Source organism: Leucoraja erinacea, chromosome 12 (assembly GCF_028641065.1).
Source record: "Leucoraja erinacea ecotype New England chromosome 12, Leri_hhj_1, whole genome shotgun sequence".
In the NCBI taxonomy this organism is placed as follows: domain Eukaryota; kingdom Metazoa; phylum Chordata; class Chondrichthyes; order Rajiformes; family Rajidae; genus Leucoraja; species Leucoraja erinaceus.
In genome coordinates this window covers 52,951,087-53,023,175 of record NC_073388.1, presented here as the reverse complement: position 1 = coordinate 53,023,175, position 72,089 = coordinate 52,951,087, and the positions used below count along the sequence as shown (strand labels likewise).

The following is a 72,089-nucleotide window of genomic DNA, read 5'->3' as shown; positions in this document are numbered from 1 at the left end:
TCCCCCCCCCCCCCCATGTCAGAGTCAAAGTCAAAGCCCCCGGCTGGCGATGGCGATTGTCCCGCGGCCATTAAAGCCACGCCGGGTGATGCAAGGTCGCACACCGGGTTCTTGATGTTAGAGCCCCGGGCATGCGCTCGCAGAGTCCCGCGGCCATTCCAAGCCGCGCGGGGCGGTGCTGTGAGGCCCCGCTCCAGGAGCTCTTCGACCCCGCAACTCGGGCGGGAGAAGTCGCCGTTGCGGGAGCCCTGAAAAGCGGTTTCCCTCCATTGACCCGCGGGCTCCCGGTGCCGCCGTCCACCAGGCCCGCAGTTGCAGCCTCCGAATCTCCGGAGGTCGGGCCGCAGCAGTGCTCCACCACCGCTCCACCCGCTCTGGACTCGGCCAGCTCCGCGACGGTGAGGTGAGTTGTCGGCACCAGAGCCCCCGGTCTTCCTGTTGGAGGCTGCTCCTCGTTGCAACCCCAACGACAACGGAGACCCGACAAAGAAAAGGTCGGGTCTCCCGTGCAGGGAGAGATTTAAAAGTTACCCCCTCCCTCCCACACACACACACACACCAACAAAAAAATTTAAAAAACTACATAAAAAACATAGACAAAAAATAATAAAAAACGCAGATGGGCTGCAGAGGCCGCTGCTGACGAGAGTCGCGCCGCCTACCACCTTATTTAGGAGAAGGAGAAAAGCTACAGTCAGGCAGCAATATGATATTGCTAGTTAATAATGAAGACACTACAGATGATAGAAATCTGAAACAAAAAAGGCTGGAATTATTCAGCTGCTCAGGCAGCACATGTGGAAAGAGAGACACAGTTAATGTTTTAGGCTGAAGACCTTCATCAGATGTTGTTTTGTTGCAGAGTATTTGTTTGAGGAAGATATTAGTGGCTGGTTAGTTTAGTTTCAAGATACTGTGTGGAAACAGGCCCTTCAGCCCACCAAGCCACGGCAACCGATAATCACGAGTACATTAGATCTATCCTACACACTAGGGACAATTTACAGAACCCAATTAACCTACAAGCCTGCAGGCCTTTGGAATGTGAGAGGAAACCCAGAGAAAACCCATGTGGTCACAGGAAGAAGGTACAAACCAAAGATTATAGAGGACTGTGTCCAGGCAGCAATCGTAGTCAGGATCAAACCCAGGTGTAAGGCAGCAACTCTACCACTGTGTTACAAAGGTAGCTACAATCTTGGCAAATGGTATTTGATCTGAAGAACTGTGAGGTAATGCAGTTGTGATAGGGGGTACACAATAAATGGAAAACATTGAGCTGCGTAGAAGAGTTGTAAGAGAGCATCTCAATAACTCAATCAAGGCAGCAGTCGTGTTGTTAAAGGGGTTAAGAGCAGACAAGGGAAACTTTCCTTCGTTAACTAAGAAGCTGAACATAAGAAAAAGGAGATCCTGCTGGAACTATACACTGTAATACACGATTTAAGCCATATCTAGTTCAATATACAAAATTTCAACAAACCACGCAATAGATGTGATAGCAGTTGAGAGGGCATAAGATTCAAATTCAAGTTTATTGTCATGTGTCCCTGATAGGACAATGAAATTCTTGCTTTGCTTCAGCACAACAGAACATAATAGGCATTGACTACAAAACACATGAATAAATAAACTGATAAAGTGCAAAATAACAGATAATGGGTTATTAATGTTCAGAGTTTTGGCCGAGCCAGGTTTAACAGCCTGATGGCTGTGGGGAAGTAGTTATTCCTGAACCTGGTCGTTGCAGTCTTCAGGCTCCTGTACCTTCTACCTGAAGGTAGCAGGGAAATGAGTGTATGGCCAGGATGGTGTGGGTCTTTGATGATACTGCCAGTCTTTTTGAGGCAGCGACTTCGATAAATCCCCTTGATGGAAGGAAGGTCATAGCCGATGATGGACTGGGCAGTGTTTACTACTTTTTGTAGTCTCTTCCTCTCCAGGGCGCTCAAGTTGCCGAACCAAGCCATGATGCAACCGGTCAGCATGCTCTCTACTGTGCACCTGTAGAAGTTAGAGAGAGTCCTCTTAGACAAACCGACTCTCCGTAATCTTCTCAGGAAGTAGAGGCGCTGGTGTGCTTTCTTGATAATTGTATCAGTGTTCTCGAACCAGGAAAGATCTTCAGAGATGTGCACTGCCAGGAATTTGAAGCTCTTGTCCCGTGTCGTCAGCAAACTTGATGATGGAGTTCGCACTATGACCGGCTACGCAGTCAGGAGTATAGAGATGATATTAAGAATTAAGAGGATATTACTTGATATTACAGGCTTAGCTATCGGGAATTAAAAGCTGAACGGCCTCTTTTCAACTGGGCTGGTTGAGATGAGATTTAATTGTTTTGTGTAAATTATATAAAATTTGCATAGGTGGAAGAATAAAAGAAGATATAGACATGAGGAACTGCACACACTGGTTTACAATAAAAAGACACAAAGTGCTGGAGAGCTGGCAGCATCGATGGAGGATCTGAAAAGGTGATGTTTTGGATCAGGACCCTTCTTGAGACTGAATGTAGTGGGGGAAGAAACCTGGAAGAGAGCTGGAGGCAAGTGATAGGTAGACAGCCGAGGGGCAAATGGTTGGGCAAAGACCAGATGAAAAGATAAAAGATAAGGAGGTAAGTTTAAAAGAGGAGTGAAATGTGAAGACACTAGGAAGTGAAGAAGCTGTTTTTCAAAAACAAACAAAACAAGTCTGAAGAAGAGTCCCAATTCAAAATGTCACCTATCCATGTTCTCCAGAGATGCTGTCTGACCCACTGAGTTACACCAGCACTTTGCGTGGAATGTGAAGCCAGAGGAAGGATACAGATGGAAGGGGGTGAGGAAGGGGTAAGGAGACAGGATTGTGAGATAAATGGGGCCATATATATATATATTGTTACTTACTTACCTAAAATTGGTGAATCTAATGTTCACGCAATTGGGTTGTAAGCTGAATGTGAGGTGGTGTTCCTACAGTTTCTGTGTGACCTCATGCTGGCAATGAAGAAGGCCCAAGATAGAAAGGTCAGCATGGGAATGGGATGTGGAGTTAAAATGGTTAGCAACAGGCTGATCCAGCAGACCAAGTGCAAGTGTTCGGCGAAAGGGAAGTCACACCAGGAACACAGAATGCAGTAGATGTGGTGGAGGTGCATGCGGACCTTTCTCTCACCTGGAAGGGTTGCTGGGTCCTTGGATAGATGTGGGGGAGTTAAAGGGACAGGTGTTGCATTTCCTGCGGTTGCAGAGGAAAGTACCTGGAGATAGGGTGGTTTGAGTTGGAAGGAATAAGGGACTCTTCCCTCAGCAGAGGTCAGTAACATGTAGCATTTAAATTAATGGATACGAGGAGAATTGAAAAAAAAAAATCACCTGATAAGTGGTGGTAGTCTGGAACCATGCCTGCATTAGGAGCAGAACGCTTAATTGAATTTAATAAATACCTGCTAAGCATTTGATGAGCTGTACCTAATCCATTGATAAAGATTTGGGAAGTGGGACAAGTCTCAAAAGTTATTTTGCTGTTAGCGTGAAAACAATTTACTAAGTAGCCTCATGTTTTGCTTTAAGTTCTATCATTAATTGTTCAGTGGCTAACAATGTTTAATTTGACGTATTATTTTTTATTATAAAATGATTTACCACCCGCATCTGAATTTTGCTGTGTTTAACTGGTTGTTGCTGAAGACGGACATGCAACTGAAAATCTAGGATTGAAGTAATTGGACTGAATTTCAGAGGCTGAGAACGGCATGCTAAGATTTACCACAACTGACCAGGAATGAATTTCACAGCAACAACTTTTAACATGAAGCTGGAACATTTCCACATATCACAGCACCCTCATCTGGCCAACAGCTGGATTTACCTATTCATTTTTTCCAATGAGCACCAGATGAAGAAGCAGGAGGATTACTGAGCTGACACAGGTGCACATGGTTTGACTTCCATGGCTTTATTGACAATTACTATTAATGACAAATATGCTGTCAATGCAACTCTGTTTTTGGTTAACCTTATGTTCGTTGTTTGGCAGAACATGCTTACATTTTTCTATGCTTAGTGAGAGAATGCTGGATAGTTACTCCACTGGGTTGATGTAGATTAAAGCTCCTTCAGTTCTAACTCAACAATGTGTATTAATCCCTAGTTCTGAAAAGCTCCACTGGTGCACTTGCATGGCATTTCCATTTCACACAGCAGCTGTCCTGTTGCCTCTTTCAGTGATGCCCTGTTTATAGCAACAAATGTGAGTTAAATTTACCAAAAATTCATCCGCTGTTTGCTGCTATAAATGACCTGAATTATCACCTTCCGAATTGTATTTGGATCAATGAAAGCCGCTGGAAAAATGGCTTCAGTCCAGGGATGTGAGAGAGATCAGACCAGTATAAACAGACAGGTGGACTTTGTTCCTGAATTCTTGGCCCTTCAACAACATGGCCATTGCTAACCCTACTGCCACCACGATCCAACTACAAGGTTGCTTTCCCATTTTGTTGTTTTTCCCTCCTACTAAATTTAAAAGAGAACTTAAAAATAAAACTGTCTACAAAATTCTATTGAGCATGACAACATTTATGTGTGCTAAGCAATGAAATTTTGTTCAATATTTCTAGTTCTAGCCATGTAGTAGGTATCACTCACACTAACCTGTTGCAGTCCCTTGCACAGTGCTACTCGAAAGCACCCGAATTTCTAACAATGGTATACCTGGATACTTCACTTTCACTTCATTTTCAATACCAATGTCAATTCAGTGGGAATATTCATATTTTATAACAAACCTAAGCACAAACTTAAACATGTAGTCAAGGCAGAACCGGGAGGGTCTTACCTTCTGCGCCCTCAAGGTTGGCTGCAGGAGCTCCCCCCCCCAGGGAACAAGGGCTGAAGAGGGCCCGTCGTAGAAAGATACATTGGTTCGACCAGATGGAGGCCAGCTGCAGTTGGAACTGTAAAATGGCGGCAAAATGACACCTCTTGCATATGGACTCGGTGGTCTGTTCTGTATGTTCTGTACTAACAGGGTGGTTGTGCTTATGCACTGGGATAGTCTTGCAAAAGAATGGATTTCACTGTAGTTTGTACACGTGACAGTAAAGAAACCATTGAACCAGATGTTCGTGTGTGCTGAAGTGAGAAAGTGCAACACTGATGGAAGTTCCATCTTTCAAGCAAGACTTTAGACTAAGGCCATGGCTGCCCAAAGTGGGTGTGAAGGATCCCAACGCATGATCGAAAGAATTAGCCAGACCTTCTATTCTTCATGGTCCAGTGGTTTAACATCTTCATTTATATTCAGCAACTATTCTTAACCTCACAATTTAAACCTCACTCTTACATTGAATCAGCTAGCATAAATTCTAGCAAGCACAGTGGCCTGTTTCCTTTATCATTGTTATTTTTTGGCATATCTTTCATTCATGTGTTCTATATCTCTCTATAGCATCATCTAAATCTCTCAGTTCCATTTCCCCTGATTCTCAGTCTGAAGAAGGGTCTCTTCCTGAAACGTCACCTATTCCTTTTCTTCAGAGATGCTGTTTAACCTGCTGAGTTACTCCGGCTTTTTGTGTCTCTCTTAAGGGCCTGTCCCCCTTTCACGACTTAATTATTTCATCCTGGCCATTTTGTTACTCGTGGACATTTTTTATCAGGCTGGGACTTACCTGCCACGAGTCCCTACAGCTGACATAACGAGCCACTACGATATATCTACAAACTCCTACGGACCCTTTATGAACATTCTGCGAGTTTGAATCAAGGGAAAACTCGGGAGAATTTGTGAATTACCTCGTGAAAGTGGGACAGGCCCTTCAGATTCACAGAAGTAAAGTCAAGGTGATTGTCATACTCACAGGTTCGCGAGGTACAGATAGACTTGAACACCGATATTCTGGCAACTGATGATCCGCCCATCCTTATAATCCGGACAAAATTACAAGAGCTCAGTTGAAATTCCCTGAGCAGCCACATGTGGCATTGCGAGTGGCGACCGCTCTTTCCGGTCGAGTCCCTCCATCGTGAATGAATCAACTATGTTTAGTTTAGTTTAGTTTAGAGATACAGCATGGAAACAGGCCCTTCGGCCCACCGTGTTCGCACCAACCAGCGATCCCCACACATCAACACTGTCCTACAAACACTAGGGACAATTTACACATACACCAAGCCAATTAACCTACATACCTGTAAGTCTTCGGAGTGTGGGAGGAAACCGAAGATCTCGGAGAAAACCTATGCGGTCACGGGGAGAACGTACAAACTCCGTACAGATAGCACTTGTAGTCGGGGTGGAACCCGGGTCTCTGGTGCTGCGTGCTGTTCGGCAGCAACTCTACCGCTGCACCACGTTTAATAACTACCTTATTAAAGATGTCAGATATAACGGATGGACCTGCCAACCCATCCCCGGCTCACTCCATCTCCTCGGCCGTTTAGAGCCCTGGCTTCCGACCCCACTCCCGATGGTCATTAATTAATTAAAGGTCATTCAAGCTTAACTTGTTTTCCCAATACTGGACTTGTTCCTAATTTTTATTTCAGAATTATTCCAGGTTATTGACATTAAAGACGCAAGACTTGTTTTCTCACACAAAAACTTATTTGACCACATTTTACAAACTGAAGTGAACATTTCAGTCTGAAGAACGGTTTTGGCCCGAAACGTTGCCTATTTCCTTCGCTCCATAGATGCTGCTGCACCTGCTGAGTTTCTCCAGCACTTTTGTCTACATTTCATTCTGAGAGATGTATTTTAAGTGTAACCTTAAGAACATAAATTTTAGGGACAAAGGGGAAAAAAATCAGGTAGTGAATTTTTGATAGATTATCTCCACCCATCTGCCCAATCATCATAATCTTTAATCCAATTGCTTCTTGAATTTACTTATCCCGCCTGATTCAATGGTTTTCCTTTGTAATGCATTCCATAAGGTTATTGTAGTTTAGCTGACATGGTTGTAACCCATCATCTTCTGTTTAATCCTGTTTACTTGATGTCATTCTGTTTCCCCAAGGCAAAATAACTGCATACCAAAATGTTTAAAGAAACAAAGAACATTAAACTTGTTAATTGTCTCTTCTCAATATAATAAAATTAAATCATATACAGATTTCCGTGAATCAATTTATTATGTAAAATAAAACAAATTAATTTAATAATGGCAATTGATCAATATTTTTTTTAAACTGTAGTTAGACTTTCACTAAATGGATAATAATTTTATATATATCCCACTAATAATATAACAACGTGCAAACTTTTATCTAATTAAAGCTGCTTTAATGAGAAACGTCACCTATTTCTTTTCTCCGTAGATGCTGCCTGACCCGCTGAGTTACTCCAGCCTTTTGTGTCTATCTTCTGAAACGGACACCTATCCCAGCTAAATAAAACAGAAAATGTTGGAAACACCAGCAGGTTAGGTATCATCTTTGGTGATAGAAGCAGGTTACCATCATGTAAATTTAAAATCAGACTATCTATCTCCACAAATGCTGTCAGATCCACTCCATTCAGATTTCTAGAAACTGCAGTGTTTTGCATTCACAGTTCAAGCAATTTGGCTGCAATTAATAAATGTCCACCACCTTCTGCCTGTCATCATCACTAGTTCTTGCTCATACAATCTTCAGGTCTCAATCTTATTCCTTTGTTCTCTCCCCCTGACCCCCACATCTGCAATTTAAATGTGTTTCTTTCCATGTTTTTTTCTTAAATATAATAAAAGATAATCAACCTGAAATTTCATGTGCTGCGATGTACAGGCTTTGTCTGCATTTCACATTTAGAGGAGTTTGTGCTACAAAAGTAATATGTGACAGGTCAAATATATCCAGTCTGTCATTATGTTTATGGCTATTCTCCTGTAATGCACTATTTTGCACCCAATCAAATACTGATCAAAGATTGTAGTCGTGGAAAATCATGAAATAATGTAAGAACTTGCGTTACAAATATTTTGTATGAAGATAAAACACATTGCAGTCAGTGATACATTTGCAGTTTTTTTAACGATTTAGTGTTTAACAATATTGCACTAATATTTAAATAGTTCAATTATAAAATGGACCTACAATGTTAACACTGAGCAAAAATATTTCCAGAGGTTGATCCTCAAGGTGAGCTGAATTAGCAGATGACATAGATAGTATGTAAGTACCTGTATTACTAATATACAGGATCATAGAGAATTGAAAGAAAAACCTATTGGACTTAATGACCAAAAGGTTATGAATCTTAATTATGTTTACTAATAACATTACCAGACAATCAGAAGTACCAAGGCTCTGTTATCTCCAAAGAGATAGCAAATAAACCTTCATAGATATTCAGGTAAATTGTGTGACAGAACATAAATAATTTGACCTTTGTTGCTTACACTTAATTAAAACTCTTTGGGGTTTGGCTTTCTATAGACTCACACATACCATCACACTCGGATCAGGCATAGGTTTCTCTTTCAGCAACCTCTTCTTACTCTTGAGGTACTGGAGCTGCTACATCAGAAGGTCCATCTTTCTATTTTATCATTTGATTTCTCCCTAATATTTTTTTCCTAATTTCGCCCAATGCGTTTTTACATTCAGCTTCAACAAAATATATGGAGTCATTCTAAGAAGGGTCTCACCCGAAACGTCTGAAGAAGGGTCTCGACCTGAAATGTCACCCATTCCTTCTCTCCAGAGATGCTGCCTGACCCGCTAAGTTACTCCAGCATTTTGTGCCTACCTTCGATTTAAACCAGCATCTACAGTTCTTTCCTCGACATGGAGTTATTCTACCACTGATTATGACTTGCGGCAGATAAAATATATACTACTGTTACTAGTCCAGGCTACTCAGAGATCGCACCTTCAAACTGTGACCTTATCACCAAAAAAGGTGACAGACATCCAGGAATGCTAGGCTGGTGAACTCTCAAGAAAGCTGATGCTTCATTGACTCAGCAATTCTGGATGAACATGGTTGTGAAAGCTTTATGGGCCCATCCCACTGCATGGACCTAATTTGCGAGGTAGAAGAGTTTAGGGGAGTATGAAAAAGTGTCATGGTCATGTTGTATTGCCAAAGTTGAACATCTCCTTCGACTTTCCTCGACTATGTAAAGAACCTCCTACGAATATGTTGAAGACCTCCTTCAACTATTGAGAAGACCTCCTTCGATCTACTTCGATCTCCTTCGACTATGTTGAAGACTAGCTTTAATTAACTTCGGGAAAATTGGACACCGAATAGTGGAGAGTGAAGACGACCTCCTTCGATCTCCTTTGATCTCCCTTCAACTATGTACGATAACCTTTGATTACCTTTGATTACCTTCGACGACCCTTGATTACCTTCGATTGCCTTCGATTACCTACGAATATCATGCCGACCTACTAAGACCTACTTCGACTAAACCTACGAGTAAAAAAAGTATCGATTTTTTCCATGGCGAACCTTTATATACTCGCAAGGATTTTTCAGCATGTTGAAAAAAACGCCGCGACCTAGTTGAGGCCTCGAGTAGCGGGGACTACTCTCGAGCATGAAGGAGAGTTACAAAGACTTCCGATAGACCTCGTGTCGACCATGCTGTGAATACGAGTCGAGGGCAAACTCTTCTAAACTCGCCAATTAGGTCCCCGCAGTGGGACAGGCCCTCTAAGCCTCAGATGCTGGACCACAGTGGCATTAAGGATGTAGATGTTTTACAAGCCTTTTCTTGCCGTTACGCGTTTCACTGTACATCACTACATAAAATGATATGTGACAAGAGTACAGTGCTTTGATATTATCCATTGGTTTACTGCAAAACTCAGACAGCCCCGACAGTCCAAAGAAGAAGCCTACAGGAGCGGGGATGCAGACCTCTACAGGCAGGCAAAGTACAAGCTGAGAAGAGGAATCCGAGCTGCCAAAGGTACTCCGAGAAGTTGAGGATCAAATTCTCGGCTAGTAACTCTTCTTCAGCTTGGAAGGGCTTGCAAGACATCACCAGCTACAAGAGGAAAGCCTCCCGCTCTTTGGACAATCGGCAGCTGACCAATGACCTGATGAGTTTACTGCAGGTTTGACAAGCAGAAACATAACCCTGATACCCCTCCCCCCACCCCCCCCACCCCCGCACTCCAGCCAACACAGCCAGACCACAGTCTGCAAAGACTGGACCCTTCTACACCCACTTCTACCCAATCACCACTTCATACCTACTCAAAGCAAGCCTCCAGTCTGAAAAGACTGGACCCTTTCTCACGCACCCATCTACAATCACCACTTAACACCCAATTACAGCCTGACTGCAAAGGACTGCGGCCTCGTCCACTACCCACCACCTCCGTGCTGCACTTCTATCCATCTATCCATCTATCTATCCATCTATCTACCCATCCATCCACCTATCCATCTATCCATCCTATTACTAAAACTCTCATCTTGACCACTGCGTTGTTTTTAAAGTTGCGCAAAAATGCTACTGTATATCGCCAGGATTTTTAAGCCACCTTACTCACCATTCTCCTTTGCTCCAAGCCACCAAGTTATGTTCCGATCGGTGAAATATTAATCAATCACCGGCCGTGAGAATAAAGCTGAGGAGCATAGTGATCAGAGGCTATGTTCTGCGAGCGGGGGCTGTGCTCTGCGAGCAGGGGCTGTGCTCTGCGAGCAGGGGCTGTGCTCTGCGAGTGGGGGCCCACACCACCCCCTCCCACATACACACCCTTCCCTACCCCCACAACCCTACACCCCCACACCTGCACCATCTCCCCCCTCCCCCCCCCACACCTCCCCCCCCCCCCCCCTACAACTCCCCCCACACCCCTCTCCCCCTCACCACCACCTGTTGTGTAGACCGGTGCCAGTTGTTCAGCACAGAGCTTGAGAGTAGACTAGACTAGCCGTTGCGTTGGGGGAACAGGTGAGTGGTGGAATATTGCATTGGGAGACCAGGCCTCCCATGTGACTGGGACCCAACGGGTCCCACTTAGTCTAGTCAACATTAAAAATAGTGGAGGTGGAGAGGCTGTTCAGAAAACAGAAAAGCCAAAAATCTCCAGGACCGGACAATGTTTCCCCCTCTACTCTCAAGCTCTGTGCCGAACAACTGGCACCGGTCTACACATACATTTTCAGCCAGTCCATGCAAACCTGTACTGTCCCTGCCTGCTTCAAAGTCTCCACTATTGTCCCTGTACCCAAAAAGGCAAGGATTACTGGTCTTAATGACTACAGGCCTGTCACACTGACCTCTGTAGTCATGAAGACCCTTGAAAGGCTTGTGCTGGCCAAACTGAAAAATATGACAAACCATCTGGACCCTCTGTAGTTTGCCTACCGGGACAATAGATCTGTGGATGATGCAGTCATCCTAGGCCTGCACTTCATCCTCAAGCACCTAGACCGCAAGGGAACCTATGCGAGGATTTTGTTTGTTGATTTTCGCTCTGCATTCAACACCTTTGTGCCAGAGCTACTACATTCAAAACTTTCGAAGCTGACTATGCCTGAACCCCTCTGTCGGTGGATCACCAACTTCTTGACAGACAGGAAGCAGCATGTGAGGCTGGGAAAGCACATCTCGGATCTGCAGACACTCAGCATAGGAGCACCGCAAGGTTGCGTACTCTCCCCTCTTCTTTACTCTCTCTACACCAACGACTGCACCTCCACAGACTCCTCTGTCAAGCTTCTCAAGTTTGCGGATGACACAACCCTGATTGGACTGATCCAGAATGGAGAGGAATCTGCCTACAGACAGGAAGTGACACAGCTGGTGTCCTGGTGCCATCGCAACAACCTGGAGCTCAATACACTTAAGACGGTGGAATTGATTGTAGACTTTAGGAGAGCTCCCCCTCCCCTCACCTCACTCACCATCAACAACACCACAGTCACATCTGTGGAGTCTTTTAAGTTGCTGGGAACCATCATCTCCAATTACCTTAAATGGGGGGCCACCATCAACTCCACAATCAAAAAGGCACAATAGAGGATGTACTTCCTGCGGCAGCTGAGGAAGCACAATCTGCCCCAGGCAATGATGGTCCAATTCTATATGGCCATCGTAGAGTCTGTCTTCACCTTCTCCATCATGGTCTGGTTTGGCTCAGCCACCAAGCACGACACCCAGAGTCTGCATCGAATAGTTCGATCAGCTGAGAAGGTTATTGGCTGCAACCTTCCCCCCATTGACAAACTGTACACTGCAAATGAGGAAATATCTATATTACTAAAACTCTGTTCTTGACCGGTTTTGGCGATCTGTGCTGCGATTTCCGAGAGAACGCCGCCACCTACGGCCGTCATTTTTGGCCACCTCGCTCAGAGCCCCCCTCCGCCGTATGTGTGCCGAGGATTTTTCGGGGTGAGGGGGGGATAGTTAGGGTGTGTGACGCTGCATGTCACCTCCCCCCCCCTCCCCCCCCCACAACCGCACGTTGGGGGAACAGACCCAACGGGTCTGCACTTGGTCTAGTTATATAATAGAATTGCTCAGATAATAACTTTCGTGTGAGGAACTTATGTTATGAAGAAAGTTGCAAGAGAAGGGTTTGGGCTTTTCAGAAATACATGTCCCCACAAAGTAATAAAGTACAAAGAACACACACATGGGAGAACAGATGGCTTATCATAACATGGAAATATTGATCTGAATAGGCATGGCTTTGTTTGCTTTGAAACAGCTATAACGCTGTCAGAAGTTGTATTTGGTTTAGTTTTGAGTATAAGTTGTTAATGGGGTCTCTTCCCAGGACACAGGTACCATTTGTTCTTTCTTTGTGACACATCTTTGAGCTCTGGTGTGTCACAAAGAGGATTTATGGTTGTTTATATTGGGTCTTATACAGCAAGGCTAGATAATAGTCTGTGATTTGGTTTGTGCTGTTTAAATGTATTTATGTTGAGATAAGAGATAGGGCATAGGTGATGGTTGTGTGACCTTTGTATAAGGGTGATTTTTTATGTTTATAGAAAACTGAGAAAGTAACTCTGTTTGATCTAAGCCAAACGACCGGGGTCTGCATATAGTAATCAGATCAGATTCAGATTCAACTTTTATTGTCATTGTGCAGTGTACAATACAGAGACAACGAAATGCAGTTAGCATCTCCCTAGAAGAGCGACATAGAATATGAGCAATAAATAAATCTATTTACGTGCATACAGTCATAGTTTTTTTTTCCTGGTGGGAGGGAGTGTCCGGGGGGGGGGGGGGGGGGGGACCTCCTCCCTATAGGCTGACTCGTCGTTGTTGCTGATGAGGCCAATCACCGTTGTATCATCTGCATACTTGATGATGGTGTTAGTACCATGTACAGGTGTGCAGTCGTAGGTGAAGAGGGAGTAGAGGAGGGGGCTCAGCACACAGCCCTGTGGAACGCCAGTGTTCAGGGTGAGGGTTGAAGAGGTGTGGTTGTCTAACCTAACAGACTGGGGTCTGTTGGTTAGAAAGTCCAGTATCCAGTTGCAGAGGGAGGGGTCGATGCCCAGGTCACCGAGTTTGGTGATCAGTTTTGAGGGTATAATGGTGTTGAATGCTGAGCTGTAATCGATGAACAGCATTCTTACATAAGTGTCTCTGTTGTCGAGGTGGGAGAGGGCGGAGTGAAGTGCCGTTGAGATGGCATCCTCCGTACTCCTGTTCTTGTGGTAGGCAAACTGATAGGGATCCAATGTGGGGGGTAGGCAGCCTTTGAGGTGTGCCAGGACCAGCCTCTCGAAGCACTTGGTGATGATGGGAGTAAGTGCAACTGGGCGGAAGTCGTTGAGGCTTGCCGCTGTGGAGTGTTTTGGCACCGGCACGATGGAGGTGGTTTTAAGGCACGCGGGCACAACTGCTTGGGCAAGTGACAGGTTGAAGATGTCAGTCCAGACGTCTGTCAGCTGCGCAGCACAGGCCCTGAGCACGCGCCCGAGGATGCCGTCAGGGCCAGCAGCCTTACGTGCATTAATCCTACTCAGTGCCACGTACACGTCGTAGGGGTTGAGTGCGAGTGGCTGGTGATCGGCAGGGAGCACCGCCTTGATGGCCATCTCTAGATTGTCCCTGTCAAAGCGGCCATAGAAGTGATTAAGCTCCTCAAGGAAGGAGGGGTCGCTGGATGTGGGGGGTGGTGTTGGTGGGTCTATAGTCCGTGATGGCCTGGATGCCTTGCCACATGCGTCGGGGGTCGGAGTTGTTGTTGAAGTGCTCCTCAATCCTGAGCTTATGGCAGTGCTTGGCCTTCTTGATGCCCCTCTTCAGGTTAGCCCTGGATGAGCTGTAGGCTCGAGCATCGCCTGACCTGAAAGTGGTGTCCCGTGCTTTCAGCAGTAGCATGACCTCGCTGTTCATCCATGGCTTCTGATTCGGGAATATGGTCACCCGTTTGAGGGAGGTGACACTATTGATGGTGCAGTTTATGAAGTCCAGAACAGAGGATGAATAGTAGTCAATGTCCGTGTGGGAGTCAAGGGTGGCCTGGGCTGCTAGCGCCTTCCAGTCAGTGTTTTCAAAACACTGCTGAAGTCTGGAGTCCGCCTCCTCTGACCAGACTTTAACTGTCCTCACAGTCTGATGAGTGGGGAGTACTTTGGGAGCAAGAACAATGAGAGGACCAAGGTGATCAGACTGACCAAAGTTCCTATCCAGTGTCTCGTCTTCTCTAGTGGGGAAGGAGACATGTTGGTGGAATTTGGGGAGTACAGTCTTCAGGTTGGAGTGATTGAAGATACCCGCAACAATGAAGGCTGCCTCGGGGTTGTGAGTCTGTTGTTTGCTAATGGCAGTATGCAGATCTTTCATTGCAAGCTTAGCATTATCATCAGGAGGAATATAGGCTGCAGTCACAACAGTGGAGGTGAACTCTCTGGGCAGATAGAACGGTCTGCATCTAACCAAGAGGAACTCTAGGTTAGCTGAGCAGTGACTCTCGATGATGGTGGAGTTCGTGCACCATGCTTTATTTACATAAATACACAGATCCCCACCTCTGGTCTGTTGTCCTGTCCGTTCGGAGTAAACAACGCCCCGTTAGCTGGATGGCGCTGTCAGGAACATTGGTGTTGAGCCAAGTTTCAGTGAAAATCAGGATGCTGCAGTCTTTGATCCAGTTGTGGGAGGTGATCCTTAGCCGAAGTTCATCCATTTTGTTTGCCAGTGAGCGCACGTTGGCGAGGAAAAGGCTAGGAATCGCTAGCCTGTGTGGGGCTAGCTCTAACCTGGCCTTTAACCCACCTCTGTGTCTCCAGCGGTGCTTTCGTTCACGTCGCCGTCTGTTGGTGCTTCCGGTCGGCCGAGTTGGCTTGGTGCGCATTGGTGTTCTGCCACTCCGCGACTCCGGTGGTGTTCTGCCGCCCACAGCTCCGCTGTCAGTCTGCCACCCCGCGGCTCCGCTGGCGTTCTGCCGCCCAGCGACTCCCCTGGTGGTCTGCCGCCCCGCTGCTCCGCTGCTCTGACTAGCTCAGGAGCAAGACGGAGATCGACCAGAAAGTTGTTGCAGCCACAGGAACCGAAGTCCCGAAGTTCCTGTCGGCTGTACAAAAGGGATGCAAGACTGCTCCGTGTGAGCAGCCTTGGGACAGGTAGGTGGAATTGTCACTATTTCTCAAATTTCTCGAATTCTTGGGAGACACGGGGCGTCGCGATTTGCCTGCCCCATTTTGGATTTCAAGTCTTCCATTTGCTGTGTGGGATGCTATTAGTGAGGGTCGTAAAGAGGCCTTACATTCCTTTCATCCGGAGATAGAAGGGGGAGGTTGTAATTCAGAATGAAACTAGACCCGAGCTTCGTAAGGACAAATTATAATTTATCAAGTGTGAAAGGAATATGGCTTTTGTGTGCTTGGAGTTGGGAATTGTGTGATTAGAAATACTGTAAGTCTTTACCACGTTGTAAGAATGGGGCAAAACTCATATTTTATATCTGTATTCTTTAAGTAACTGTATTTTAACTGGGTAGTTGTAGGGAAATTATTTGTGAAGTGTATTGTGTTTTAATTAGGATTGTAAGTATTAGACTTTGTTTAAATCTGAGGTTTTAGAAATACCTTTCTTTTCCAAAAGTGAAAATATGTTTTGTGTGTATGTATTGTGTGATTGCTGTATGATGTGTATTTTATATTCTGAGAGGTGGTCTCTGAGAATTGATTTTATATTTCTGTGGTTTTACTTCATTGAAATAAAATGATTCTGAGCAAAGAGGGTAAAGAAAACCACAGAGGGAGCAAGGGTTGTAAAGAGGCCAGAAAAGGGAAAATCATGTGACTACAAGTGTTGTCAATCACTGGAAAGGATTTAGTTGATTGGTTAATGCAAATAAGCTAATGTATGGTAAACCATAATGATTGGTTAATAGTTTGTCACACCTTATGTACCATAATTGTCTAATACCTATATAATGTGTTAAGTTTGTACCAAAGTTATTAGCTCTTTGGACCTGCCCCAGAGTCTCCAGCTCTGTTGGAAGGTTTAAAGAATTATCCAGCGCTGTCAGAATAAAGAATCGATTTCAACAGCAACAAGAGTTTGAATCAAGTTTTCTTGAATTGGACTGACAAAAGAACTCAGTTTAACACAAGGGCCAAGAAGCGAGCGGGTAAGATCATCTCTGACCCCTCTCACCCTGGCCACAAACTCTTTGAATCACTTCCCTCTGGAAGGCAACTCCGGACTGTCAAAGCCGCCACAGCCAGACATAAAAACAGCTTTTTTTCACTCCTTTTGCTCTGGTATTTTATGTAATTCACATGATTAATCGATAATGTTTTATTATTAATGTTTTATGTGTCATTCCTAACTGTCACTATATGTCATGTTGTCACTTGCGGGCGGAGCACCAAGACAAATTCCTTGTATGCGAATACATGGCCTAAACTTAATAGTTATCTTATATGCATCGCTGCTTCTATTTTTAACTGTGTCCTTTGTTACAACTTGTAACAGGCCATAATGTTACCAATAACAGTGGTGTAAACAGTGGTGTGCATTGGCATTAAACATTTGCAGCATTTCAAGGATGCCCAGTTTTTAGTGCAAAAGCTTATCCCATTCAGCACAATTGTAGTACCACAAAACACAATGCAGGGTGTCATTGCTGTGAAGACAGCAACGACATAGATCGCTATAAACTGATTGATTCTACCAGAGCTACCTTGGACAAATGATCCGATTCATAAATTTGCAGACGACACCATGGATCATTTGTGGGCAAGATTTCAAACAATGATGAGAGACAAAGGCCTTAGTAGCCTGGTGTCAAGACAACTATCTCTCTCCCATTGTCAGAAGATTAAAGGAGCTGGTCAAGGACTGCAGGAAGCAGGTGCAGTGCACAGCCCAGTTTGCACCAATGGCATGGAAATGGAGATGGTCAAGAACTTCATGTTTCTAGGTGTAAACAATGTTTTTTTGTATACAAAACGGTGGCGGTACACATATTGTTACTTGGTGAATATGGTGGATTTTACCCTATAAGCTGCTTAAGTTGTTTAAGGGTCTAACCATCTAATTTAATTAATGTTTTAATTTTCAACTTTTGTGATCTTTTGTAATAGAAAAAAATTGAAAATCTAGTTTTTAGAGGTAAAAAAAAAAGCCATCTAAAAAAAAAGCCATCTACAAAAAAGCACCGTGGGTGTAAGTTTATTATTATTATCATATGTTCCAAGGTACCAAAAATCTGCAACCATTATCCAATCTTGCACCAAGTGTTGTTCACTCTGCATTCACGTTTAAAGCCTGCACGGACATCTAGACTGCAATGATTTTAAAATTCTCATATTTGTTTTCAGATTCCACCACGACCTCAACATTCCTGATTGTAGAAGCTTTCTTCAGCTTTTGGAAACTTCAACATCTGGTGAATCTCCAATTCCAGCCATTCAAGAGTGTTTTATTGTTATATGTCCCAGGCAGAACGATGACATTTCTCTTTTTCTCACATTTCTGGAGGCACAGACAAAGTGAATTGAAGTTTATTTTTCCATGAATTACTAGAGCGTTGTTACAAAACCTACCATCAGCAGCGCTCCAGATCTGCCACTGCCTGTGCATGCGATTCCGGAGGCTGGGGGGGAGGGGGGGCGGGATTAAAATTCAGGTTTGTATTGGTTATCGGAGAGGTATTTGCTCGGACGTACAAGTTGATAAAGAACATTCGATTTGCGTTCCGTCCCCGTTTTTAAAAAAAGTTGTTGAACAATAGCATCGCTGGATTGAAGTTAAACGCGACTTCTAACGCCTTCAACATCACGGATCAAAATCAACATCAAGGACTTCCACATCAGGACAAAACAAAAGTTATATCATTTATTTAACATCTTAACCTTGCTATTTGGTGTGGTTTCATTTTAATCTGATGATTCAAAATATGTTATTTTTGGCCCCGATATCGGCCGTGTCTTGCAATTTTTTTGCACAATCATGTCATAAGAAAATCTAACATCGATATTTTGTGTTATTGTCTACTTAAAAAAATTGGCTATTTAGATCTAGTAATTGAATTTAGATTAATTTAATTGATTTTTTATGACACTGATGAATATGAATATTTTGTTGGGTATTTACTATTTGTTTTAACGTTACAATAATATTAAAGTTCTGATCTTGAGAATATCACATTTTTGAATTTTCGTCTGGGTGTTTATTACTATTTCCGTTCAATTCCGGTCAATTTTGTAATTATCTACAATTAGGTAACTAACTAATTATATGCTTTAATTTCAGGTCATCCAAGTAAGATGTATCATATTTGTTTCAAAATGCTTCATTCTATAATAACTGAACATTTCAGTTCTCTTATTTTTTTTAAGAAAACTATGGGCTTTTATGTCAATTGACTGTCCTCGATCACAGCTTTTGTGTTAAGTTAATGGAAAAACAATAGGGAACAAGATGCTAATTTCCAAGTAGGAAAATGACCATAACTTTAATACTGAAGATATGAAAGTGAATTAGGTCCCGGCGGCCGCAAGCAGCCACCTGAGCTACTTCCCTCCCCGGCAACAATACGATGTCTCTGTACCTGGCGTGCCGCGGCAGCGGTCAGTGAGTGAGTTGCTGCATGATACCCGACCCCCTCCTTCTCAACGCTCCTGCCCTCCCCGCAACTTTACCCCTGGCAGTCCAGCCAATTTGTGCTGACCCGGGCCAGACTCCTCACACGCTGTGAAAGGAACTCTTTCCCCCCTAAAAAATAGCATCTTCATTGCCGGGAAATACGGTATCTAGTTTGGGGCCTATGACTGTACAATACCTAGGCCTCAGAGAGCATAGAAGGATTCTAATATGGAGACTGGAGGACAGGCAGCATATCTGGAGAGAAGGAATAGGTGATTTTTCGAGTTGAGACCCTTCTTCAGACTGGGGAAAGCGGAACAATAGGTATAGACAGTACCCAGGAGAAATGAATGGGAGTTGTGCGAGAAGCAACAGTAATCAAGGAAATGGGGGACACACAATAGGCCATTGATGGTTGTGATAACGAGTATACACAGAGGAACTCAACCGGACAACAGTAAAATTAGTATGACGACTAGGGTGGGGCGGGATGGAGATGGGATGCACACATTCTCTTTGTTCCCTTTGTTCTCTTAACTCCAATCCTCTCCTCTCTGTAACTTAAAACACACTTGGTTTCCACTTTTCCAATTCCGGTGCAGGGTCGTTGATCTGAAATATTGACATGATGCTGCCCCAGTTACAGTCATAGGGTGATACAATGTGGAAACAGGCCCTTCAGCCCAACTTGCCCACACCGGCCAACATGTCCCTGCTACACTGGTCCCACCTGCCCGAGTTTGGTTCATATCCCTCCAAACCTTTCCTATCTATGTACTTGTCTAACTGTTTCTTAAACGTTGGGATAGTCTCAGCTGCAACTACCTCCTCTGGCAGGTACACAAAATTGCTGGAAAACTCAGCGGGTGCAGCAGCATCTATGGAGCGAAGGAAATAGGCGACGTTTCGGGCCGAAACCCTTCTTCGGTGTCGGAAATGGTCCAGGTGTATTGGAGTGCCGGCTGGAAGTTGGTGGTGAAGTGGATGAAGTCAGTCAGTTGTGTGTAGGCGCAGGAGGTGGCCCCAAAGCAGTCGTCAATGTAACGGAGATAGAGGTCGGGGATGGGGCCCTGGTACGTGTTGAACAAGGATTGTTCAACGTACCCGACAAAGAGGCAGGCGTAGCTGGGGCCCATGCGTGTGCCCATAGCTACGCCTTGTGTTTGAAGGAAATGGGAGGAGTCAAATGTAAAGTTGTTGAGGGTGAGGACCAACTCCGCTAAGCGGAGGAGAGTGTCAGTGGCTGAGTATAGGTTGCTCCTCTGGTCGAGGAAGAACCGGAGGGCTTTGAGGCCATCCTGGTGGGGGATGGAGGTGTATAGTGACTTGACATCCATGGTGAAGATGAGGGGTGAGGGCCTAGAGAGTGGAATGCGTGGATGCAGCGGAGAGTGTCTGAGGTGTCTAGAACATAGGTGGGAAGGGATTTGACCAAGGGGGATAGGATGGAGTCAAGGGCTTGGAAGAAGGGTTTTGGCCCGAAACGTCGCCTATTTCCTTCGCTCCATAGATGCTGCTGCACCCGCTGAGTTTCTCCAGCAATTTTGTGTACCTTCGATCTTCCAGCATCTGCAGTTCCTTCTTGAATACCTCCTCTGGCAGCTTGATCCATACATCCACCATCCTTTGTGTGGAAAAAGTTACTCCTCAAATTCCTATTAAATCTTTTCCTCTTCCCTTTAAACCTGTCCACTGGTCCTCGATTCACCTACTCTGGGCAAGAGACTCTGTGCATCTACCCGATCTATTCCTCTCATTTTATAAACCTCTATAAATCACCCCTCATCTTCCTGCGCTCCTAGAAATAGAGTCCCAGCCTACCTAACCTCTCTCTATAGCTCAGACCCTCAAGTCCTGGCAACATCCTCATAAATCTTCTCTGTACGTTTTCCAGCTTGACAACATTTTTCCTATAAAATGGTGCCCAGAACTGAACACAATACTCTAAATGTGGCCTCACCAATGTCTTATACAACTAAACACGACCTCCTAAATTCTATACTCAATACTCTGACTGATGAAGACCAATGTACCAAAATCCTTTTTAACAACCATATCTACCTGCGAAGGTAGACAAAAATGCTGGAGAAACTCAGCGGGTGAGGTAGCATCTATGGAGCAAAGGAAATGGGCAACATTTTGGGCTGAAACCCTTCTTCAGACTGACGTGAGGGGGATGAAAGGGGAAGAAGAAAGGAAGCGGTGGAACCAGTGGGCTGAGGGAGAGCTGAGAAGGGGAGGGGAAAGTAAGGACTACCTAGAATTAGAGAAGTCAATGTTCATACTGCTGGCTCACCCGCTGAGTTTCTCCAGCATTTTTGTCTACCTTCGATTTTCCAGCATCTGCAGTTCCTTCTTCAACATATCTACCTATGACTCCACCTTCAAAGATCCAAACATTCAGTTGCTGAATGTTTTCAGCACTTTTTGTAATCTGTTTTGGTATAAAATATAATGTTTCAATACAAAAAGTGGGAAGTAACTGTTCACTAGCAACAAGTTCTGCCCACTTCTTGATCTCTCCCAACCTCCAGCATTTCACCTTTGGCATTGGTGTTCTCAGGTTGCAATGATTCTTATCTCTGGAATTTCATTCCAAACTTCTCTGCATCCCCTTTAAAGAGCAGACCTTTTCATAAAAATCGAAATAAACTTTATTCGGAGTAAAAATGATATACCAAACAAGAACTATGCAAAAATTCTTGCAACATTCTCAGAGGCTATACATACATTAATTTGCATCGTATGGTAGTGGTCACAAATAATTTCCCGACAGCCTTGCCATTCATGTTAGAAGTATCTCCACCATACCCTGCCCTCAATGTCCAACAGCGGTAGGACCCTAGACCACGGGCCTCCCTCACAGAGCCTTGGTGTTGGCTGCAGCCTCAGCACATACTCCTTTAATTTGGAATAGGCCAGTGGGCAACATTCCTTGACAGACATCTCCCTCTGCTGGGAGGTCAACAAAGTTCAGGCCAACCAAACATTATCTTTCACAAAGTTGATGACCTTCCAGCAGCACTTGACGTCCGTCTCTGAATGTGTCCCTGGGAACGGTCCGTAATTCAGAGTTCGCTGTTATGAAGTTGTTCAGGTTAAACTGTGACAAGGACCCTTGGAACCTTCTCCGGATTCTCTTTGCAAATCCACACTCTGCGAAGAGGTGGGCAACTGTCTCCCGAGGGCAGCATGCAATGCTGGTAAGATTCCAATGGTGCGGGAAGGATCTGACTGGGAGGGCCCCTCTCACCACCAGCCAGGCCTTGGAATGTATTACCCACCCCTCCAGCCAACTTAAGATAGACACAAAATGGGCAGACAGCATCTCTAGAGAGAAGGAATGGGTGCTTTCGATGGAGCCCCTCCTTCACCTATGTATGAAGTTGTAGGAATAACAAGTTAAACTTCATATGAAGTTCTTTATTAACCACGAGTCAGTCAGAGACTGAGAGAAAGCCTCCACATTCCATCTAAGCCTTATCAGTGTGAGAGCTACTCCTGGATATCACGCATGCGCTAGATAACATTCCACAGAAACAGTCTACACAAATACCCGACATGGATTAGGAATATAGTGACTGATCTACATCCTCCTTCTTTAGTTCATGCCCCATGCAACAAAAGCAAACATACGTACATTTAAGTATAGCATAAGCTTATATAAAATGAATTAAATAATATACTAACAACTACAGCAAAGCAAAGCAATACCAATTAATAACTGTCATAAACGAAACATTCAGTCTTTTAATTTTTGTATTTGGGATTTTACAGAACACGTCCTACACGTGTCTGAAAAACCCCTCGGTGGTATTCTTCACAGGTGACTTCCCCACAGGCACAGACATCACAGGCGATTGAACTGTAGTATGCTTCACAGGTGACTCAACCATAGGTACAGACACAGGCACTGCTTGGGGTCCATTGTTACTTGTCCATCACTCATAAGAACATGCTCATCTTCTGACCCCATTACACTGTCCGGGTAATCAGTAATATCAAATGGAATTTGCTGTGTTGGTGCAGGCTCGTCTACAGGTAAAATGTGTCTTCGATTCCTCCTGTAGAACCTTCATTCTGATTGAGCAATGTAAGATCTGGGCTCCTGGCATATCTCCTTAATCATGCCCATCCGATTGTAGCCTTCTAGGGTCTGTAACCGGACAACCTGTCCTTCCATCAAAGGTTGGAGTGGTCGACTCAATCATCGTAACATGTTTTGTGACAGCCTTTTATTGAGAAGTTGAGCCTGAACCTCCTGAGGCTTACACTTGTGTGGTTCCAGCAGTTTCTTTGAGACTGGGAGTGTAGGATGTGCCTTAACATCAGACTTTGTGCTGGAGATCCGAACGTTGTATCATGTGGCACATTTCTGAGATTTAGGAGATCGAAGAAGACGTCCGACTCTGAGATTTTTCCATGACTAGTTTCGCGCTGCGGACTGCTCGTTCAGCCAGCCCATTCGATTGTGGATATTCAGGGCTGCTGTTGGCATGAGTAAAGTCCCACTGTTTAACAAAGTCTTTAAAGAACTGCCCCCGCATTGTCTGACGAATATGTGGTGTTCTATGGACCGAAATATGTCTCCTTAGTTTCATGATAACCACTGCTGAAGAAGCAGGTCAATCTTATAGCAGCCGGAAAGAAGTCCGCTAGCACCAGGTATAGTTGATTGTGCCGTTCAAAGATGTCAGTTGCCACCATGGACCAAGGCAATTCTGGAACTTGATGCAGCAGAAGTGGTTCTTTCTGCTGGTGTGGCATTGTACTGTTGCACACAGAACATGATTGTACCACCAGGTTGATATCATCTGTCATTGCAGGCCAGAAGACCGTGCTCCTTGCTCTTTTCACCGTGGCTTGTGCCCCAGGATGCCCCCTGTGCATGATGCCGTCGTACATAGTGAGACGGGGATAACGTCTTTGTGGCCTTTCATGATAACCCCATCTTCAATGGTTAATTCATCTCTGAAAGGAAAGTAAAGCCAAATTGCATGCAGAAACATGCGTTGTTTGCTGGGCCATCCGTGCTTGATGATGGTAGTAAGTGCCTGTAAAGTGGCATCTCTGCCGTGTGTGCCATCAAATCCTCAAAGTGAGAAGAAGAAATGTGGTTGGCCACCATAACATCATAAGTGTCTTTCTCAGCTGCCTGCTCAGCTGTAGATTTCCTGGGAGCCCAAGACAGAGTGTCTGCCATGTGCGTATGTTTTTCCACATTTATAAACAAGTGTAATGTCATACTTACAAAGTCTCAACATCATCCTTTGAAGTCTTGCTGGTGCTGTATGTATGGGCTTGTTCAGAATAGTGACAAGAGGTTGGTGATCCATTTCTATGGTCACTGGCTTGCCATAGATGTAGTCGTTAAACATGCAAATACCGCCGCCACCAACTCTTTTTCAATGTGAGCATATCTAATTTCAGTGTCCGCCATTGTCCTGGAAGTGTACGCAACAGCCTTTCCTTCGTGCAAACATGCTGCACCAAGGCCATACTGTGAAGCATCACAGGTGAGCGTAACTGACTTCTTGACATCATAGTAAGACAGAACAGGTGGGCATGACATATGCCATTTCAGTGCCTCAAAGGCATGTTGTTGCTGCTCATGCCACGTCCAGGCAGCATCTTTGTGAGTGAGCTGTCGCAGGGAAGCCAACAGCTGGCTGAAATTGGAAATAAATTTACCAAGGTAGTTGACCATTCCCAGAAACCTTTGCAGAGTGGTGACATCTCACTGATAGCCGTCGTTTTGGAAGGATCAGCTTTAAGGACTTCCCTTGTAAAAACATGTCCCACATAGACTTGCACATGAGGATTGAGCTTCAAGTGCACCTTTCTGGCATGGTTAAGCACTTTTCTTAAGTTGGCGTCGTGTTCTTCAGTGTCCTTAACCGCAATGATAATGAGATCAACGATGATCGCACAGGGATAGCCATTGAAAATCTGTTCCATGGTACGCTGGAACACCTCACTGGCCGAATTGAGTCCGAACGGCATCCGTAGAAACCTGTAGCAGCCAAAAGAAGTGCTGAAAGTCGTTAGCATTCACAATTTATAGTCGAGCGAAATCTGCCAGAAAGAGCTTGTGGCATCCAACACAGAAAATATTGTTGCATTTGCCATGTGGGCAGCCACTTCTTCCACCGTGCACATAGGGTGGTGTGGTCTTTTCAGAGCAACATTCAGGTCCCTTGGATTGATGCATATTCGGATCTCTTGTTTGTTTTTTTTGTTAGTTGCAACTATAGATGACACCCAATCGGTCGGCTCTGTAACAGGTGTGATGACACCCAATGCATGCATTCTGTCCAGTTCAGCTTTGACCCAGTCCTGCATAGCCACGTGAATGCGATGTGAAGAACACACAAGTCTCACATTTGGGTCTAGTGTCATTGAATAGGTTACTGGTAGCTTTCCAAGTTTGTCGGTGAAGAGATCACAGTATTGTGTCAGAATTTGGTGTGATGTAGCATTTTTAGCCGGGGTCAAATGGTGAACGACCTTACTGAACAAGACTAGCCACATTTCTTTGCATGCACAGCACCCTCTTGGACAATATAAAACAGTAGTGTAATTGTCCCTCTACGTGGCACTGCAGTTTTACTCTTCTGATAGGTTTGGTTTTGTTGCCCCCATATGCAACTAGAGTGGTACTGCATGCTTTTACTTGCTCACCTTCCCGTAGACATATAAATTATTTTTTTCGATATATCATTGCACTTGGCACCAGTGTCTACTTTCATTTCAACTGAGACACTATTAACTTGTAGCGTAACCATAGCGTCATCATTTTTTACTTGGTGTGCATCAAATGAATCCATTGCAGTGTTATACCGTCAACATTAACCGTTTCATCAGCACGTCATCGGTTTGATCCGATTGTAGCTGGTGAACAGGCTGTTTGGGTTTCCCTCTGTTGTACATCTGTTGTGTGGATTTGCAGCATCTCCTGAAATTATTACTTTTCTTATAGGCATTTTTTTACCAAAAGCAGGGCATTTCTCCCTTTTTGCTGCATGACTTGCTCCACAGTTGTAACAATCAGCAATAAATCACATTCCAAACTTATCTGACTGCTATCCCATTATTATCTCAAGCTTACATTGTCTCCAGAACCCAGCCTGAACAGCATCGATACTAATGGCAGATCGCTGCACAGTAGTTAGCGTTTTAGTGTGCACATCAGTCATCTCGTGAATCTGACAGGTAGCCTTAACCAACGTCAAGTCACAATCACGCAGAAGTACCTTTCTTACTTTATCATTGACAATACCACACACCTGTCTGTCTCTAATAAGCTCATCACAGAGCTCTCCTAATCTGCAGCTCCTTGCTGCTACCTTGAAAGCACTGACATATGATTCAATTGTCTCACCAGCCTTCTGATTCAGTCTGTTGAACGTGCCATTCCATTAGTTTGAGGGTTGCCTAACTGTCGAAATTTCTTCATGAGACATTGAGAATTCTCTTTTGATTCAGCGGGGGTGATAACCTCTGCTCCATCTCCTTCGGCAAGCTGTCTCACCTCCTCCGCGTACACAAAGGACTTTGCACGCTCGATAGCCTCCTGTCTCACAAGATTGAGGAGAATGTACGCTTTAACATGGGATGGCTTATAGTAGTGTGCAACTGCGACAAAAATTTCATATTCTTCTTCGAAGATGCACCATCGCTCTCTGATGTTGTTGTCGAAGAATGCATCAGCCATGTTCGTTTGGCAAACAACCTTTCCGATCACTCTTGTAAAGAAAAAGAGAGAACAACTGACGAAGTTCAAGCCAATGAAGTTCCGGAATTAAACTTCTTCTGCTTGCTACTGCACAACCACCAACACTTGGGCTATCTTGTGCAGGAGTTCTGACACCATGTATGAAGTTGTAGGATTAACAACAGGTAGTTAATCTTGTGGGCAGGGGGGGGGGGGGGGGGGGGGGGGGGGGGGGGGATTGTGGGCGGCGGGGGAAGCAGGGGATTTGGGGAGGAAGCAGGGGATTTTGCGGAGGAGGAGTTTGTGGGTGGGGGAGGGGTGTGTGGGGGAGAGAGGGGGGTTGTGGGAGAGAGGGGTGTGTGGGGGACAGAGGGGGGTTGTGGGAGAGAGGGGGGTGTGTGGGGGGGTGCAGAGAGGGGGGTTGTGGGGGAGAGGGGGTAGGTAGTGGGGAGAGGGGGGGGGTTGTGGGGGAGAGGGGGGGTGTTTGGGGAGAGGGGTGTGGTGTGGGGGAGAGGGGTGTGGGGCAGGGGCAGGGGCGGAGGGATGTGGGGCAGGAGCTCGGAGAAAAGACGGGGAAGACCCATGGGGTAGAGTGCGGTATAATAATAATAATAATAATAGATTTTATTTGTGGGCGCCTTTCAAAAGTCTCAAGGACACCTTACAGAAATTAACAAGAGTAAAAAAACATATAATCGGAATAAAATAAATAATAAAGGCATCACCAATACACAAATTAAAGACAGAATTCGATCCAAAGACAAAAAATCAAAAACACAATGTGAAGAGAGAGCTGCGGCAGCTAAACCGCGCCAGCGTCCACTCTCCCTTCCGACAGCCATCTTGGACACAAACTAAAATATTCACTTACACACAAAAATCATCCCCCCACAATGGTTACCACTGTGGGGGAAGGCACAATGTCCAGTCCCCATCCCCAGTTCTCACAAAGTCAGGCCTATTGAGGCCTCCGCTATTGCCTCTATGGAGGCCCGATGTTCCTGGCCGTTCTCGCCGGGTGCTGTTGCCCCGGCGTCGGGAGAGTCCTCTCAGCGGCTGGGCCGCCTGGAATGGCCGCTTCCTTACCGGAGACCGCGGCTTCCAAAGCCGACAAGGCCGCGCCGGTTTGGAGCGCCCAGGCTCCCGATGTTGAAGTCGGCACCGCCCGCTCCGCTCCGCAGACCCGCACCCTGGAGGTGTTGAACTTGGCGGTCACAGCTCACCGGAGTTCCAGCGCGTCGATCCAGCGCAGCGACCCAGGCAAGGCATCGCCCGCTCCGCGATAGCGCTCCAGCGCTGTGCCGCCACCAAAGCCGAGGTGCTGGGTGGTCCCCGCCAGGAAACGGCACTCGACGCCCGCTGGTAGGCCACGAGGACGGGTCGACGGGGCAGCCCGGAGAAAAAACTGCCTCACCAACCAGGTAGGGACCTAGAAATATAGTTACCCCCTTCCCCCCACATTAAAAAGTCTATTTCTCCAACAAACAAAGCACAGGACTCACTAAAACTCACTGGTTAGCAGCCGTTCCCCAAGATGGCTCCTCCTCGCCTGCTCACGGGGAGGAGGGCAGGAGCCAGCGAGGGGGACCAGAGCGGAAAGGATTGGCGGTGCGATGGGGAATCACAGCGGGCGCTGGTCGCTGGCCGCTCGTCGTTCACCTCCACCCGGATCAGAGTCTCCGCTTTCCGTTTGGTGACATCGGCGCCATCTCCAACTCCGCGCCGGGCTAGGTTGGGCTGGGTCGGGCCGTTTCCGGTCCCTCCATCTGAAAATTGTGTCCAGTTGGAGACCATCCAGAGGCAGTTGCAGTAAAGACGTGATGGCACAGTAAGGGGCGGACCATCCCGCACAGTGACAGTAGAAGGGTTCAATCTGCGTAGCACTGAATGGCAGGAGATGCAATTGATCTGTGCATTTTTAAACCTCAATAACTCTTATCAGCTTCCACCAATCGGAACAAAACTTGGTGCAAATGCAGCATCGGAGAACAGTGAGTAAGCTTGAGACTGGTACCTCGACGTTCACGTTGGACATGGGTGGCAGGGAGGAGCTCGTCTCCATCAGCCGCCTTAAGCCAGCTCACGTCGACGAGGACAGCCCGGTATAGCCATTCAGCGGTGTAGAGGGCATCCACCGGCCGTTTTGCCGCACACCTCTGTTACGCCGTCCCTCGTTCGCGTTTGTCGCGTCCCTCCGGTTCTGTTTTGCCGGTCCCGAATGTTACACTTGTCCCGCGACCTACGTGTTCCGGTAGAACCGTCTGGTTACCCCTGCGTTTCCGTACCGCGGATTCTGGGGGGGGGGGGCATGTAGCTGCTCGAGCCTCCTGGCACACGTAGATATCGAACCCGGCATTTGGAAGTCGCAGTCACGTGACACGGGAGGGGCTGCTGTTTTTGCACGGTTTCGCTTTCGCGCCACAGTTGTTTGCTGACAACCGTTGTGGTCAGACGTGTTTGTAGAGGACTGTATGCCAAGGAGTGATTGTGTTAATTAATCAGTTCAGAAAACTTGGTTGTCGGCTTTGCATCCGCCAAAATGTATAGATAATAGAAGATATAGGTATGTTGCAAAACCTACCTGAATCGTCGTTGAGAATCTGCCCCAGGCCATGTGCGCGATTTTGGCGCTGTTTAGAGGGGGCGGGTTTAAAACGCGATTTTTACTAGGCTGTTGCAATCGAAAATGTTCAGCCTAGTAAATCATTAATGAAAAATCGCTGAAAGACCCCGTCGCAAAAGGTATTATTAGTTTTTTATGGCCTTTTATAATAGTTATAGTAGTTTAAAAATCACTCTCTAAACCCGCTACCTCTCGCAGCCCCAGGGTTTTATAAGGCAAACAATTAAAGGTATGTACCTTATTTTTACATTAAAAGAGGCTTCTTAACAACCTTGTATATAAAGTTTTCTATAGCGAGTAGCTCATTTTGGGCTCTTTATATCCCGCAGTATTTTTCTGGGCATTTGAGGCACAAATCCAGCGCAATGTGAACGTTCTAAACCAGCGCGTTCACAGAAACCCACTAGAAAGCCGATGTAAAATGGACTTTAATTTACAGCAATTGAACACTAAATTCCTTACATTTGGCCTATAAATTGATGTAAATGAGATTTAAAAATCATGTTTTATTGTGAATTATTTGTGAATATTATTTGGACATTATTTAGGCTATTTAAAAATGTTAATCATTTATTAAGAAATGAATAGATCTAGTAATTGAAGTTTGAAATTAGCTACAATTGGGTAACTAACTAATTATATGCTTTAATTTCAGGTCATCCAAGTAAGATTATTTTATATTTGTTTCTGAATGGTTCAATCTATGATAACTGAAAATTTCATTCAGTTCACTTAATTTTTAAGAAGGTTATGGGCTTTTGACTGTCCATGATCACAGCTTTTTTGTTATGTCCATAGAAAATCAATAGGGAACAAGATGCTAATTTCCGAGTATGAAAATAGCCATAACCTTTTTATTACTTGAGATATGAAAGTGAATTAGGTGTCAAATTAAACTTATTTTTATGCTTTATCGGATGGGATAAATTGCAGACTTGATTTTTTAAATCTCAAAATTTTGTAACATTGCTAGAAGATAGAAGATAGAAGATAGATCGGCTGGCGACCGGAAGGTAGCCGGTTCGAATCCCGCTTGGAGTGCATACTGTCGTTGTGTCCTTGGGGCAAGACACTTCACCCACCTTTGCCTGTGTGTAAATGTAATGTAATTATGTGAAGCACTTTGGGGTCAATGCAAGTTGACTAAAAATGTGCTATATAAATAAGATTATTATTATTATTATTAGAATAGAATATACAACCTACCTCTTCACCTACTAAGCGGAGAAGGGACCTCATGTCACGTTGTTAGACAAAAGTGCTGGAGAAACTCAGCGGGTGAGGCAGCATCTATGGAGTGAAGGAAATAGGCAACGTTTCGTGTGGAGACCCTTCTTCATTCAGACTGATGCTGAGTTGCTTCTTCTTCATCATCATGTCAGGTTGTGCTGCTGTTACTATGGCAGCATCAGATTCAGAGAGCCAATGGGAAATGCTGAAGGAGCTGACCAATGGCGGGGCCGGCCGCGGCAGCCAATCACCAGATGCCAGGGAGCGGTGCGTCGCGTCGCGGGTGCGCGGTGACGTCAGCGCGCTGTTCCCGCGGCCTGTGGCGCGGACGCACCGAGCTGCTGCTGCTGCTGGACGCGAGGCGATGATGGCCGTTAGTCCGCTGTCCGTGGCGTTGCCGCCGCTGCTGCTGCTCCTCCTTCTCCTCTGCTGCGCCATGCCGTCCGACGGGCAGAAGAAGAAAGAGGTTTGGAAAAATAGGGGCACTAAATGATTTAAACAAGTGAGCGGGTAAACGAGGGGAAACCGGATGCGGCAGCAAACAGGATGGGCCGAGTGAACTGCCTCAGGGTGTCCAGTGGTGGAAGCGTCTACTCCCCACTCTCGCCAGGCACCTTGTCATCAATGAAGATAGACACAAAATACTGGAGCAACACAGCGGGACAGGCAGCATCTCTGGAGAGAAGATAGATAGATAGAATGAAAGGCCCATTCCTTCTCTCCAGAGATGCTGCCTGTCCCGCTGAGTTACTTCAGCAGTTCGTGTCTCTCTTCAGTGTAAACCAGCATCTGCAGTTCCTTCCTACACACCTCTCGATAATTTATCCCCATTCTGTACTTTTATATTAGAAACAAACTAAATGAAGTGGGCACCCTCACACATGGCAGAATTCATCTTGCCCAGTGCTTTTTAAGCAAACCTTCCAAATAAAACAAAAATCATTGGCAAAGATTCCGCATCAAGATGTGCGTGTTTGCAGCCTCTGGGCTGACCAAATATCTACATTTAGGCACAAACAATATGCTGGGAACATTCGGGGCCGTTTCTCTGCAGAGAGAACCTGTGAAAGTCACAGATAAACAAGATGTAAGATGGGGGGAAAAAAGAGATTAATGGGTTGTCTGCATTGCCTCTACAAATGCAAAATTATGTTTGAACTAATGTGCTGAGTGAATTAACAGCAATGACAAAACTAATTCAGACTCCAAACGTTTGTGTTTCAAGGAAAGTTTTACTTCCTGGTGCAGTATTTGTGAAACAAATGGAGTGGTAACAATTAGCCTTCTATTATTGTACATAATTTAAAGTAGTTATGTTTCAGTTATCTGTTAAAGTAGTCCCTTGCGGGCCTTTATTCCGGTTCCATGGGTCCTGAGCTGGCTTTATGGGATCTGCAGATTTTGCCATGGGTGGGGTGTAGGTGGGGATTAATGGGAAATGTACATGGAGAGTTTGTGGTGTGTTCCTGCTCTGCTAACGTGTATTTCTTTGCCTGTTAGAAAAACTACTTGCATTAGTTTTTCTTCAAGGAGTTTTTGAAAGTAGATCAGGATTTTCCTTACCTTCGGAAATACCTCGCCATACCCGTAGGTCTGAGCAGAGTATGGTATGTCAACCATACAGATTATATGATGTGCCTATTGGAGGTATTTCGGAGCCTAGTGGTCAGATGCTGGGATAGACCGCGAACATTTGTTTGCCTATCCTACCACATGGATTAGGATTTTTTTCTCAAAGATTGATTGGCGATAGTTTAACGTCTTGGGTGATCTATAGTCTCCAAACTGCATAGAACAATGAGGATCACAGTGGCTCATGAGCTGTTAGCCGGATTAGAGATCTTGGTCTTCAAGGATTCTTTTCCTCTGGTCAAAGGTGTGTTGGCATGTAGGAGGTGGTGATGAGTTTTGTCATCAAGAGCATTTGGTGGTTCCAAGACTTGAAAGCTGATTCATATTGTCAATTATCTTACCCAGTATATTTCCTGCACTCTAGCAAATGAGTCAGTGGTGACTTGGAACTCTGTCTTTGAATGTGCATATATGCAAATATTAAATATAGACACAAAATACTGGAGTAATTCAGCAGGACAGGCAGCATCTCTGGAGAATAGGAATGAGTGACAGTTCGGGTCGAGCCCTTCAGATCCTCTAGAGAGAAGGAATGGGTGACGTTTCAGTTCGAGGCCCTTCAGAATGTCAGGAGAGAAGGAATGGTAGAGATCCTTCTTCAGTCTGCTGCCTGTCCCACTGAGTTATTCCAGCATTTTGTATCTACGGAGTGAACCAGCATCTGCAATTCCTTCCTACACATATATGCAAATATTGTTCACTTGCAACTTTATGGCTTATGTTGGAGTGATCGTCTAGCGTGAAGAGACAAATGTTGAACAGTTTCCTGTTTATTGTGTGGAGCAATTCCACTTTGGTGCAAAGCAAAAGGTGCAAATGGCCATCTACCTTCTTTGTACCTTTTCACTTCCAACTGCCGGCAGAACATCAACCGCCTCAACTCCCCATACTCACTCAAACCCCTCCATTCACTCTACAACAACCCCGACTAGGTAATCAAACCTGCCGACAAGGGAGGTGCCGTGATGATCTGGCACGCTGACCTCTACCAGACTGAGGTCAGGCAACAACTCTCAGACACCTCCTCCTTGGACCACGACCCCACAGACGAGCACCAGGCCTTAATCTCAAGCACCATTACTGATTTCATCACTTCCGGCTCTCTGCCCTCTAAAGCCTCCAACCTTATCTTTTACCCCGCACGGCCCGATTTTATCTTCTCCCCAAAATCCACCAACAGAACTGTCCTGCAGACCCATTGTTTCGGCTTGTTCGTGTCCCACCAAATTAATTTCCACGTACCTTGACTCCCCCCTATCTCCCCCCCCCCCCCCCCCCCCCCCCCCTTAAAAACCCATCTTTTTTTACCCCCCCCCCCAATACTCTCTTCTGCCTAGCAGAGCTGACAGCCCCCCCCCCCCCCCCCCCCGCCTTTGACCACTGTGCATTGTTGCTACCCCCCCCCCCCCCATCCCCCCCTCCCCAAAATCCACCACCAGAACTGTCCTGCAGAACCCATTGTTTTCGGCTTGTTCCACCCCCCCCCCCCCCCCCCCCCCCCCCCGCGCAGTGTCCCCCCCCCCCCCCCCCCCCCCTCTCCCCCCCCCCCCCCCTCTCCCCCCCCCCCCCCCCCCCCCATCCTTATCTTACAACATTTTTAAATTGATTCTTATTCCTATTCCTATAATTTTGTTGTACCTTGTTACATTTTAAAATAGTTAAATTGTTGTACCTTGTTACATTTTAAAATAGTTAAATAATAAATTTGTGTATTCTTGCAGCAAATATAGATCTTTTCAACTGTTTCATACCTATCTATCATTTCGGCTTCATGTCCGCTCGGCATTATAAATTTTTGACCATGCCCATTTGACCTAATTTCATTTTGGCGTCATGTCCGTTCAGCGTCATGGCTTTTCAACGTCATGTCTGTTCGGCATCTTGGCTTCGCCTTCTCATCCTTCGGCGTCCCGTTCGGTACCCTCAAATTCACCTGGACAATCTCCCTACCGTTTCTAGATCTCGACGTCTCCATCACAGGAAACAGACTATTGCCAACATCTACTACAAACCTGCTGACTCCCATAATTAAGGTACACAAATATGCTGGAGAAACCCAGCGGGTGCAGCAGCATCTATGGAGCGAAGGAAATGGGTGACGTTTCGGGCCGAAACCCTTCTTCAGACTGAAACCCTTCTTTCGGCCCGAAACGTCACCCATTTCCTTTGCTCCATAGATGCTGCTGCACCCGCTGAGTTTCTGCAGCATTTTTGTATACCTTCGATCTTCCAGCATCTGCAGTTCCTTCTTGAACGACTCCCATAACTATCTTGATAACACTTCTTCCAACCTGCTTCCTGTAAAGACTCTATCCCCTACTCCCAATTCCTCTGTCTACGCCGCATCTGCGCCCAGGATGAGGTGTTCCATACCTGGGCATCGGAGATGTCCTCATTCTTTAGGGAACAGGGGTTCTCCTCTTCCATTATAGATGAGGCTCTCACTAAGGTCTCCACAATATCCAGCAGCTCTGCTCTTACTCTCCCTCCCCCTATTTGTAACAAGTACTTCACCTTCCACCCCATCAGTTGTCACATACAGCACATAATCCTCCGACATTTTCGCCAACTCCAACGGGATCCCACTACTGGCCACATCTTCCCATCTCCACCCCTTTCTGCTTTCCACAGAGACGGTTCCCTCTGTAACACCCTGGTCAATTTGTCCCTTCCCACCCAAACTACCCCCTCCCCGGGTACTTTCCCCTGCAACTGCAGGAAATGCAACATCTGCCCCTTTACCTCCCCCCTTGACTCTATTCAAGGACCCAAACAGTCTTTCCAGGTGAGGCAGAGGTTCACTTGCACCTCCTCCAACCTCATCTACTGTATCCGCTGTTCCAGATGTCAACTTCTCTACATCAGCGAGACCAAGCGCAGGCTCGGCGATCGTTTCACTGAACTCAGTCTGTCGTAACCTACCTGATCTCCTGGTTGCTCAGCATTTCAACTCTTCCTCCCATTCCCAATCTGACCTTTCTGTCCTGGGCTACCTCCATTGTCTGAGTGAGGCCCAGTGCAAATTGGAGGAACAGCACCTCATATTTCACTTGGGTACACTTTTATACCACAGCGGTACTTCTCTAACTTCAGATAGCCCTCTCTTTCTCTCTCCATCCCCTCCCCCTTCCAAGTTACCCCACCAGTCCTACGGTCTCCGCCTACATTCTATCTTTGTCCTGCCCCCTCCCCTGACATCAGTCTGAAGAAGGGTCTCGACCCAAAACGTCACCCATTCGTTCTCTCCATAGATGTCCCGCTGAGTTACTCCTGCATTTTGTGCCTACCTTCAATTTTAGCCAGCATCTGCAATATTGCAGAGAGATTGAGAAAGCTGTTAGGCCAAAGGCATATTCTTGCTTGAATCCTATCTGAACCAGGATTACCTTTAGCTGAGGAAGGAATTAAAGATGAAGGGAAAATATCCCAAGAGAGTAAAAGTTGTCACCTGCAAAACGTGAATGTCTTATGTTTAAAATTCAATTCAATTCAATTCAACTTTATTGTCATTGCACAAATACGAGTACAGGTACAACGAAATGCAGTTTAGCGTCTGGTCATAGTGCAAGATAGTAGAAATAAAAATACTGGTTAAGCAATGTGTGCACTGTGGACGAATTAAACTGGTACATAGGCAAATAAATGTATACAAATGGGAGTATAAAAGATAGCTAGCGACGGGACTGTGAGTTCAGCAGTGTAATGGTGTTATTGAAAAAGCTGTTCCTCAGCCTGCTTGTGCGAGACCTGAGGTTCCTGTACTGCCTCGCTGATGGGAGGAGGGCAAATAGTCCATGGTTAGGGTGAGAGGGGTCCTTGGTGATTTTCCCGGCCCGTCTCGGACATCGTTTGCGGTGGAGGGCATCCATGGCAGGGAGCGGGGCAATGTAAGAGTTAATAACTAACTGATTCAATCAGCTCCATGAAACCTTTGTATCACAGGCTCTAGGTACAACGGCAACTTGAATTTAAATAGCACATTAAATGGCTCAACAAATCCAGGGAGCTATCAGGTATATGAGAAAACTACAATTCTTGATGTTTTCTTGTGGAGCTGATATGCAGTCGGGCAATGTTTATCCAAACAGCTGCTTTGTTCGATTATTAAAGTGCATTTTGCACGTGTACACATTGATTCAATTTAATGTCTGCTTATAACAGCACAGAAATTACAATGCCAAACAAATTGCATCATTTATATTATCATTTATGAATAACATCATACCAGCAGTACTCAAATGGTGGAAATGTTTATTGTATTAAAGCTCTGATTTCTACCTACATGCAGCAGAGGTAAAAGACAAATTATGGCAAAAGACATAGTTTGCCTGAATAGTTTATTTTTTATTGGGTCTACTATGCTTTTCCCAGAGCTATATAGGAAACGTTTGTTGTAACAGACCCCTTTGTAACGAATTTTGGTTACTGCGGACAGACCATCTGATACCATCCCAGCTCCATGGTCTCCCCAGCCATGGCTTCCGACACTGTCCCTGATTCATAAGGTGCACCAATGAGCCCTTCACCCATCTCATGATCCGGTTAGCTTGGCTGTTGTTGTGCCTCACCTTGTAGCCCATGGGTACTGCGCTTTCGTCAGACCACCGCCACCAACAGAACATGCTCGGTCAGCGTGGAGCTCCCTCTCCTCTCACCGGCTGCCTCTTCTTCCATCGTTTTGTCTGCTCTCCGCTCCAGTGCCACCGCCTCCGCCATCTCCTCCCGTCGCTTAGTCCACTCGGCCTTTCCTTCCCACCTCCACTGCCTCCTCCTCATCGCCCTGAGTCGCCAGGATACTCCACCTTGGAGGATGTCGGTGGCTGCAAGAGAGATGGAAGAGTGGGGGAGCGGGTGGGGTGACGGAGCTGACGGCTAAGGGCAGTGGCGTGGGCTGTGACACAGCATCATTAGCCAGGCGGCAAAGTACGTGATGGAAGGATCTCGCTGGAGCAGACAGACCAGCAGCATCGGTGCATAGTTTTAAGGTGAAATATGACCAGGTCCTGGAGTAACTGAGCACACTGAATAAGTTTGAAGAAGGGTCTCGACCCAGAACGTATCCTATCCACATTCTGCACAGAAGCTGTCTGACCCGCTGAGTTACTCCAGTATTTTGTGTCGTTTTGCGTATTAACCATCATCTGCAGATCTTTGTTTCAGCTGCATGCAATGATAATACCTTTCTGTGTTTAAATGAACAATTGGCAATAACGGACACCATTCCCCTCTTCCCATCCCCCATGGTCTGTTTTAGCAAGGGTTTACTGTATAGTAAGGTATGCTCTGACTTATATATAATTTTGATGATTAAGACGTGCATCAGTCAAATAAAATATCTATTTTAAATTATCAGGCAGATGGATTATGTGTTTGCAAATCAGAAACTATCCAGCAGAACATGAGATTTATAATTAATGGTAATCAAGTATTTCAAGCTTGTTAATGATTTTGGATAGTTTGTAAGTCTGGATATTAAAATATAAAGCTAAGATGAAAAAACAAATTTGACAAGCCGTTCGTAAAGTTATTCATTAAAATAAATTGCTAGTTAGCTGGTTTCCCGGGTCAGCCTTTGAAAATTGTTAAAACTATTACCGGTAGCTAATAGTATTAGTAATAGAATAGGGTAACGTTCGGCACGTCAATGTTCAAATTTTAAGTTAACACTTGGAACTGTGTTCAAGTGCAACTCTGTCGCCCATAAAATTTAGAGCTAATAATGATGTGTCAGTGAAACCTGTATCAGTTAAAAGTAATTCATCTTTATAGGAAGAGATACAAATCCATAAGACTAAAATGTCAATTTTTTTGTGAATTGTTTAGCTGTATGAAGATTTGCTTGCAATTAATTAAATTATGATTTGTAATGCACAATTATACCTTGTTTTTGTTTGGCTTGATAGACACTTCTATCTGAAAAAGTAGGGCAGTTAGTGGAATGGGCAAACAGACGAGCTGTAATCCGGATGAATGGCGATAAATTCCGTCGATTTGTGAAGGCTCCACCAAGGAATTACTCTATTGTGGTGATGTTCACTGCTTTACAGCCACAGCGTCAGTGCTCTGTTTGCAAGTATGTGGCTACCTTTTTTAATCATATAAGCGCACTATAGCGATAAGTCTATTAATAATTGTTTTGAATTTAACTGAGAACATTTGAATCTTATTTTTATTTTTGAAAGGCAAGTGGATGAAGAATATCAGATCCTGGCCAACTCCTGGCGTTACTCAAGCTCCTTTGTGAATAAACTTTTCTTTGCTTTGGTGGACTTTGACGAAGGCTCTGATGTATTTCATCAGGTTAGTTGACCTTTTTATTCAATTGTTTTCAGTTTTTAAACAATAGTTATGTTATTTGAAATGTATTCAAATTAAAAATGCGAGACGTTTGCATGTCAGGCATGGATTCAGGTCCAAAATCTTTCATCAAAACAGTGGGGAGGGGGGGGATTTGGAAATCAAACAAGAAAATGGGTCCTTGAGCATGTGAGAATGAGGGCCGTGTAGAAGATAGCAACAAACCTGGTGAAACATCGAATTTTGTACAGGCATGGAAAGCAGCATTGACACTCTAATTTTTGTGATGTAAAAAGGAGTGAGGGCTTGCAAACAAAACTGAAAGTAAGACTACCCCACATACCCTATGAAGAGACAAACAAAGCTTGGACCTATATGGGTCCCCAGAATTTGCAAAGTTGCATAAACTACTAGAAACACTCAAAAATCAGGCAGCATCTGTGGTTCTCTAAGCAATTAACGTTACAGATTGAAGACCCGTTATTACATAGAAACATAGTAAATAGGTGCAGTAAGAGGCCATTCGGCCCTTTGAGCCAGTGCCGCCATTGATTGTAATGGCTGATCGTCCCCCATGCCTGCCTTCACCCCATATCCCTGGATTTCACTAGCCATTGGTGAGATTCACTGAGAGACCAAGTTCAGAGATGGGGGTGCAGCAGGGGAGCACCAAAGAACCAATGAGCCATCCTACTCTGCAACGCAGAGATTAGATGTCCATAGTAAAAATGGACTGACCATTGTGTCCAGAACGGCCAAAAGTCACACAATTGTTGGAAACTGGCTTCTGTGAAGAATAAACGTAGATTTTTCAGGCTGATTGGCCTGTATCTGTAATTGTAAATTCTGCCATAGATGAGAATGACAAAAGTAAACTACTGAAGGGCTGCAGGCACTTCAGTGTTGCTGCATTTATTTAAAGGGGAATACTGTCTAAACAATATTGAAATAAATCTGGTATTGGTTTATTATTAATAATCTTAATTACTTTTATTTTTCTTACCCAGCTCAATATGAATTCTGCACCAACTTTCATGCATTTTCCAGCTAAGGGTAAACCAAAACGGGCAGACACTTATGAGCTTCAAGTTCGAGGATTTGCAGCTGAACAAATTGCACGCTGGATTGCTGATCGGACAGAGATAAATGTAAGTGATTGGTGTGTGTCTCTGTGCATGTGGACGCATTGATTTCTTCCAGTAAACCTCTCTTGAAAAATAACAAACTGGCAAAATTGCATCTTCAAAATGAGCAGCAGAATGTTATTGCCCATGCTTCTTTCAAATGAATATCTGCTGTGCATTTTTTTAGAGTTTGTTTATTATGTGCTAGTTTCATGGTAAAGCACCAGTAGTTCTGTTTCTGGTCTGAATTCAAAAGCTAAGGCAGAGCTGCCAAGTAGCACGGATTTTCCGTATTTTGTATGGAAATGTGATAAGAATACGGATGTACGGATTTGCTATGTAAAATACGGATTTTTTAAAAATCGGCCCAACTTCCTGCTTCATCTTGATGCTTAAAAACTGCATGGATATTAAAAGTCATACTGTAACTCTAAAAATTATAGCAGATTAAATCTATTAGTATTTTAAATTTCAAGATATGGATGATTATTTTTGCAAGCTTTGATCTGCCAGGTTTAAACAGCATTCGGTGGGGGCGCTGCGAGCCGGCTGCCCTACCAGCAGCGTGTTAGCTTTTTCTACTTTTTTTGGGTTTTTTTTTAGTATGTCCCAATGTGTGTTTTAATGTTTCTCAGTGTGTCTTGGTGGGGGGGGGGGGGTAAGGGGGAAACCGTTTTGGTGCCCTCCTCCACGGAGAGGCGACTTTTTCCATGTCGCCTAACACAAAGGATCCCTGCGGCCTTTCCCGGCGACGTGCCCGGGGCTTCAGCAGCGGGCGCAGCGTAAACCTTTTCATCATGGAGCGGGCGAGCCTTCACCAGGGGTCGCCGGAAGGGAGTGCTCCGTTCGCTGGCCTGCGGCAGCCTGAAGCCATGGTCTGCGGAGCTCCAGCTGGTTCGGTGTCCGGAGCCTGGGATCCCTCGCTGGGGACCCCGGAGGAGAAGAGCTCTAACCGCCGGCCTGCGGCCTACCTCTAACCGCGGGCGCGGCGGAGACTTAGCATCCGGAACGGGATCCCTCGCCGGGGATCCCTGGAGAAGAGGCCCGACTGCCAGCCCTGCGGTCTGCGGTGCTTCTAACTGCGGCGCGGCAGGGACTTTAGATCTTCGACCGCCGGCCTTCGGCCTACACCATCTTAAAGCCGCGTTCTCCTGTAGGGAAGCACCGATTCAGGACTTACCTTGTCTGCACATCTGGCCGCCCGCAGCAGCGACTGCAGAGTGTTGTGGTCCCGACCACGGGGGGAAATGGAGGAGGACTGACTAAACTTTGTGCCTTCCACCACAGTGGTGGTTGTTTGTGTTAAATTTTGTGTATTGTGTGTTCTTTTTTTTATAGTACCGCTGCTGGCAAGTTCATTTCACTGAACTTTATTGTGCACACGACAAATAAATCTGACTTGACTTGAATTTAAACGAAGAGCGCCTTGGGTTTAGGCTGTGGGCCGAGCATCAAAAATGTGTCTAGAATTTAACTTTCGTGACCCATGTCTCAGAACTACTTGAAATTTTGCACAGATTTAGAGAAAATATAAGTGAGGAGAAAGTCATAAATTGTCAGTGCCAAAAGTTTCACATTAATTAATTAAACTAATTAGAAAATGAGTTTGTAATAGTAAGTGCCATCTAGTGTCCAATGTCCATATTACAACATGGGGAGCCTAATTCTGTGCTGCGGTCTATTTAAACCATATATTATACCAGTGGGTGCTGCAAGTGGTCGGATGCCGGTGGGTGCTGCGGGTGGTTGGTTGGATGGTCGGTGGGTGCTGTGAGTGGTCGGATGGCGGGTATATATATATATATATATATATACACCCGCCATCCGACCACTCGAGTGGCGGGTGTATATATATATGTATATATATATATACCCGCCATCCGACCATTCGCAGCACCCACCGACCATCCAACCAACCACCCGCAGCACCCACCGGCCATCTGGCCACTCTCAACCCCACGGGTGGCCCTGCCACTCTCACCACCCACCGGCGGACCGACTACTCTCACCGCCCACCGTAGGCCCGACCACTCTCACCACCCACCGACAGCCCGGCCGATCCTCCACAGCATCCATCGGCCTACCAACAAGCGACCAACCGACTGACTGACAAACCGACCAACAGACTGAATAACAAACTGGCCCTAATCCTAACCCTAGTTCTACATTTGTTATTTATCAATTTTATTTAACAGTTCACATCATAACTTTATAAAGATAAATCAATTGAAAAACAATATGATCAGCAAGGTTAGCATTACCTTTACTCCTTGGAAACCTTGACTTTGCTAGTTATGTGATGAGGCAGACATGATTCCAGGGTCCTCGCTGACCAAAAAACAAAGCGCGGGATTGGTCAATTTGCGTCCGACCTCAATGTCAAACGTGCATTGATTGGACAATTGCTACTCGAAAATTCAGGTAGTTCCGTGAGTTGGGTCACGAACTTGAACAAAAAAGCTTTTCGGCCCACAGCCTAGTTCTAATTATAGCGCTACCAGCTGGAGCGCTATTGCCTTTACACATAGCGCTATGGCCACTGCGCAATGGGTCACAGACTCTGGGAGGAAGGGAATAAGAGAGGGAGGGAGGGAAAAAAAGGAAACGGAGAGGGAGGGAAAGAGTGGAGGGAGAGGGAGGCTTCCAAAATGGCTCCTACATCATCATCGTGCTAAAAGCAGGAAATAGCCGTCCAAACAGAAGTGTACAAAGAGATGGCAATGAATGCACTGTCAAGTAAGGTGCATAGAAGACATGTTAATTGGTTGCAAAGTTATGCATTCTTGTACTCTTACATGGGTATGACCACATATTAAAACATTTTTTTTAATTCCATCAAAAATGGCACTGTGTAATTTCCTCAGCAAAATACTGATTTTCAGGTACTAGAATACTGAAATACTCTGACAAAACCTGGCAGCTCTGCTAAGGAGAACTCCCCAATTTCAATTAATGGATGAGCTTTTCAGACTGAAATCAATCTTAGTTTGAATTATAATGAAGGGGTATTTGAGGATGTTGTATAAAGACATGGATGTCTTCTAACTGACACCTCAATTGTATTAGAATATTTTTGTCAAATGAATGATAGCCATTTGACTGGTACTGGAGAACAATTGATGTTTTGGTAAGGAAATTCGAGAGAAAACAAAGACAATTAGAACCATTTTGTATCTCTACGAATATATTTCTCCAATATTCTACCTTTCCTAAGAGTAATGTCTTGCATTAACATCGAACAACACCCCTACAGTGCTTAGGTGCTTATTCTCTGTCACGAGATACATTTCATCCATACAATAAGTCTTTGAGATTGCACCTCCCAAATTATGACATTCACAATTGTGAAGATTGAGAAGGCATCATGTGCACAGAAACAGTGTTATTGCCAAGGTCACATGACCTGACAAACATAGAAAATAGGTGCAGGAGTGGGCCATTCGGCCCTTCGAGCCAACACCGCCATTCAATATGATCATAGTTGATCATCCAAAATCATTCCCCCTTTCCTGCTTTCTCCCCATATCCCTTGATTCTGTTAGCCCTAAGAGCTAAATCTAACTCTTGAAAACATCCTGCTGTGGCAGAGAATTCCACAGATTCACAACTGGGTGAAAAACTTTTTTCTCATCACCGTTGTAAATAGCCAACATCTTATTCTTAAACTATGGCCCCTGGTTCTGGACTACCCCAACATCGGGAACATGTTTCCTGCATCTAGCCTGTCCAATCCCTTAAGAATTTTATATGTTTCTATAAGATATCCTCTCATCCTTCTAAATTCCAGTGAATATGAGGCGAGTCGATCCATTCTTTCATCATATGTCAACCGTGCCATCCTGGGAATTAACCTGGTGAACCTACTCTGCACCTCTCAATAGCAAGAATGTCCTTCCTCAAATTAGGATATCAAAACTGTACACAATACTCCGTGTGCTTTCACCAGTACAACTGCAATAGGACATCCTTCCTCCTATACTCAAATCCTCTTGCTATGAAGTCCAACATGCCATTTGCTTTCATTACTGCCTGCTGTACCTGCATGCTTTCTTTCAGTGACTGATCTACAAGCACACCCAGGTCTCGTTGCACCTCCCCTTTTCCTAATCTGGCACCATTCAGATAATAATCTGCCTTGTTCTTGCCACCAAAGTGGATAACCTCACACTATACTGCATCTGCCATGTATCTGCCCACTCACCCAACCCATCCAAGTCACCCTGCAGCCTCATAGCATCCTCCTCACCATTGCCACCTAGCTTTGTGTCATCCGCAAACTTGGAGATGTTTTTAATGTTAGTTTTGTATTTCTGTTAGTTTTATTATCATCAGGTCAAAGTTCCATAAATTCTGTTATAGCATTGTGAGAGTATTTTCCCAGCCCGGCACCATCTTTATCAGACTAATTGGGAATGGTTTGTAATGGGTAAAGTGTAGGCCTACGAGTATATATTAATCAGTTTCTGTGATTATCCTGAGGAAACTTTCAACAACAAAAACTGACTAGGACATTATAATCCATATTATTGTTTTGACAGATTCTAGGGAGGATATCTGCACAAACCGTGTATGCATATAAGACCCCTGAATAGGTCAGCTTCATTCAGATACCACTAGGATAAAGTAGGATAATTAAGGAATCTTTTATGTACAGGCAGATTTAATTTGGTAATACATCTGAGAGATAAATAAAATGCTTACTGTTATCAGTACTTCATAAGATTGTTAGATGGAGATGAGCTTTATGATTTGACATTAAAAACAAAATATTTTAAATGCACATGGTGTTCAGATTGCATCTCAGCAGAAACTTAGTGGATGATGAATGAGAATTGAAATATAACGTTGTAGAGTTTCTTTTCCACTTCACTGATGCTGCTTGTGGTGTAATTCTAGTTTTTGATTTATATTTTGCATTTCCAGTTTTTTGCTTTGAGGCTTGATTTTTACAATTGAAATACGTAATTAAAAGGGAGTCTTTTAGTGTATAGTTTAATAAAACGATTACTTTAATTGTTGTAAAGTCATAGCAAAATGAAGATTGCCTCTTTATTTCAAACAGATCCGTGTGATAAGGCCACCGAACTATGCCGGTCCTTTGATGTTGGGATTTTTACTTGCTATAATTGGTGGACTCGTATATCTAAGGCGGAATAACCTTGACTTCCTGTACAACAAAAATGGCTGGGCTTTTGTTGCTTTGGTAGGTACAAATTTACTTCTGTGTTTCCTTTGTGGTTGGTTGTGAACAACTAGATAACATAGCTTCAATTCTGTTGAAATTCCATGACTAAAAATAATTCAGTAAAACAGCGATACTTTTAAGAATAAAATTGAGAGATGCAGTACATTAGATACTGACATTAAATCTGTGAGGTCTTTGTTTTAATCTAGTCCTAATTGGTAATTTCTTCATCTACCACAGATATTTAATATTTGAAAAAGTAAGTTGCCTATTAATGATGCTTGGGACAATAAAAAATAAAATTAGGTATTTCATTCCTGAAACATTGAAAATTTCTGTGAGAACATAAAAAGAATCAGCGCTTGATTTTACAAACTTCCTCCATCCAAATTTATTTCCCCTCATTTCTCTTATGTACAGGAATCTGTGTGAATTTGTTCTTGGTATTCTGGTTATTAAATCACACTGCTGAAGGAGATATTGTGTTCAATTTGAATCACAAATGAATTATTCCCCATGCTGGTCATATTCAGCATCAGCTTGGAGCAATAATGTGGGCAAATGTGTTGTTATCTGAAAATTCTCTTGGCAAGTGTGATGTATCAAAAGTTGTCACATTTATTTTCTGTTTGCACTTGCAGTGCTTTGTACTTGCAATGACCTCTGGTCAGATGTGGAATCACATCCGGGGTCCCCCCTATGCACATAAGAACCCTCATAATGGTCAAGTGGTAAGTAATTACATTTGCCTACATTTGCAAAGTACAGGTAGGTCTGCTATAATGCGATAGTTGTGTTCCTGAGAAACCTCTTGTATGGAAAATCTCGTCAATGGGGAAAGTGGGTTAAGACGCTGGACATTTTTAGACACTCGATTATCAAGTTATTTTTCTCATGTATCACAAATTTGCCCCTGGTTCCCTGATTCATCGTTCACTTGTAATGCAAATATGTGCTATAGCAGAATGCTTGTATTCTATTATCTATCTATTGGTGGTATTGGATTGTTAGTATTTTCAATATAAATGTTAATTTACAATTTGCATGTTTATAATTCTTCCTACCATGATTGGAATTGTGTATATTTATTTATTGGTCATCGTCTAATGTTTTTGATACTATAATCTACAAAGTGTCATTAGTGACATAATCTACATAATGTTGTGTTCTCTCTCGTCTTTCAAAGTGTGGAGAATCATGCGAAAATCATATTGAAAAAATCATTTTCATCTCCCTGGAAAAGCAGAGGAATTAAAAATAGAAAAATGTCAGTCTTCGGTAAAGTTAACATGTGACATTGATTTTGTTCACCACCAGGTGGTGATATAAAGGTTATCACACTATCCCCTATTTTTGCTGGAAATAACAATGGGAGGAAAGTTCCTGGTAACTTGTCATATTATTTCTGAAATTTCTCAGCATATCTTTTAGTAGGTTTCAATACTCCAACATGAATGTAGCAGCTCCATACCTACTGTTTGAGCTCTGCCAGTAATTTCATTGTGGAGGGGGGTTTGCTAATATTGTCCACCTTTTATGCTGATTAAACTACTCTCAGATTCTTTCCCAGTTTAAACTTAGTGGAGAATCTTAGAACCGATTCATTTGCAAGTGGATTTCATGAAGCAAAGTTTGAACATTTTGAAGTTATGTTTTTTAATTGAGGTTTAATAGTTACAATAAGCAGTTTGAGTTTCTTGGTTTATTTTTAGTAATTCCAATATTTTAATCATTTTTGTAAAATGTTACATGTCTCAATGACACATGAAACTATTTTGACAATAAATGAAGCTGGGTATGGTGTGTTGTGACATAGTAAATGTCTAAATTTTAGAATTAATCTATTTTTTTTAACTAATTACATTAAATTTTCAATAAATGACTAAATCATCACTTCACAAACCGTTCATCCATTCTCTTGCCCCAATTTGGATATGCCAGAGATGCTTTAAATCCAGCTCTCCCCGCTTGTGTTTGCAATACTTTTGGTCTTTCCCTCTTCTGGAAATTCTACCAGACCTAATTTCTCATCGCTCAAGCTAGTATTCCATTGTACTGTTCAACTGTGTTATTGCTTTCCTAAAAAGATCGATCCAGTTCGATCTTTTACCAATATTGTGACATACACTCCAAGATCACGTCAGCTCATAACAGAATATCATGTTATTAATGCTATTGATCTTAGCCGCATCTACCATAGTTAGGAACTTCCACGTTATGTATTTTGGATAACTTTCAATGGAGGCAGTTTAGAGGGAGGGAGCTCAGTCAGGTTATTGTCGGGGGTTTCTTGTAGAAGTGGGGATCTGGATAATGATGACGTAAAAGAAGCATGCAAAATTGAAACATCAATGGTGAAATATAGATCAGTTTGTTCTAACTCTGATGCCAAGTCCTTGTATATTATATGCATTGTATTGTATATCTAGAACAATGTCTATTGTCCGTCTGTGTGATGTTCCACTAAGCAGTTTTAAACAACTATTGAAAAAAATGTTTGGACCAAAAATACTGCACAGTTTGCAGGGAACATTGTAAAGTTAAAATATTTGTTGAATCTTTGATCGTTGTTGCCTTTTACATTTTCAGAGTTACATTCATGGAAGCAGTCAAGCACAATTTGTAGCTGAAACACACATTGTTATTCTGCTGAGTATCCTTTGACCTTGACTGTGGCATATTTTTATAAAAATTAAAGAACAGTCAGCGTTCTGCTGGGATGATACTTCAAATGTACCCGTTATTTGCTCTTAAGTTGAAATTATTTTTGTTTGAGGAAATATATTTTAAATGTGGATGTCATTGTTACTATAAAAATGCAAAATCCTTAGCCAGCCTGACACACTTGGTTATCTCTGCCTATACTATCCAAGAATGTGTGTTAAATCTGCTGATTACTATTCAAATGCATCTGCTGGAGGAGCATTCAAACTCTGTAGTGTTGTAGAGCAGAGGGATCTAGTACAGGTGCATGGTTCCTTGAAGGTCGAATCGCAGGTAGATAAGGCTTTTGGCACTTTGGCCTTCATCAGTCAGAGTATTGAGTATAGAAGTTGGGGGGTCATGTTGCAGTTGTATAAGACGTTGGTGAGACCGTATTTAGAATATTGTGTTCAGTGCTTGGCACCATGTTCTAGGAAAGATATTGTCAAGCTTGAAAGGCCTCCGAAAAGATTTACGAGGATGTTGCCAGTACTAGAGGGTGTCATCTCTAGGGAGAGGTTCAGTAGGCTGGGTCTCTATTCCATGGAGCGCAGGAGGCTAAGGGGTGATCTTATAGAGGTGTATAAGATCATGAGAGGAAATGATCGGATAGATGCAGTCTTCTGCCCAGAAAAGGGGAATCAAGGACCAGAGGACATAGGTTCAAGGTGAAGGGGAAAAGATTTAATATGAATCCGAGGGGTAACTTTTTCTCACAGGAGGGTGGTGGGTGTATGGAACAAGCTGCCAGAGGAGTTAGTTGAGGCTGGGACTATCCCATCGTTTAAGAAAAAGGTAGACAGGTACATAGATAGGACAGATTTGGAGGGATATGGAGCAAGTGCAGGCAAGTGGGACTAGTGTAGCTGGAACATTATTGGCTGGTGTGGGCGAGTTGGGCCAAAGGACCTGTTTCTCCACTGTATCACTATGACTCTTCTATATTCATCTTCCCATTGCTTTTTAATTTACGTAATCAAACTGCTTTCTTGAAGTCTGGTACTATTTTCCTCAGTTTATTACATTTTCAAGTTCTGACATCTGCAAAGTTTGAAATTATACCCTAAAATCCATTTATAGCTATCCAAAAGACCAATGGTACTAACACCAACTCCACTGTGCACTTCCTTAAAGTGTTTAAAAAACAAATCTCTTCCCCACTATTTTCCCAGCCCTTGTACTGTAGCTCCACACCAGTACTGTTCCTTTAACCCCATGAAATTAATTTTTAGTGGCAAATCGGATGCTAATTTGGCATATCGTTTGATAGTTGACACATTCCTCTCATTAACCTCTACAAAGAATACTGTCAAAAAAATTGTTTTAAAGTAAGAGACACAAAATGCTAGAGTAACTTTGCGTGTCTGGCGGCATCTCTGGAGAAAATGGATAGGTGACGTTTCGGGCCAAATTTTATTTAATAGTCCCAATGCTATTAATGTGCCTTTAACTTTGCTCCTGAATCTCTCCAGTTGTCAAAAGAATTGACCACATAGCAGAATAGCTCCTCTATGTTAATTCTAAGTAAATAGATTTTGTTCAATCTCCTCAACCAGAACATAGAACAGTAAAACACAAGAACATGCCTTTTGGCACCTAATGTCTGTGCTGAACATGATGCCAACTAATCTCCACTTCGTACATATGATCCATATCTATCCATTCCCTGCATGTCCACGTGCCTATCTAAAAGCCTTTTAAATCCTGCAAATCGTATCTGCCTCCATCACCACCCATGGCAGCAGGTTCCATGGGTGCTGTGTAAAAACAAAACTTTTCCCCTCTCACTTCAAAGCTATGCTATCTAGTTAATATTTTATTAACTTTAATATTTCCACCCTGGGGATAAATGGTTCTGACTATCCTATCCATGCTTTCATAAATGTTATATACTTCTATCATGTCCCTCCTCAGCCTCTGTGTTCCAGAGAAAGCAATCCAAATTTGTCCAACCTCTCCTTGTAGCTAATACCTTCTAATCCAGACAATATTCCTGTAAAATGGAGAACAAGGTTTACAAATTAAAGGGGGGGAGTGTTGGTTACAAATAAAAGACTCAGCGGTCCAGGCAGCATCTGTGTAGAATATGGATAGGTGACATTTTGGGTCGGAAATCTTTTTCAGACAAAGTCTGGCGAGTGATATAGGTGGATAAAGTTGAGAGGAGTTTTGATGGGCAGATGATTGGATAAAGGCCAGAGATGAAAAGACAAAAGGTGTGAGATAAGGATAGAAAAGGTGTGAATTGTGAACCCAGAGGAAGAAGAAAGATGGGGAAGAGAAACTGGTTCGAGTCCAGGTGGGGCACAAGTGGATGGGGGGGGGGCAATTGTAGGTTGATTTTCTAACATTTGAGAGTCAAGGGTGTTTCATTGGCATTGAAATTAGACCGAAATGGAACAATGAAATTCATACTTGCAGCAGCACAACAGGTTTGTATACTCAGTACTCAATAGATAATATAAACAAACATCGTGTTTGGCGGAACAGTTGCCGTGTCCACTCTTGGCCTTGCTGATGTAAAAGGAGGCCGCATCACAAATACTGGAAGCGGTAGATGAGGTTAGTGGAGGTGCACGTGAACTTCTGTTTCACCTGGAAAGACTGCTGGATTTGCTAGTTGGATGCGGCAATGAGGTCTGGGAACAGGTAAACCTCTTCTGTACCCTTACCAAAGCCTCCACATCCTTCCTATAATGGGAAGACCAGAAATGTACACAATAAATGTGGTATAACCAAAGTTTTATAATCTGCAAAATGATCTGACCAATAAAGGAAAGCATACCAAATGCTACTTTACGATTCTATCTACTTGTGTGGCCACTTTCAGGGAAAATGGACTTGGACCCTAAGATCCCTCTGTCCATCAATGCTATTAAGGGTGTGCTATAAACTATATATTTTCCCCTTACATTTGACCTCCCAACACCTTAAACTTGTTCAAGAAGGAACTGTAGATGCTGGAAAATCGAAGGTACACAAAAAAGCTGGAGAAACTCAGCGGATGCAGCAGCATCTATGGAGCGAAGGACATAGGCAACGTTTCAGGCCGAAACCCTTCTTCAGACTGATAGGGGGTGGCGGGGAGAAGGAAGGAAAAAGGAGGGGGAGCCCGAGGGCTGGGGCATGGCAGGAGACAGCCCGAGGGCTAAGGAAGGGGAGGAGACAGCAAGGGCTAACAAAATTGGGAGAATTCAATGTTCAAGCCCGCAGGCTGCAGACTCCCCAAGCGGAATATAAGGTGCTGTTCCTCCAATTTCCGGTGTTGCTCGCTCTGGCCATGGAGGAGACCCAGGACAGAGAGGTCGGATTCAGAGTGGGAGGGGGAGTTGAAGTGCTGAGCCACCGGGAGGTCAGGTAGGTTCTTGCGGACCGAGTGGAGGTGTTCGGCGAAACGATCGCCCCACCTCCGCTTGGTCTCACTGATGTAGATCAGCTGACATCTAGAGCAGCGGATGCAGTAGATGAGGTTTGAGGAGATACAGGTGAACCTCTGTCGCACCTGGAACGACTGCTTGGGTCCTTGAATGGAGTCGAGAGGGGAGGTAAACACCTTACACTTGCTCAGTTTAAACTCAATTTGCCATTTCTCCACCCATGTTTGCAACTAATCTGTATCCCGCTTCGAAAGCCTTGCTCACTTTCTGCAACTCCAATTTTGGTGTTGTCTGCAAAATCAGTATCCAAGCCATCTATGTTTATGTCCAAGGCACTTATACATCACAAACACCAGAGGTCCCAGGTGGAAACGTGAGGAACTTCACTCGTCAAAGTTTCCAACAAGAATAACACCCTTCGACAACAACCCTGTGTTGTCTTTGCGTAAGCCAGTTCTGAATCCAAATGACTAAGTTACCGTGGATCCCATGCTAATCTTTTGGATCACTATTCAACTGTTCCATTTCTCTGCAGTACCAGAACATATTCTGTGATGATCTATTATAAAACAATTATTTTTACTTGGAACTCTTGAGGAAATTAGTCATATCTCTGCCTCCGCACTTTTTTTACGATTGTGACTTTCTCATCATGATAAATGTGGATCTCGTGCATGCAAGTGTTTTGCAATGATCTCAGCATGTCAAGAAGCTGACAGTAATTTAGCGCTTAAAATTTTCAATGTCAGTTTTATTTTTCTAGCTGATAACTTGTCTTTATCAGGAAATGAATCCATATTAAGCATGGAGTTTTAAGGATGTTATACTTAACCAACTATCCAGATGCTGCCATTACATTAGGCATGGTACTTCTTCATGAAGCAGCCACATCTGATATGGATATAGGCAAGCGAAGAAGTAAGTACAAAATCTAGCCGGAGATATCTTTATTGAGGGTAATTGTTATGATTCATCGATCTTTTGTTGGGAATTAATTTCTTACCAATACTTTAAAGCTTTTGTTAGAATTTGAATGAACTAGAGAAATATTTAGTCACTTTCAAGTCAAGTCACTTTTATTACTATAGCACATTTAAAAAACAACTCTCGTTGACCAAAGTGCTTTACATTGGTGGAGGTACTAACGTTATACAACAGTGGTTCATAGATTAAGTACATACATAAATACATACATATAGCCTTCCCTCAGAGGTCATCAAGAAAACTTTCATTTAAAATTAATGAATGACATGCAACATAGCTGCAATCATCCAAATGTATTGTATTCTTCTCACCATTCTGGAAAATTCCTTTTGGGGTTTGAATGGTTAGTGACTTTTTCATGTCATTTTGCACTATCATTGCCACCACCAGAGTAAGTCGTATCCTAGATTGATCAATACACATGCACAGTAGAGTTAACGATGGTGTGAACCTGCAGAGAATTGCAATACTGCAGGTTTCGTGATACTTTTGCATCAAAGTGTCATCCAGTATCTTGTTAATTTTAGAACAAAATACATGAACTTCTTCAAACGATTCTAAACTCTAAACGAGTGCACTCCATTCCAAGCAGTATTTCATCAGTTGCCGTTACATTCACAGATAATAGTGGTAAAGGCAAGCATTATTTTGAACCTGTAATGGTGGCAGTATGTGTATTGTAATTGATTTAAATTTGCTTCAATGCTACATGTTAATATATTTTACGGTGATTTGGCTAGCAAGCGTTGTATTGCTAAAATGATCTGATGATAGGTGTGCCAATAGAAAAAACGAATACATCTATCTGGATTGGTCACTGACGGCAGTTTATTATGCAAGCTGGCATTATTGTAGACTGTCAGTTAATATTGCAAAAGTGCATTGCATTCAGAAAGTATTCAGACTCCTTCACTTTTCCACATATTGTTATGTTACAGCCTTATTCTAACATGGATTAAATTCATTTGTCGATCTATACACAATACCCCATAATATAAAAGCGAAAACAGATGTTTAGAAATTTTTGAAAAGTCATTAAAAACAAATAACTGAAATATCACATTTACATAAGTATTCACACCCTTCACTCAGTACTTTTTTTTTTTTTTTTTTTTTTTAATTTATTTATTTATTTATTTTTAAAAAAAGATGAGAATAAGAAAAAGAGGTTAGATAGTAAAGGATAGAAAAATGTGAAATATAGTGTGTGAAGAAAGAAAACGAGTAAATGAAGAAAGTTGAGAGAGAAAATAGTGAAAAGAAAAGGACACTCAGTACTTTGTTGAGGCACCTTTGGCAGCGATTACAGCCTCAAGTCTTCTTGGGTGTGATCCTTGGCACACCTGTATTTGGATAATTTCTCCCATTCTCTGCAGATCCTCTCAAGCTCTGTCAGGTTGGATGGGGAGCGTCAATGGACAGCTATTTTCAGGTCCCTCCAGATATATTCAATTGGGTTCATGTCCGGGCTTTGGCTGGGATCCGGGCTTTGGCTGGGGCACTCAAGGACATTCACAGACTTGTCACGAAGCCACTCCTGTGTTGTCTTAGCTGTGTGCTTTGAGTCGTTGTCCTGTTGGAAGGTGAACCTCTGCCCCAGTCTGAAGTCCTGAACACTCTGGAGCAGGTTTTCATCAAGGATCTCAATGTACTTTGCTCCTTTCATCTTTCCCTCGATCCTGACTAGTCTCCCAGTTCCTGCCCCTGAAAAACATCCCCACAGCATGATGCTGCCACCACCATGCTTCACCGTAGGTATGGTATTGGCCAGGTGATGAGTGGTGCCTGGCTTCCTCCAGACGTGCCACTTGGCATTCAGGCCAAAGAGTTCAATCTTGGTTTAATCAGACCAGAGAATCTTGTTTAGGTGCCTTTTGGCAAACTCCAAGCGGGCTGTCGTGCATTTTACTGAGGAGTGGCTTCCATCTGGTCACTCTACCATAAAAATCTGATCGGTGGAGTGCTGCAGATATTGTTGTCCTTCTGGAAGTTTCTCCCATCTCCACAGAGCAACTCTGGAGCTCTGTCAGAGTGACCATCGGGTTCTTGGTCACCTCCCTGACCAAGGCCCTTTTCCCCTGATTGGTCAGTTTGGCCGGGCGGCCGGCTCCATGAAGAGTCCTGGTGGTTTCAAAGTTCTTCCATTTAAGAATAACGGAGGCCACTGTACTCTTCGGGACCTGCAATGCTGCAGAAATTGTTTTATACCCTTCCTCAGATCTGAGTCTCGCCACAATCCTGTCTTGGAGGTTTACGGACAATTCCTTCGTCTTCATGGCTTGGTTTTTGCTCTGACATGCACTGTCAACTGCGGGACCTTATTTAGACAGGTGTGTGCTTTTCCAATTCATTTACAATCAATTGTGGACTTCTCTCAAGTTGTAGAAACATCTCAAGGATAATCAATGGAAACAGGATGCACCGTGTTATGGTTCGTTTCACTTCAAACAGACGAAAATGCAATAAAATTTGTAATTAAGTAGTAAAATCTGTATTTTGCCTGGTGGGTGTGGCCGTAAACTCTTACAGTATAGGTTCACTCTATCCCCACACAAAGGTGTAATGTTCAATCAGTTATAGTTATACCCCAATAATCAGCGATTCAGCAATACTTTATCTTTCAGAGCATCGTACACTCTCTGGCCTGCTAACATTGACAGGTCCTTCCGAGGAAACTATTTTTTTGCAGATTCAAGCACTTGTTTTTTTTTACCTTGTTGATCTATTGTTTAAGTACATTGCAATCTGTAGAGCAGAGGGAAAGAACAGTTGTCTGAACATTCCTCTGATTGTTTATATTATAGTGCTGTAGCCATGCTAGTGTAATGGGAGATAGGTAAACAGTGAGTATTACAGTCCTTTGCATTTTCCCTAATAGTAGCAATGTTACAAAATTTTGAGATTTAAAAAATCAAGTCTGCAATTTATCCCATCAGATAAAGCATAAAAAGAAGTTTTATTTGACACCTAATTCACTTTCATATCTTCTGTATTAAAAAGGTTTATGGCCATTTTCATACTCGGAAATTAGCATCTTGTTCCCTATTGCTTTTCCATTGACTTAACAGAAAAGCTGTGATCGAGGACAGTCAAAAACTCATAACTTTCTTAAAAATTAAGAGAACTGAATGAAATTTTCAGTTATTATAGATTGAAGCATTCTGAAACAAATATAAAACCTTACTTGGATGACCTGAAATTAAAGCATATAAATTAGTTAATTACCTAATTGTAGCTAATTACAAAATTGACCGTTGTGACGGAAACAGTAATAAACATCCAGACTGCCTTGAAACATTCAAAAATGTGATATTCTCAAGATCAGAACTTTAATATTATTGTATTATATGCTGTAAGTCCATAACAGATGGGCAAATAAATTACAATTTCTAGAACAATGGAGAAAATCAGTTGCTAGCTGGTACATTGGCATATCATAATCAGTAGCATCATCATACTACTCAGATTGTAACCAATAAGCAAATCTGTACACCTTGTTTTTTTACTCCACTTCAATTTTGGCATTGTAAACTACAAGTTTTTGTTCTTCAAACCACGCATGACATGCCTTTCTGCCCACTACTTTCCCATTAAGAATGTCCTGTAGATTCCATCTTAAGAAATGGATATATTTTTTAAATAGCCTAAGTATCCAAATAACAAACTAATCCCATTCACACAAGAATTCACAATATAACATGATTTTTAAATCTCAGTCATGAATTTATATTCCAGATGGAAGGAAAGAACCAGAAACATCCACTCAAACTATAATCAAAATTATTGTTTTTTGCACAATACTTGTGACTCAAACTGTTGTGAATATTTAGTTTTAAAATAATGATCATGGAGAGAGAATAACACAAAATATAGACAAAATATACACGGCTTATGACATGATTGTCCAAAAAATGGGCATTGTAATCATCTTGCTAGTGGGTTTTTCTGGAACGCCATCGATTGGAACGTTGCATTTGCTGTGAATTTTAAACCCATATTGGCAGGAAAGACACTGGCGGTTCGTATGGGGCCCAAATAACATTTTCACAACGTAAAATTAGATTAAAGCCATCCCAAGAAGCAAGATTGTATGTAAAATGTACAGCTTACCCATTGTTTTGTATCGTTCTTGCAATCCGTCACGTTGTCACCTTAGAAATCGCATTTTATCTTAATCTAATTATTAAATTGTCTAGCGATTTAAAAAAAAATGTTTTAAACAGGAACGGAAGTTCGATCGATTTTTCTTCAGCAGCTAGCAGCCCGAGGAAATCTGCCTCCGACAGGCAGTACAAAACTGGATTTTAATCCCGTCCCCCCCCCCCCCCCCCCCCCCCCCCCCCCCCCCCCCTCAAAGGTGCCAAAGTCGAGGCACATGGCCAGTGGCAGAACTCTGCCACACCTCACACTTGCCCGATTACTCACATACTTTCCCCCTCTCTCTCCACCAGGGAGACAAACTCTGTACTTGCAAACCAGTCAGAGTATTTTGATTCAAGTTTGTTTTAAACTGTACCGACTGTTGGCTTCAAAATGTTAAAGTTCTTGGGGCAAAAGTGAGCAGCCTTGATTCTTGCGGGTACAGTTAAGGTACAGTGCCTCAAAAGCCACCAGCTCAACATCCTGCATTTTCCCTTTCAGTCTTCTTATTTATCTGCTGTTTCTCTTTCTCTGGTGCTCTGTGTTGTTTAACTCTCTCACTGCTGGATTCATTACTGCCCTTCCTCGTCTGCCTTAAGCCCTTCTTCTTCCTCATCTTCCTTATCAGTTCTTCCTCCTTCTGGGGGGAGGCCCTTCCCTGTAGGAGTACTGGAGCCCCTTCCTCTTCACGGGATCTCAGTGTCGTAGCTCCTGCTGTTAATGACTGGTGGCCAGGCATGGGGGAGGTATTCTACACTATTTCCAATTTTGTTTCTCTCCCCGAATTTGTTCCTCATTCCCCCCCCCCCTCTCTGTAAACAGGGTCGCCATGCCAGACAAGGGGTTCCCGGGGATATTTTGTTTGGATTTCCATTTTTACATACCAATTGTTTAATATTATGTTGGGCAACCATATTCTCTCTTTTAAATCTATTCATTATGTAATCTTTACATTTTCCTGGATCCAAATAACACATATCCTGTACCGAAACTCCAACATCACTCTTATATGCATAACACATATGCTGTACCGAAGCTCCCGCATGTACTGATGTTCCCACATTAATCTTATCCAGAGCCTATCCCATTACTCGGCTCAATATCAGCTTAATACCTCAGACAGCCGACTTAGTCTGAGTCAGCAATCCCAAAAATTGTCCTACCTTGCGTTGTCTGTTCTGAAAGATTTTGGCGGGGAACCAGACCACTTCGGACAAAGGACCACAGTGTTCCCGGGCACTCTCAGGAGTTCAGACTCAAGGGGTCCGATAATGTATTTAATCCCTTCGAGATCCCGGCCAAACTGTAGCCTCTTACTCGGTCTTCAGAGATAGTGTCCAGCAAGACTCTGCTCGCTGCGCCAATATTATGGTTTGTTTCACTTCAAACAGACGAAAACGCAATAAAATTAGTGATCAAGTAGTAAAATCTTTATTTCGCCCGGCGGGTGTGGCCGTAAATTCTTACAATATGTAATATACAGACGATAGGATGTATCCCCACATAAAGGCGTAATGTTCAATCAGATATATTTATACCCCAATAATCAGCGATTCAGCAATACTTTATCTTTCAGAGCATCGTACAGCCATTTCTTTGCTTCTAATTCTACAGCTGAATCCATTTTTGTAACTTTTAAATCTTTTAAACTTTCTCACCGGCTCAATTTTGAGAGTCACTTCAGTTATTTATTTTTAATTACTTTGCAAAAATTTCTAAACACCTGTTTTCGCTTTTATGTTATGAGGTGTGTGTGGTTTGATGATAAGAAAAATATGGCTATAACGTAACAAAATGTGGAAAATTGAAGGGGTCTGTATACTTTCTGAATGCACTGTATATTAGCCCCAATCTTGTATAATAGCCTTGGCCCTGGTCTTCTACTTTAAAAAAAAAAAGAACGTAACTTCCTAGATCAAGTTTCACTTGACTAAAGTGAAGTTTCATTTCCTGAGTGAAACCCAAGACTCCTGAACACAGGACCCTTGTAATTCCAGTTAGCTGTTAACACACTGGTAACACAATGCGCCAGTGGACTTCAAATTATTCCATCAGAGCAACATGGCATTTTTGGAGCATTTAGACTGGGAAGGTGCCAATGCAAATCAATGGAAATATTTATTTTTGTCTGCAGAACAGGAACAAATTTATTTTTTTCAATTTAATTTGTTATTTTAAATTATTTACATTTAAATGTTTATTTTGAGTATCAGCTTTGATTGTAGATCTCAAAGCAGATTCAATTTAAATGATTTGAAAGCCATTCAGCCTTGAAGGAGAGGAACTGGTCATTAATGCTCTGAGCAATCCTGTATTAGAGATTGCTCTTCAGTTGGGACAATCCTTGCTTTATAAGATTGTCAGGGGCATATTGAAAGACATGGCAAGGTCCAGGTGCTCAGGAGGTTTGTCAATGATAGTTTCATCCCATTATTTTTGTTACAGGACAACTGACTTTGGCTGGCTCTGTTGCTCAATAGTTAAAATCCTATTCTCTTTTTATGATTCTGATAAATTACAGTATCTAAAGCTGCATTGATTTTGTGTATGCATGTGGTGGTGTTATTGTTTATGAGAAAGTGTGTAATATTTCTATTGAATTAGTTCAGGGGATGATCTTGTGGGATGAACTAAATGTATTTAACCTGACATTCAAATTTGCTTTGCTCTTTACCCTGCAGTTTTATGTGTGGCTGGACTAGGACTGGTTGTGTTTTTCTTCAGTTTGATGTTGTCCATTTTCAGAGCTAAATATCATGGATATCCATACAGGTAAGATGTTGATGTATACGGCTAACATGTTTTAGTGTTACACACTTCTTTCTGCAAAATAGTCATACAATCATAGAACGATACATACACGGAAACGGACACTTCGGCCCAACTCGTCCATCCCACCAAGTTGCCAAATCCAGCCAACCCCACTTGCCTGGCTCCTATCCCTACAAACTGTTCCAATCTATGTACTTGTCAGTGTCTTTTAAATTCACAATTATACCTGTATCTACCACTTCCTTTGGTAGCTCGTTCCATCTATTCACCATCCTCTGCGTGAAAAGGTTGCCCCTCGGATCCCTTCCAAATCTTTTTCCCGCTCAACTTATGTCCTCTAATTTTAGACTCCCCTGGGGAAAAAGACTGTGGCTATTCATCATATTTACTGCTCTAATTATTTTATAAGTCACTCTGATCACTCCTCAGTCTTCTACATTCCTGTGGAAAATAGATCTACTCCATCCAGCATTTTCTTATAACTCAAAACCTGCAGCCTCAGTAGCAAATCCTGAATCCATTTTTGCATTCTTTCTAGTCTTGTACAGCTGTAGCATATCATCCCAATTCCTGTACTCAATACCCTGATCAATGAAGGCAAATGTGTCAACCAGCTTCTTCACCACCTTATCTATCTGTGCCACCACCTCCCTGGTACTATGTACCTGCATCCCCAGATCTCTGTCTAGCAACACTCCCAAGGGCCCTACCATTTACAGTCTATCCTGCCCTCGTTTGTCTTACTAAAATGCAACACCTCACATTTATCTGAATGAAAGTCCTTTTGCCCAATTGTTCAAGATCCTGTTGTAACCTTAGATAACCTCCTTCATTGTCTGCAACACTACTGATTCTAGTGTCATCTACAAATTTGCCAAGTCTGCCACCTACATTCACAACCAAATTGGTAATATAAATAGCAAACAACAGTAGAGCCAGCATTGCTCCCTGTGGCATATCACTTGTTAAAAATATCCAGTCTGAAAACAGCCCTTTACAGCTATTATAGGTACATAGACAATAGAAGCAGGAGTACGCCATTTGGCCCTTCTAGCCAGCACAGCCAATCAATGTGATCGTGGTTGATCATCTCCAATCAGTACCCCGTTCCTGCCTTCTCCCCATATCCCTTGTTTCCGCTAGCCCGAAGAGCTCTATGTAACTCTTTTGAATGCATCCAGTGAATCGGTCTCCACTGCCGTCTGAGGCAAAGAATTCCATAAATTCACAACTCTCTGTGTGAAAAAGTTTTTTCTCATCTCAGTTCTAAATGGCCAACCCCTTATTCTTAAACTGAGGCCCTTGGTTCTAGACTCCCCCAACATCGGGAACATGTTTTCTGCATCCAGCTTGTCCAATCCCTTAATAATTTTATGTGTTTCTATAAGATCCCCTCTCGTCCTTATAAATTCCAGTGAATACAAGCCCAGTTACTCCATTCTTTCATCATATGACAGTCCCACCATCCCGGGAATTAACCTGGTGAACCCTCAATAGCAAGAATGTCCTTCCTCAGATTTGGAGACCAAAACTGCACACAATACTCCAGATTTGGTCTCACCAGGCCTCAGTACAACTACAGAAGGACCACTTTGCTCCTATACTCAACATGCCATTAGCTTTCTTCACTACCTGCTGTACCTGCATGCTTACTTCCTCGTATCCTCTTTCTCCTACCAACAAGCCAATTTTCTATGAATCCATTGGCTTGCTTGACCTGAATCCCATCTGATCTAACCTTGTGATAGTTAATATAGAAAATGTGTACAGCAGTTCTCATCAAACGTCCCTGTCACCCTTTCGAAAACAAACTCTTGTCAAACTTGAGACTCTGTTTCCATGCACAAAACCATGATAACTGTCCGTAATCCGTCCTCGCCCTTTTCAAATGCATGTAAATCTTGTCCCTCAGAATCCCCTGTACTAACCTACCTAGCCAACTCTCCCCCTGCCCCCACCCCCACTACAATCACCTATCATGTTCTCCATACATGCTGTCTGACGCGCTGAGATACGGCAGCACTTTGTGTTTTGCTGAAGATTCCAGCATCTGTAGTTCCACGTGTGTCTCTTTTGTTCTTCCTTTATCTTATCTGCCAAAGCTACTTCATGCCCCAGTTTTTCCCTTCTGATTTCCCCGTTTAGTGTACTTGTACACCCCCCTAACCTGAGAGCATTCACCTGATCCCTGGTGCCAATACTTGACATATGCCTCCTTGTTCCTAATTAGAGACTCAATATCTCTTGTCACCCAGGCTTGCCAACTTTGCCTACGCTTGCCAAACATACTCTGAATTCTCTCTTTCTCATGTTTAAATGCCTGTCACTTACGATATGTCCCTTTACCTGTAAACAATCTCCCCCAATCGACTTAAAAGTTCTTGGTTATTGCCATCAAAATAGGTCTTGCTGCAATTTAGAACTTCAACTCATGGCCCAGTCCTATCCTTCTCCATAACTTTTCCAAGTAATAGATTTATGGTCCCAACGTTACCAAGGTTCCCACCTTATTCACCAGGAGGAGGTCAGGGTTTGCCCCTTCTCCAGTAGGCCCATCGACATATTGAGAAAAGTCATCTGGACAGATTCAAATTCCATCTTGTCCAAGCCTTTAGCTCTATGGCAGAGCCTGTCGATATTTAGAAAGTTAAAATGCCCCCTGATTGCAAGCCTGCTGTTCATGCAGCAATCTCTAATTTGGACTAATTTATTGGAGGGAGACTATAGTACAATCCCATCAAACTGATCACCCCCCCTGCCGCAGTTCCAACTTTCCCAGTTCGAACCATATAGCTTCACTGGACAATCCCCTTAAAATATCTTTCCTAAGTGCCAATGTGATCAAAAACACAACTCTACCGGTATTCGTCCTGTACCATTTGTATCTGAGAACATTGAGCTCACTAATAACCATAATATCCTAGTCTCATGTACCTATCCGTACTCTGAGTTAATCTGCCTTAACTGCCAGGTTTCTTGCATTGAAATAACTGCATTTTAATACATTTATTTTCCCTTGCTCCTTGCTATGCTCCTAACTGTCCTATCTACTGAATTTATCTTTTTTAACTTCCCTATTTGTCTCGACCTTCTCATCTGTCTTACTACTGCTTTTGGTCCCACATCTCTGCCAGACTACGTTAGACTTTCCTGAGTAGCTTACGCAATTTTCCCCATCAGAATATTGGTTTCGTCTCATCCATGTGCAACCCTTCATTCTTGTACAGCTCACCTCTACTCCAGAAAATAACCCAATGGCCTAAAAACCTAAATGGCCTCCAGCACCAGCTCCTCATCGGCATGCAGTCATCTGCCTTATCCTTCTAATCTTACTCTTGCTAGCATGTGGCATTGCAAGTACTCCAAAGATCCCTACCCTTGAGAACCTGTTTACAATCTCTTGCGTTCACTCTGCTGGTTCACATCCCTTTTTGTAAATTCTTGGCATCAATATGTATAACATCCTCCAGCTGCTTGATGTGGTTGGTCAGGAGCTGCAACTAGATACGGCAAAAGGTACAGTTACCAAGTTCAGTGGCAGTTCCACTGATCTCCCACATCATGCAACAACTGTTCTGCCATCCTCACTATAATAAGGCTAAAGATGAAAATTGAAAAGGTCTTTCTTTACCTTGTTTTTCCACTACTCGACCTTACTAAAGCTCCCCGAGACAGAGCCTCTGCACTTAATATTCAATCACAGTATTCTGAACAACAACACGGCACCTTCAAAATGACTCCTCCACTGGAGCCTCTGTGTTCAATTCTGCGGGCTGTCTATGCCAGAAATAGCTTGTTTTTTAATCTTATGCCCTCCATCTCTTTATCTTTCTGCAGTCACCTGTGAAACTACCTGGTCCTTAATGGCTGTTTTTTTTTTTTAATCTCCCACATTGTTTCTCTTTACTGCTCTCCATTCAACCTTGAATGAAAAATGTGTTTGTTTGACATGTACTCGTAATGCAGCATATTAAGTTCAAAGGGGAGGTCCAATTCTAACGTCACTTCAAATGACTTGTTTCCTCTGAAGCATTTTCATTTTGGAAGTTTATTAGTGCAATTAATATTGCAAATGTTATTTAGCAAAGAGATTATCACATTGAGCATGACACAAAAAGCTGGAGTAACTCAGCAGGACAGGCAGCATCGCTGGAGGGAATAGGTGACGTTATGGGTCGACCCAAACATACCCATTCCTTCTCTCCAGTGGTGCTGCCTGTCCCACTGGGTTACTCCAGCTTGTGGTGTCTATCTTCAATTTTAACCAGCTGTTTGTTCTTACACATTACATTAGGGGGCTTTTGGAGCTGTTCAATTTTTTTAAATCAAAATTTTTGTTCATCTTCCTCCGTTCACCATTTAGTAGTTCCAAGCTTTCACTATTAACATTTAATAGATTTATGCCTTTTACCCTTTTCTTTGACCATTTGCCATCCCCTCTTTGTCCTTCTCACCACCAATCACTGTTTTGCAAGTGGGCTAATAAAAATTGATATCTTTCGAAGAATAGAATTGTCAATCTGTCCTTTTTTCCATTTTTTTAATCTGAAGCCTGAGCATTAATGCTATTTAATCTACTTCATTATTGGAGGATTTGGTTTAGTCCTTGTAAATTGAAATTCATCCCATTCAGGTCTAAATGGTTCTTTGGATAAAAAAGGAACGTGGACCAACCCTGGTTTGAGCTGATTAAACATCAGCACAAGTCAAGTACATGAGAATGACCTGGACCTGAGCTGTGGGCTTTAGATAAATGGAAATATCTAAATAACTTACCCCAGATTATACCCATTTAATTATGTTTTTTATCTATGCTAATTATATCACACATCCTGATGATTTTTTTAAAAGGAGGCTTGTAAATGTTTGAAAGAAAAATGGGCATATCAAGTGTTTTAACCAAAAGGGTACATATATTCTGGGCAAAGGTTTTTTTCCCCCGTAATTTCTTTCCTGGGAGAAATTCGATCGCCTCTTTTTAAAAAAAACCCCCATCAATTTACCAATTATTTGATAAGGTGGCCTTTACTGCTGGGCCAGGCAGTTGCTGTTCTACAGGACATACGAACTAGCGTTTAGGATGAAAATTGAGGGAGCTTTTTAGAAATTATGTTACTAGAGTTATCACATCTGCAGAATGGAGAAAGACTGAGCAAATAGAAACTAAAACTTTCTTTTCCTTTTAGAATAGCATATGTTTAAAATATTTTTGTGGCATATGTTTAAAATATTTTTGAATATTTCTTTAAATGTGTTCTATTGCGCTGCTAAACTGTCTTCCTGGATGATGTTTCTAGATAATCATGGAATTTACTTTAAACCTTTCCATTTTATTATTTTGTGTCTTTTTAGCTTTCTCATAAGTTAATCCAGGAAAAGCTGGAAGAACAGAACAACATCGTACCATGGTGTGAGAAGTGGAAATTAAACCTCAAACTGAGAAGCTAGTTGTGTTCCACCTAATGTAATTCCATTTTTGGTCTCTCAGAGGAAGACTTGAACCAAAGAGAGTCCATGTTGGCCAACAAAAAAAAAACTTTCTAAACTGGTGTTTACTAAAGAAATTATTTTGGTTGTTATTGGGGCAAAATAGAAAATTATCAAAAATTAGGCAGAATCTTTTTAAAAACAAAAACAATTTCTGTCGACTGAAGTGCCTTAAATGGAGTTGTTCCTAGATTCAGGTCTCAAAGGGCTGATTTGCATTTGGTTAAATTTTTACTTGTGAAGTACAATTTTGAAAAATAACCTTTGGTAAGTTGACATAATATTACATTTTATTATGGATATATTATGTTAGCTACTTTGCATACACTGTGAACTTGGCTATTGCTAAATTTACAACAGAGATGACTTGATATCTATAGTATTTTAATAACCAGGTCAGAGCTTCAATATCTAAAATAATTTTTGCAATCCATTTTGCTTATTTGATCATCTAGATAAAATGTTAAGACGTTGAATGTTGATTCTATGAATAGTTTACAGTGCAAAATATTACTATAACTGAAATAAAAATAAGAAACGAAAATTCAATGCTGGAAATACTCAGCAAATCATCAGTCTAACATGTTGCCTCTTTTTCGCTCTCTATAAATGCTGCCTAGTCTGATTAATTCCAACGTTTTCTGATTTACCGGCATCTGCATTCTTAATTGCTTTTCATGAGAATTACGTGTGGTGCTCCCTCGTGTCTGGATTAATAAACAAAGATGTTAGATCATGCAGAAAACAGAGTAAATTATAAGCTTTGTTAGTTGTAATTTACATAAATATCAAAACATTCAGTTCGATTTAATTTTCATTCTATATTTCTGAATTCATTTGTCTTTTCTCTGTGATGCATCATGGGAATAAAATTGTTATACCAGTGCAAATAATACAATTCTATTTCATATGCAGTCTGAGACAGCTAGAAAATAAAGCTTCCACAAAATTAGATCAGCAGGAAACTCCCATATGCAAAACATTATTGTAATCTCCAGATAAGGAAATATTTGCCACTTCACATATGACTAGAAATATGCATCTTGATGGAATCTAGCAAAGCCACGAGGCTGCACATTGGTAGATTGTTTGCTCGTAGTTGCTAACTCTGGTGCTGCATTTAGCAAACAATAGAAGAGTACAACTGGCCAACTACGTTTTTTTTTAGTAAAACAAAAGTTACTTGTAATGAAACTTTTCAAAATGTAGTTGTAGTGTGCTTTGTGATTCCAGTCCCCACAATTTATACTTTTCAAGAAAAATCAGCAAATTTATACTGGTATTTCCGATCCAAGTTACGTTGCCACACGTGTAAAAAATCAACCTGTAACCTTTAACTTCAATTCCCAATAAAAACTGTAAAACTTTGGCAATGCTGCTAAGAGAAAATAATTATTTGCCCACATTCGTTGTTCCTTGTTTGTTGATTTCAAATTGGAGTAGTGCCACATCTATTATTTGCCCTGTATTTCTTGGGCTTGAAAAGAAATTCAACAAGGACTTCTACTTCTGTTTGCTACATTTGAATGTTGTTGAACAAGATGAAGGATGGCAGTGATCAGGTGGCACCATGGATAAACGTGCATCAATGCATTCAGGAGACAATTCAGGACTGACATTTCTTTTATTAATTATGAATATATTGACCTAATCATTTTAAGCAGTAATCTAGATAGACAAAAAAAAAGATGAAAAGTCATATTTTTGCAGATGGTGTTAATTTTACTATAATTGTGGGGAATGACAATAAAATAGTATTTTTTAGGCCTGTCAGATTATGGGTATAATACATGAAATGCCTTTGCATGTGGCTTGGCCTGCACTTCTTTAATTACAGTTTGGCTTCTCATTGACAATTTCAAATATATTTGTTTGAAATTCGTGTTTGAACCTGCACTACAGTATTTTGGTGCTGCTTTAGTAAGCTGCAGCAATGTCAGTATTAGACTTGCTGGAAGTTCTATAGCAAAGACTACCGGATGACATTTCAGTAAATTAATTTTGCAGAATGTAGATGCAACAGGCATAGGCAATGTTTAATTGCCCATCAGGTTTCCCTGAACTGCCTGATAAGCTACTTCAGTCGCACATTAGTCTTTAGTTCAGTAATAACAATGATGCCACTAATAGCCACTTGGATCTTTTCACTTGAGTTGGATGTAGATTTTGCTGTTGATGTGTATTTTAAGAAATTAAACTGGGGACATGATAGAGGTGGTTAAGCTGTCTTCCCTTCCCCTGGTCTAATATGTCTTTTGATCATTGTCATGTCATCTGCTTTACCCCATTCTCTAACTATTTAATACCTGCATCAGGGACAGAGCCCAATAAATCAAGCAACTACTACTACTACTACTATTTCCAAAATTCCCCTTCCACAACGTTATAATCCAAACCACAGCCTTAATGCTTTATTTAAAAGAAGAATGCATGTAATTAAATGTTGGGTTTCATGCCAAATAGATCAAGTAATGGAGCTGTCAAGCAGTGCAAAAAGTCATATAATTTAGTACACAAAAGGTGTCGGTCATTTATGTCATTACATCCTTGAGGTGGTGAGTCAACATTCACAGGATGTAATGTTACCTGATTTTGGGATAAGTTTCAAGGACCTTGTCTCCATTCAATTGAAGGCATGTGGATGCTGTCTTTAAGAAACCAATATGAATCTTGTGAATTATTAACATTCTTAGATTTATAAAAAGTCAATATTATGTTATGGTTTACCATGTGAATTTAACAATTCATGGTCAATTGCTCAATTTTCTTTTGGACTTAAAATAGACATTTGACTTGCAGCAGCTCTAGTCGTGCTGCAGAAATACTTTGAATAATTGATTAAATGTCACTTCCAAACAGTGACATTTATATTTGCTTCTATATAGCATTATACCCAATGTCACAGGAATTAATAGTTTACCAAGTAATTATTTTAAATGCTTAATTACTACTCTAGCAATATACATTTGCATGCAGCCGTATGCACTTGTCCTTTCCACCAGATCTCAACAGGAATGTTGTTTTTGACAAACCACGTGGGCTTATACATATTCAACTGAATTATTCTCTGGCTTTGCTTTATTATAGTTACACGTGTTCAAATTGCTCAAATACCTTAGTGTTCTGCACAAACCTTTCACTAGTACTGCAGAGCAAATATCAATTTATTCAGAGTAATACTTGCAAGTTTGGGGTAGAAGAAGGTTAGAAAAGAGCAGAAAGTCATCATTTTTCCCAAGGGAATCCAAAAACCAAAGCTTTTGGGGATTGTGTTTCAATTTGTTCAAAATGGGATGAGCGCTTTCACAAAATGGGATGAGCACTTTCATGCATCTGAGAGCATGAACGCAAGTTGGCAGAGATGCACGATATCTATCCATTACCCTAAGAACTCAGTATTTGATGGTGTACTCTAATTTTGGTTTGTAACCCTGGAGGTTCAGATTTAATTATTCCTTATATATTTCTTTGTTATTTGATAAAATTTAAACCAGCACAATGAGCAACCAGCAACTCCAAAGAGACCACGCTTTAAATGTTATCTAAAACTTCAATGCTAACTATTTCAATGCTTAGGCCGAAAAGCCAAATGTATATGCATCATGTCCGACAGGAATTCAACCAATAAAAAATGACACAATTTATCAGTGGACATCTGATGCTCTACCTGTTGCTGCAATGGAACTCATTCGATACATTGACTGGAAAGATTTGCTGATTTACATTATAAGAGATACAACGCAGTAACAGGTTATGCAGCCCACCCTGTCCATGCTGACCAGCGATCACCCCGTAAATTAACACTATTCTACATGCTCAGGACAATTTATAAATTTACAGAAGCTAATTAACCTACAAACCTGTATGTCTCTGGAGTGTGAATGATTGAAACATGACATGTCACAGTGAGGTTCTTTGTTTTTGATACCCAGGGTATGCAAAGAGTCACCACAGCTAGGGTGCCGACAGTTACAAAGTATTCCATGTAGTCTCCAACGGTACCATTTGTTTTCTCCTCTGCCCCCTAGGCCAGGTCCTCTTTATTCCTGCCCCCTCCCCCACAACGCCTGGTCCCATTTTGTTCTCGGCAGCACGTCCGACCTCCGGCACCCACCATAGGTGCCCATGACCTAGATCACCGCTTATTCATAGCATCTTTAAATCAAATAGTTTAACCAAGCTGACTCATTATATTTTAGATTTGATTAGACTTTAAGCAAACATATGATCACTCCCTGTCTTCTATGTCCAAGAAAATGCCACACTTACTGCTTTCCATTACATATGCAAATGTGATTTAGGAGCAACTTCAAGGCTGCGTGCTCAGCCCCCTGCTGTACTCACTCTATACTCATGACTGTATAGCCGGACATAGTGCGAACTTCATCATCAAGTTCGCTGACAACACCACCATTGTGGGACGAATCACTGATGGTGACGAGTCAGAGTATAGAAGTGAGATTGACCAGGACGGCTCTTTGGGAGCAGCAGTGAGGGAGCGGCCCTGTGAGAAAAGTGCGAGTCTTTGGCTCGAGAGTCTTCGGCGAGGATGCTGAGGAGAGAAGGCTATACAAATGCTGGAGAGGGAGAGACGAAAGAAGATGTCAAGCAAGCTGATTCAGTGTGATGCTTTCAGTATGTGGGAGGTCAAGGACACCGCTGGTGCCTCTGGCTGCTAAAAATGTGAGAAGTGCATCCAGGTAGAGCTCCTGAAGGAGCATGTTGGGGAACTGGGGAAGCAAGTGGATGACCTCAGGTTTGTCCGAGAAACTGAGTTGTTCCTCGACAAGTCCTACAGTAAGATTGTTACACCTAAGGTACTGGAAGAGAGAAGGTGGGTGACGGTGAGAAAGGGAGGGAAACATGGAATGCAAATGTCCCCGGGTGTTGTACCTCTTGTGAACAGGTTCACCCACTTAGAAGCTGTCGGGACAGAAGACGTTATCACACAGAGTGGCGGACTGGCTTGCGAAGCAAAAAGGGCTGTTGAGCCAAAACCAAAGAGGCCAACTTCAGGCAACGCCATTGCAGTTGGAGACTCCAATTGCAGGAACAGATGGGATTTGAGGATGGTGTACTGCTTTTCCTGGTGCCAGGATCCAGGATGTCCCGGACAGAGTGCAGAAAATCCTCAAGGGCGAAGGCGAACAGCCGGAGGTTGTAGTGCATGTCGGCACAAACGATGCCAGAAAGAAGGGGATGAATATTCTGCAGCGTGACTTTAGAGAGCTCGTAAAAATGCTGAGAAGCAGGACCTCCAGGGTTGTTATCTCCGGTTTGCTTCCAGTTCCTCGTGCTGGCGAGAGCAGGAACAGGGAGATACGGGACCTGGATGGTGGCTGAGGAACTGGTGCAGGGGGCAGGGATTTAGATTTTTAGATTACTGGGTTCTGTTTTGGAGTAAGGGGGAACTGTACAAAAGGGACGGATTGCATCTTAACAGGTGGGGGACCAGCATTCTGGCAGGCAGGTTTGCCACTGCTACACGGGTGGCTTTAAACTGAATAAGGGGGGTGGGGTGTCAAATGGGATAGTCGAGGACGGAGTTAAAGGGAAAGAGAATAAAGGGATGGTTAATGACCCCAGAATTAACGGGAAAGGAAGCTCACAAAGGGATAGGAGAGTATGGCCAAGTGTAATAGGGATCGATGTGAAAGGTGAGATGCGAAAGGAATTAAAGGTATTGTATATGAATGCGCGAAGTATAAGAAGTAAAGTAGATGAGCTTGAGGCTCAGTTAGAGGTTGGTAGATATGACATTGTGGGGATTACTGAGACGTGGCTGCAGGAGGATCGGGCCTGGGAACTTAATATTCAGGGTTATACATCCTATAGAAAGGACAGGCAGGTGGGCAGAGGAGGGGGGGGGGGGTAGCTCTGCTGGTGAGGGATGGAATTCAGTCCCTTGCGAGGGAAGACATAGGGACTGATGAGGTAGAGTCACTGTGGATTGAGTTGAGGAATTGTAAAGGCAAGAAGACACTAATTGGTGTTATCTACAGACCCCCAAATAGTAGCCCGGATGTAGGGTGTAAGTTGCAGCAGGAGTTAAAACTGGCATGTAACAAAGATAATGCCACTGTGGTGATGGGGGATTTCAATATGCAGGTAGATTGGGAAAATCAGGTTGGTTCAGGATCCCAAGAAAGAGAGTTTGTAGAATGCCTCTGAAATGAATTCTTAGAGCAGCTTGTAATGGAGCCGACCAGAGAAAAGGCAATTCTGGATTTAGTGTTGTCCAATGAACCAGATATGATAAGAGAACTCAAGGTAAAGGAACCGCTTGGAGGTAGTGATCATAATATGATTAGTTTTAATCTGCAATTTGAGAAGGAGAACATTAGGAGAAGATGAAGTATGAAGGGAAGCTGGCCAAGGAGAAGGATATTGAATTATGTGAGGTAAGGGAAACAAGTAGAGTAGCTATGGAAACTATGAGATTCAAAGAAGAGTACTGACACTTTTGAGAAATATAAAAGTGGATAAGTCTCCAGGTCCGGACAGGATATTCCCTAGGACATTGAGGGAAGTTAGTGTAGAAATAGCAGGGGCTATGGCAGAAATATTTCAAGTGTCATTAGAAACGGGAATAGTGCCGGGGGATTGGCGTACTGCGCATGTTGTTCCATTGTTTAAAAAGGGGTCTAAGAGTAAACCTAGCAATTATAGACCTGTTAGTTTGACGTCAGTGGTGGGCAAATTAATGGAAAGAATACTTAGAGATAATATATATAAGCATCTGGATAAACAGGGTCTGATTAGGGACAGTCAACATGGATTTGTGCCTGGAAGGTCATGTTTGACCAATCTTCTTGAATTTTTTGAAGATGTTACTCGGGAAATTGATGAGGGTAAAGCAGTGGATGTTGTGTATATGGACTTCAGTAAGGCCTTTGACAAGGTTCCTCATGGAAGGTTTGTTAAGAAGGTTCAATGGTTGGGTATTAATGGTGGAGTAGCAAGATGGATTCAACAGTGGCTGAATGGGAGATGCAAGAGAGTAATGGTGGATGGTTGTTTGTCAGGTTGGAGGCCAGTGACGAGTGGGGTGCCACAGGGATCTGTGTTGGGTCCACTGTTGTTTGTCATGTACATCATTGATCTGGATGATGATGTGGTAAATTGGATTAGTAAGTATGCAGATGATACTAAGATAGGTGGGGTTGCGGGTAATGAAGTAGAGTTTCAAAGTCTACAGAGAGATTTATGCCAGTTGGAAGAGTGGGCTGAAAGATGGCAGATGTAGTTTAATGCTGATAAGTGTGAGGTGCTACATCTTGGCAGGACAAATCAAAATAGGACGTACATGGTAAATGGTAGGGAATTGAAGAATGTAGGTGAACAGAGGGATCTGGGAATAACTGTGCATAGTTCCCTGAAAGTGGAATCTCATGTAGATAGGGTGGTAAAGAAAGCTTTTGGTGTGCTGGCCTTTATAAATCAGAGCATTGAGTATAGAAGTTGGGATGTAATGTTAAAATTGTACAAGGCATTGGTGAGGCCAATTCTGGAGTATGGTGTACAATTTGGTCGCCTAATTATAGGAAGGATGTCAACAAAATAGAGAGAGTACAGAGGAGATTTACTAGAATGTTGCCTGGGTTTCAGCAACTAAGTTACAGAGAAATGTTGAACAAGTTAGGGCTTTATTCTTTGGAGCGCAGAAGGTTAAGGGGGGACTTGATAGAGGTTTTTAAAATGATGAGAGGGATAGACAGAGTTGACGTGGAAAAGCTTTTCCCACTGAGAGTAGGGAAGATTCAAACAAGGGGACATGACTTGAGAATTAAGGGACTGAAGTTTAGG

The 72,089-nt window shown here is 42.9% G+C and overlaps 1 protein-coding gene across 1 annotated transcript; it reads left to right on the top strand.

Moving 5' to 3' along the window:
- The first annotated feature begins 30,788 nt into the window (after positions 1–30,788).
- On the top strand, positions 30,789–65,652 carry LOC129702374 (magnesium transporter protein 1-like). The gene is given in 11 exon segments (XM_055644142.1): positions 30,789–30,863; positions 30,866–31,048; positions 38,118–38,287; positions 38,397–38,514; positions 39,519–39,659; positions 44,698–44,838; positions 45,462–45,551; positions 47,410–47,473; positions 51,744–51,818; positions 58,706–58,796; positions 64,149–65,652. Coding segments are annotated over 11 exon segments (1,149 nt in total). The 5' UTR covers positions 30,789–30,803; the 3' UTR covers positions 64,165–65,652.
- Positions 65,653–72,089: the final 6,437 nt, after the last annotated feature.